This window comes from Phaseolus vulgaris, chromosome 8 (assembly GCF_000499845.2).
Source record: "Phaseolus vulgaris cultivar G19833 chromosome 8, P. vulgaris v2.0, whole genome shotgun sequence".
Classification (NCBI taxonomy): Eukaryota; Viridiplantae; Streptophyta; class Magnoliopsida; order Fabales; family Fabaceae; genus Phaseolus; species Phaseolus vulgaris.
Genome location: NC_023752.2, coordinates 27809605 through 27862640, shown reverse-complemented (window position 1 = coordinate 27862640; position 53036 = coordinate 27809605). Strand labels below are relative to the sequence as shown.

General features: G+C 40.8%; 3 protein-coding genes across 3 annotated transcripts in view; 1 reads left to right on the top strand and 2 right to left on the bottom strand.

The window, feature by feature from the left end:
- Positions 1-12197: 12197 nt before the first annotated feature.
- Positions 12198-12812, bottom strand: LOC137824873 (secreted RxLR effector protein 161-like). The gene has a single exon (XM_068630552.1). The coding sequence runs from the start codon at positions 12810-12812 to the stop codon at positions 12198-12200; it is 615 nt and encodes a 204-aa protein (XP_068486653.1).
- A 23793-nt stretch (positions 12813-36605) lies between these two features.
- On the top strand, positions 36606-37424 carry LOC137824871 (uncharacterized). The gene has a single exon (XM_068630551.1). It carries the CDS (start codon positions 36606-36608, stop codon positions 37422-37424), a length of 819 nt encoding a protein of 272 aa, XP_068486652.1.
- Positions 37425-51931: 14507 nt separating this feature from the next.
- The window catches only part of LOC137826663 (uncharacterized), a 2219-nt gene continuing 1114 nt past the window's right edge, over positions 51932-53036 (bottom strand). The window contains exons 3-4 of the mRNA XM_068632731.1: positions 52401-52568; positions 51932-52242 (exon numbers count right to left, since the gene is read on the bottom strand). Of these exons, the coding sequence (XP_068488832.1) occupies positions 52189-52242; positions 52401-52568 (222 nt within the window). The 3' untranslated portion in view covers positions 51932-52188. The remainder of the gene's footprint in view (positions 52243-52400; positions 52569-53036) is intronic.

Genomic DNA, 53036 nt, shown 5'->3' with positions numbered 1-53036 from the left:
TGACAAGAAATTAAAGTCTACTCTACACTAGAGTTTATGGCATTTGAACATGTAAAAGAACGTCTTCTTGGATCCTCTTGGCCATAACTCTATGGTTGGCCCAAATCTACCCTTTGGTGGGCTTGCATGTGGGCTTGTGCTTGGGCCTCTTCCATCAACGGATAAAGCTTCTTGTAGTCTCGTGTGGCGACGGAGGCTCCTCCGGCGACTGGTGGAGTTGCCTGAGTGGGATTAGGGTGAGAGGTTGCAGGCCTCTCAGCCTGGGAAGAAAGAGCACCAGATGCTCGTGGTAAGTTATGCGCTTGGGATGGAGGGTTTCGTGATGAAGGAGGAGGATTCGCGGTGGTTTTCGTGCGAGCCATCGCAGGAACTGCAAAGGAAAGAGGAAAAAGGATGAACAAAAGGTTACAAAGATCGACTCGATTGTGGACGAAGAATGGAGAACGAACGAACGGAGGTTCGTTGTGATGAATGTAATGGAAGACGAAGCCCTAAGTTACGAGAAGGAAGAAGAAGAGGAAACAACCCACAGCGTACGCACCAGACAGATAATGGACGATGCGAATTGGTTAAAATGCAGCAAGTATCAACAGAAGAAATAAAAGAGGTACCTTTCGATGATCAGATGAGCGTTGAAGGGAGTTGAAGATTGAGGGAGCTGAGAAGCGTTGTGGGTTTGCAGAGAAAACTCATAGCGTTTTGAGAATGCAGAGAGATAACGAAACAGTAGAAATGAAAGGGTTTAAGGGTTTTTCAAACGTTTTTGGAAGCGCAAACGACAGCAGAGGGTAACCGTTGATGAAGCCACGTGTCGAGCGATTGGAAAAGGGGGTTTGGTGGAGCGTCAGAAAAGCAGAGGGTACGAACGTTTGGAATTCCGTGCCAGCGCCACGTAGATTGGCAATGATGTGACCTCTTAGTCTTTTCGCTGGACAAGTCTTCGCTTAAGACTAGGGGGCTTGTGTACCGCCCAGGTAGTCGGAATTGATGACGTGGCCGCAAGCAATAGTATAGGCGTGTTGAACGGGGCACCTGGCTGATAGAAGGGAAGGAAGTCGGGAGCTCGTGTAGTCGCCAGACGTTAAGTTGGCGTGCTCCGATCTCTAGCATACCTAAACCGGCGGTCACCAGGTTTGTGATGTAGTCGCCGGATGCGAACCCAGACGACCAAGTGATCAGAGATCGCCGAAGGGTCAGGAAAGCTTGTTCCAGGCTTTCGAAACAGAGGATGAAGTCGTCTGCTGGTCATTCCCTAGCTAGCCAGAGGTTGAGGTCGGGGAACAACTTACCCGAGCATGCACAGTGGAGTAAGTAAAGTCGAATATAATGGCGGCCGGCGAGACCACAGGGAGGGTGTATATGAAGACACCCGTACTCGTCACACAGAAGAGATCGCGCTCCAAGGCAGCTATACACCGAGTTGCTTCCTGCATAAGTAACTTAGTCGAAAAGCCTGAAGAGTAAGAGGTGACGCTCAAGTCAAGGATGCTCTAGATGGTGACACGTGTACAGCTGGATGCGAGCCACGTGTCCAGATGTGTAACTGTCAGGAGAGAGAAAGTGCACAGGTATATAAGAGATTCTAACGAACTTCTGAGGTACGCGCGTTTTAGAATACTTCTTTTACGCTTGAGAAAACTTGAGTACGCTGAGAGAGAACATTGCACGGTTCCTGAAGTTCTTAGTTTTCCTCTTAGTATTTTGGTGGTTCAGTCGCTGACTTGAGCGTCGGAGTGCGATCGGCCGCAGCGGCGCCGTTCTGTCTTTTGCAGGTTCTTGAGGTGAATCAAGGTGAAGGACGGAAGCTAACACGGTGCAAAGCCGATCCAGAGGAAGCTACCTTTGACGAGGCAAGGCTCTTGCGTTCTGGTCAGCAGGCAGGATCAAGAAGTTTCAGAGAAAACTGTATCAGCTTCAAGCAAAGGTATGAAAGAACTATTTGTGATGACATTCCAAATTTCTCTATCTAGAGAATCAACAAAAAATTTCATTCTATTATACCACAAAATAAAGGTGGTCTATTGATAGAAGCTCCCTCCCTAAAAGGTAACCTGTCAGCCATTAAAACAAATTTGAAAAACAGAACTTGACAAAATTTCAAGAACCTAGCTCTGATACCAATTGTTAGAATTAATGACCTTAACAAGAGGGGAGCGGGGTTGAATTGTATAAAGAAGTTTTTCGCAAATACTGGCTAAGAAGGAAGATTAATGATGATTTACAGATCAAAGAAATAGGTCAACCAAGAAAACAAATTTATTAAAACTGTTATCAGAAAAAAATCGATTGAAAATACGATTTAACCGATTGTTTATGGCAGCAGAGATGAAATCACAAGTCAAACAGATTTTAAATGAGTGTGTGAGAGAGAGAGAGGATCACACAAACAATTATGCTGGTTCACTCCTTACCAGAGCTACATACAGTCCCTAGAAAACCACTGGGTATTCCACTACGTAACCAACAACAAATTACAACACACCACAACCACAAAGAGATGATCTTGACCACTCAAGAACACATACGCTCTTTGATTTCTAACACACAAAGTAAAAACAACCCTCTGACTTTATAGATACACAGATTACAAGTATTAAAGCTAAAAACAATTACAAGAGAATATGGAACAGATTACACCTGATTACAGGAAATCACAATTGCTCTTAATCCACTTTTTAACCAAAGCACAACTCAAGGCAATCTTGCTTTCTTGAATCCAAACTTTCACAAAAATGTATTCTGAATCACTTTCCTCTCTTTGAAATAGGAAGGGTAATCCCAACTTTATAGCTCATCAAACTAGCCGTTTTAATAAGTTAAACATGAGCCAAAACAGTTTGTAAATAACTGAAACCAGATATAACAGATTTATGAAAAACTGTTAAGAATTTCAAAAATCAACCGGTTGAAATATCGATTTAACCGGTTGAATTGGTTTGACAATTAAGTCAACCAAAACCAAAACAATTCAAAAACCTTTCACATAGGCTAAGGGAAAAACAATCGATTACAACGAGAAATCAACAGGTTGATTTTCACTTAGCTTTGAAAAACATTTTTCTTTTTAAAACCAGATTGATTCAATTGTGATTTTGATTAAGAGTGGATCTAGCAAATTCTAGACTACCTAGATTTAAACCCTAAACACAAAAACAAAGTCTTCAAGTTGTCTTCATGGATTTGGAGGCATCAAAGCTTCATTTTAAACATTCTCTCTCTATTTGATGAAGACTGTACCGTCCGGTCCTCGGGCGTTGACTGGCCTCGGGCGTTGACCAAAGTCAACATGGTGGGGTCCGCTGGAAAGTATAGCGAGGCAGGAAGGAGTCTCCTAGGGCTCACAGGTAAGAGAGGCCGAGGAGGGGGCGACACCAAGGCAGGGTGTGGAGTCCTCGGGCCTTGGCACCTCAACAGTTAAAGTGGATAAGGAAGGTGGTTTTCAAGCCACACCCAGTGACCAGTAGGGAGAGGCCCAACTCACGAGGGATCCGTGCATGGGGTGTAGGGACGCGGTAGTACGCACCACCGTTAAAGAGCCACTGGGACAGAGACGAATCGGAAGGGTCACGTCCTAGAGGGTGATCTGCATGCATGGAACGTGAGTAAGGCAGGGAACTCCCAGGGCGGATGACTCAGAGATTGGGTGCATGAGTTGGCATCCAAGCAGTCTCCCCGCACCAGTTGCAGTTCGACAAGGCAGTCTTACACACTAGATGACCCTAAGTCTAGGTGTTAGTGTCGCTAAGACGCGCTTAAAGAATGCCTAAGTCACGGCTAAACAGGAGGGCAATGACACTAAAGGTATATAAGGTTGACAACAGACATAACCAAGGTACGTTTTGACATTTACACAAAACACTCTACGCTTTCATTAGTGCAAGTTACGCGCATTTATGAGAGTGAACAGAGTGAGAGAGAACACACAGTGATCTAAGAGTGAGAGTTTGGTGTTCATTGACCGAGATACTGACTTGACCGTCGGAGTGCAAACGGACGCGAGGGAGCCCTTTGTTTCTTTTGTTTTCAGGTGATTCAACCGGAGGAAGGGAACGTGGGAGCGAAGGGTTCTTGGAAGCAAAGCCAACAGAAACGCACGAAGACATTAGGTCCACCGGCGAGAACAAAGACAAATCCCTAGGTTGTTTTGGGAAGTTCTGTTTAGAATTTGGCACAACCTGCAATCACAAAAAGATGCAGGTACAAGAGGTAATATATTCTAGATATATCAAGTATCACAGAACTAGTTTCCACTAGGTGATTTCCAAAGAGGAAGATCAACCAAATCACCGTGATAACTAGTTACACACACATACATGCAGTAGCAGAAAAAACAACCCATTAAAAAACAGGATTAACCGGTTAAAGTATTTAGAGTTCAACATTTTATCATCGAACTAAGCAGTTATCAAACAAAATAAGTGTAGGAATTAGATGATTACAACCCCAAAAGCCATTTCTCCCCCTATTTGTTTTCACAAATAGAGTGTAAGAAGGGATAAAAACAACATAGAATAAGGTAAAGCTTGTGAATCAATGATTCCTAACTCATTCCTTAAGGAGAAAAACTTGTCCTTGGATAGAGGTTTGGTGAAGATGTCTGCAAGCTGTCTTTCAGTGACAATGAGTTGTACCTTACAATCACCATTATTTACATGATCACTGATAAATTGATGTCGTATCTCAATGTGTTTGGTTCTGAAGTGCTGAACTTGAATTTTTATGAGGTTGATTGCACTTGTATTGTCACAGAATAATGGAACCTTGTTGACTTTTAACACAAAGTCTTCCAGTTGTTGCTTGATCCACAAAATCTGAGCACAACAGCTCCCTGCAGCTATGTACTCTGCTTCAACAGTGGAAAGGGCTACACAGGCTTCCTTCTTGCTATGCCATGATTTCAAACTTGAGCCAAGAAGATGACAGGTTCCACTACTACTCTTCTTGTCTAGCTTGCAACTTGCAAAGTCAGAATTAGAATACTTAACAAGTTGTATAGGGGAAAGAGAGGGATACCATAACCCAATAGAAGATGTTCCCTTAAAATATTCTAGAATCCTTTTGGCAGCTTTGAGATGTGATTCCTTTGGATTTGACTGGAATCCAGTGCAAAGGCACACAACAAACATTATGTTTGGCCCGCTAGTTGTAAGATAAAGCAAGGATCCTATTAACCCCCTATATTTTGTTTGATCCACAACAACTCCAACTGCATCAACATCTATATAACAATTGGTAAGCATTGGTGTTGAGGCTTCTTTGCAATTCTCCATTTCAAATCGCTTGAGTATCTCCTTGCAATACTTTGATTGATTTAAGAAGATGCCTTCTTTCGATTGCTTGACCTGTAATCCAAGAAAGAAAGAGAGTTCCCCCAACATCGACATCTCAAACTTCCCATGCATTGCTATCACAAATTCTTCACACAATCTAAAAATAATATCATCAACATATATTTGCACTAAGATAACAACATAATTTGACTTTTTAATAACAAAAGGGTTTTTTCAATCTTCCTCCTTTCATAGTTGTGAGATAAAACAAAGTTGTTTAACCTTTCATACCACTGTCTAGGTGTTTTCTTGAGACCATACGAAGCTTTTTTCAATTTGTATACATGATTGGGATATAAATGGTCTTCAAACCCGGGTGGTTGTGATACAAAGATTTCCTCATTTACAACCCCATTTAGGAAGGCACTCTTCACGTCCATTTGAAACAGCTTGAACCCACTCATGCAGGCAAGGCTAGCAATAATCTCACAACCTTTAATCTTGCTACTGGTGCGAAAGTTTCGTCATAGTCTATTCCCTCTTCTTGATTGTACCCTTTTGCAACAAGTCTTGCCTTGTTCCTTGTGATTACTCCTGTATCATCTGACTTGTTTCTGAATACCCACTTTGTTCCTATGACATTCATCTCATATGTCCTAGGAACCAGAAGCCACACACCATTCCTTACGAATTGGTTAAGTTCCTCATGCATAGCAACTATCCAATGTTCATCCTTGAGTGCTTCATTGATTGACTTGGGTTCAACTTTGGAGACAAAACCCATATGGTTGGAAAAGTTTGATATTGTCCTCCTTGTAGATACACCTTTTTTAATTTGCCCAATGATGTTTCCTACTGAGAGATCTTTGGGAATTCTCCACTCTTTAGGAAGTTCACACTGTTGCAAATTTTCAATCGGTTGTTTCGCAGAATCAACCTGTTGATTTTCTTGACAGTTTTCCAGATTCTTTAGAAAGATATTTTGTTCATCTTCTTCTGCACTAAACTTCACTGGACCTTGTTCTACATTGTTAGTTTCATAGAAAACAATATGTACAGATTCTTCTACAGTCATAAGTCACTTATTATAAACTCTATAGGCATGATTAGTTAAGGAGTAACCAAGAAAAATACCATTATCGTTTTTTTCATCAAACTTACTAAGTTTTTCTTTACCATTGTTCAAAATATAGCATTTACGCCCAAATACCTTTAGATGTCCTATGTGAGGCTTCCTTCAATTGAGCAGTTCATATGGAGTCTTTTTCAGAATGGGCCTGATAAAAACACAGTTCATTACATAGCATGTTGTACTTACTGCATCTGTCAAAAAGTACTTTGGTAAGGAGGATTCATTCAAGATTGTTCTTGCCAGCTCTTCAAGCGATTTGTTCTTCCTTTCCACCACACTATCTTGCTAAGGCGTCCTTGGTGCAAAGAAATTTTGAAAGATGCCCAACTTATCACAGAAGGTGCTGAACTTCTCAATTTGGAATTCTCCACCATGATCACTCAGAATGGCACCAATGTTACTGCGACAGGAGTTTTGTAGCCTCTTGGCTAGCTTCTTAAATGCAGAGTAGGCCTCACTTTCTGAATGCAGAAACATTGTCCATGTAAACCTGGAAAAGTCATCAACCACAATAAGAGCATAATAATTCTCGCCAAGACTTCATAGTTCTCGAAGGACCAAACAGATCCATATGTAGCAACTCAAGGTGTTTTGAAGTGGAAACAATGTTTTTCAGTTTAAAAGATCGTTTTGTTTGTTTCACCTTTTGACAAGCTTCACACACATGATCCTTCTCAAACTTCAGTTTGGGTAAGCCAATAACAAGATCATTTGAAATCAATTTGTTCAAGTGATACATATGAATGTATGCAATTCTTCTGTGCCAAAGCCATGATTCTTCATGCTTGGTTAAAAGACAACCAATAGATGTGGAATTTGAAATATCAAGTAAATAGACATTATTAATTCTTTTACCAACCAGCAACACTTCCTTTGAATTTGGTAGACGAATCTCACAGGAGTTGGTTTTGAATGTGACTTGATATCCTCTATCACAAAGCTGAATTATATTGAGAAGATTGTGCTTGAGTCCTTCCACATAGAAGACATCATGAATCATAAAACAGTTTTCATTACCAATAGTGCCTTTTCCAAGAATCTTTCCTTTTTTATTATCCCCATAGGTCACATGGCCTTCCTGCTTAAGAATGATGTTGACAAACTTTGATACATCTCCAGTCATGTGCTTGGAGCAACCACTGTCCAAGTACCATAAGTGTTGGTCTTTCATCAAGAAAATATGCAAAAATTAAAATCAGGTGGCAAGGTTGGGTCCCCTAACAAATTTGAGTCCATGGATGTTAATTTGATTGTTAGGAATCTTAGGATTCTTGGGAACCCACTTTAGGATACCTTTAGGAACAGAAAATTTGCGAATTTTGCAAAACCTTACAGAATGACCCTTTCTCATATAGTAGAAACAAGAAACAACAGGTTGTTTTGACTTTTCAATTGGTTGATTTTCTGTAAGGGTAAAGGTTTTGAAATACCACTGTTCTTGCTTTGTGGATTAAAACCCAAACCAGATTTTCCAAAAGTACAATTTTAAGATGCTAAGACATTCTCAAAGTTGGATTTTCTTTTTGAAATTCTATTCACAGTTTTCACATGATAAAAAACCTTCTTTTGAATAGATTCACAGTTTTTGCAAGAACTATATTCACACTTGCAAGAAGAATTTTGATAAATAATTTTTAAGTTTTCAAAATCAGTTTTTGAGTTGTTCAATTCTTCTTCCAAGACCTTGACTCTATTTTTCAACCAGCTGTTTTTACTTTTCAATCGATTGTTCGAAAGGGTTAATCTATGAGCTTCTTCATGAGTCTCTTTAAAAGCCTCAAGAAGTTGATAATAACTATCACATTTAGTAAAGGAGGATGTACTTACGCTGTTTGATGCAAAATCTTCTTTTACCATTAGACACATGTTTATTTTGGAAGCTGCAAAGGATGATCTAGAAAAGACCTTGTCACTGTCCAGCCAAGCATTTCTTGAATCTTTACGAATTCTTTCAAGAGTGTCCCACATATCTTTAGCTAAAACAAACTATGAAACTCTAAGAAACTCATTAGAATCAAGAGCAAATACAATGATATTTTTAGCATCACAGTCACAATGATGTTTTTCACTTTCACAGAAAGCTGTATAAGTTTCAAGCGAAGGTATGAAAGAACTGTTTGTGATGACATCCAAGATTTTTCTATCTATAGAATCAACAAAAATTTTCATTCTAATACACCACAATTGATAGCTCACACCACAGAATAAATGTGGTCTATTGATACAAGCTCCCTCCCCAAAAGGTAACTTGTCAGCCATTAAAACAAATTTGAAAAATAGAGCTTGAGAAAATTTCAAGAACCTAGCTCTAATACCAAATGTTAGAATTAATGACCTTAACAAGAGGGGGGAACACGGGGGTTGAATTGTATAAAAAAGTTTTTCACAAATACTGGCTAAGAATGAAGATTAATGATGATTTATATATCAAAGAAACAGATCAACCAAGAATTTTTTTTTTATTAAAACTGTTATCAGAAAAACAATCGGTTGAAAATACGATTTAATCGATTGTTTATGGCAGCAAAGATGAAATCACAAGTCAAACAGATTTTAAATGAGTGTGAGAGAGAGAGAAGATCACACAAACAATTATACTGGTTCACTTCTTACCAGAGCTACATCCAGTCCCCAGAAAACCACTGGGTATTCCACTACGTAACTAACAACAGATTACAACACACCACAACCACAAAGAGGTGATCTTGACCACTCAAGAACAGACACCCTCTTTGATTTCTAACACATAGTAAAAATAACCCTTTGACTTTACAGATACACAAATTACAAGTATTCAAACTGAAAAACAATTACAAGAGAATATGGAACAGATTACACCTGATTCAGGAAATCACAGTTGCTTCTAATCCATTTTTTAACCAAAACACAACTCAAGGCAATCTTGCTTTCTTGAATCCAAACTTTCACAAAAATGTATTATGAATCACTTTCCTCTCTTTGAAATAGGAAGGGTAATCCACACTTTATAGCTCATGAAACTAGTCGTTTTAATCAGTTAAACATGAGCCAAAATAGTTTGTAAATAACTGAAAACATATATAACAAATTTATGAAAAGCTGTTAAGAAATTAAAAAAATCAACTGGTTGAAATATCGATTTATCCGGTTGAATTGGTTTAACAGTTAAGCTAACCAAAACCAAAACAGTTCAAAAACTCTTCACACAGGATGAGGGAAAAATAACTGTTTAAAATGAGAAATCAACATGTTGTTTTTCACTTAGCTTTGAAAACCATTTTTCTTTTCAAAACCAAATTGATTCAATTGTGAATTTGACTAAGAGTGGATCTAACAAATACTAAACTGCCTAGAACTAAACCCTAAACACAACAACAAAGTCTTCATGATGTTTTCATGGATTTGGAGGCATCAAAGCTTCATTTTCAACACTATGGTTGCTGAGTTTTATGGAGTTATACATGTTACGGAGAAAGTTCAAAAGATTAGGCTTACTAATGTATGGCTTGAATGTGATTCTGCTTTGGTTTCTGTTGTATTTACTGCTAGGACTAATGTTCCGTGGATGCTTCGTAATCGATGGAATACTTGTCTTAATTGTTGGAATTGTAGGCCTTTAACAAGAGGGGGGGTGAATTTTTTATAGACATTTTTCATAAATATTGAAGGTAGAGTGAAGTTCAATGAAGAATCAAAGAACAAGAAACCAAATCAGCCAACAAATAAAATTGTTTTAAGTTGATTCTAGAAAATCAACTGGCTGTTTATGAGAATCAACCAGTTGTTTTTATCAGCAGTGAATAAAAAACAAGCTAAAATAGATTTAAAGGAGATAAGGGATAGAAAGATTACACAACAAATTTATATTGGTTCACTCTTAACCAAGAGCTACATCTAGTTCCCAGAAACCTCTGAGAAATCCACTAAGCAATCAAAACCTTGATTACAAACCATACACCAAAGAGGTGATCCTGAATCCTTCAAGAAAACACACCACAGATTAGAACACTTTCTAGATCTTACACACACCAGTCTTTATAGAATTGCAGAGATCAAGAGAGAAAAGGAATGATCACAGTTAATACAATCAAAAGATTGAATTCAAAGTTACAAAGCAATCATATTCCTTTCTTTAAAAGAACCCAAAGCTTGAAGCAAACTTGGACAAAACTGATTTGAAAGGTATAATCTGATTTCATAATAACTAGGAGCGTATAACAGATTATTTATACTCCAAAATGCTGTTAAAAACATTTAATGCATGAGCCAAATCAATTTTGAATCTTTTAAGACAGATTTAACAAACTTAACATAATCTGTTAAGGAATTTTAAAAATCAATCGGTTGATTTTGTTAGAATATATGGCCTTAAACGAGAAGGGGGGGGTGAATTGTTTAAGAGAGGTTTTTGAAATCTTTTCAAAGTTTAACAAAATTCTTTGTATGAATCCGAAACAAAAATCAGGTTCGCCAAGAACAAGATCAATCAAACAACAAAGCAGTAGAAAAAAAATCGGTTGTTTCTGCAAAACAATCAGTTGTTTATACCAGTAAAAGCTAAAAACAGAATGTAAATGAGTTTAAGGGTAAGAGAAAGATACATTAATAGTTTATACTGCTTCACTCTTAAACCAAGAGCTACATCCAGTCCCCAGAAAACCACTGGGTAATCCACTAAGTAATCAAACCAGATTACAACACACAATCCATCAAAGCAGTGTGACCTTGAACCCTTCAAGAAACACACTCACTTTGGCAATTCACACACCAAGAGGATGATCTTGACCACCTCAAGAGCACACATCACTCCTTGGCAATACAACACCAGAAATACAGAAGGTTGAGAAGAGATTACACTTGTTTACAGAACAATCTGAAATCAATACAAATGCAATCCTATTCCACTCTCTTAGAAAACCCAAAGCTTGATGTGAATGTTCAAATCTTGAATAAACTCTTTCACAACTGAAAAACTCAAATCTGTTTCTTCATTGTTTGAAAACATAAACAAACTATTTATATTTTCCAAAGATTGGTGAAAGCATTTCATGAAGGAGCGTATTCAGTTGGAAATCATTTAAAGCACATTCAACCACAAAAACAGAATTCTGTTAGGATTTTCAAAGAAACAATCGGTTGAAACCACAAAAAAACCGATTGTTTGGTTTGGCAGTTAAGTCAACCAAACTTAAACAATTTTCAACCTTTTCAAAAACTCCTAAGAGTAAAACAACTGGTTGATTCGACAAAACAACAGGTTGTTTTTCACTTAGTTTGAAAAACCCTTTATTTTGAAAAGGATTTAAAACACATTAGCTTTAGATTCAACAAAGGAGTGAATTACATATAAAACTACCCAGATCCCTCCCAAAACATAGCATCAACACAGCATTACATCAAGCACAAATGATTTGGATTCTTCAAAGCACTTGATCACTCTTGATCAACAATCTCCCTCTATTTGATGAAGACAAATCCCTGGTTGCTTGTGTTGGTCTTTGATTGAATCTGAAGCAGCACCTGCAAAGCAAAACTTATGCATACCAGAGCATCTTTAACAACAGGTTAAAATAGCATATTGACTAGTTTTCTGCATGAACCTTAGAACAGAAAACCATCATAAAAACAATACTATATAAGATAAACAACCGGTTGTTTCCTGGATTCAATCGGTTGTTTCTATCAGCAGAAGCAAAAATCAACCTTAAAAGCATAAATTGAAGAGATTTAACAGTTTGAAACAGATTGTAGAGCAACACACAACCAATTCTCACCCTATTTGTCCTCGCAAATAGACTTTATGCATAGAAAATAGTTTAAAAGAGATTTTGATAGTCAATAATGCTTAACTCATTTCTTAAAAAGTAAAACCTGTCTTTTGACAAAGGTTTTGTGAATATATCAGCAAGCTGTAGTTTTGTTTCAATGAACTTTATTTCACAATCTCCATTATTCACATGATCTTTTTTGAAGTGATGATGAATTTCAATGTGATTTGTTCTTGAGTGCTGAATCTGATTTTTGGTGAGATTTATAGCACTTGTGTTGTCACAAAGCAAAGGAACCTTGCTAATCTTCAATCCAAAATCTGCAAGCTGCTGTTTAAGCCAAAGAATTTGTGCACAGCAGCTCCCAGCATCTATGTATTCAGCTTCTGCAGTGGAAAGAGCTACACAAGTTTGTTTCTTACTATGCCAAGAAATGATACTTGATCCAAGAAGATGACAAGTGCCATTTGTGCTTTTTCGGTCTAGCTTACACCCTGCAAAGTCAGAATCTGAATATCCAATTAAATGTATAGGTGAGTAAGAAGGATACCATAGACCAACATTGGTAGTTTGTTTAAGATATTTGAGAATCCTTTTGGCAGCCTTGAAGTCAGATTCCTTTGGATTTGCTTGATATCTTGCACAAAGACATACGACAAACATGATATTCGGTCTACTTGTTGTGAGATAGAGTAAAGAACGAATTAAGCCTCTATATTTTTTATCCTGCCTGTTGACCGGGACGCAAGAACTTTGCCTCGTCAAATCTGGATCGACTCTGCGCCGTGTTAGCTTCGGTCCTTCGCCTTGATTCGCCTCAAGAACCTGCAAAAAGACAGAACGGTGCCGCTGCAGCCGATCACGCTCCGACGCCCAAGTCAGCGACTGAACCACCAAATACTAAGAGAAAACTCAAGAACTCTCTGGAACCGTGCAAGATTCTCTCTCAGCGTACTCTAGTTCTCGCAAGCGTAAAAGAAGTAATCTAAAACGCGCGCGTACCTCAGAAGTTCGTTAGAATCTCTTATATACCTGTGCACTTTCTCTCTCCTGACAGTTACACCTCTGGACACGTGGCTCGTATCTAGCCGTACATGTGTCACCATCTGGAGCATCCTTGACTTGGGCGCCACTTCTTTTCAGGCTTTTTGGCTAAGTTACTTACGCAAGGAACAACTCAGCGTATAACTGCCTTGGAGCGTGATCTCTTCTGCGTGGCGAGTACGGGTGCCTTCATATACACCTTCCCTGTGGTCTCGCCGGCCGCCTTCATGATCTACTTCACTTGCTTCACCGTGCGTGTTCAGGTAAGCCGTTCCCCGATCTCAACCTCTGGCTAGCTAGGAAATGACTATCTGATGCCTTCATCCTCTGCCTCGAAAGCCTGGAACAAGCTTCGCTGATCTTTCGGCGATGTCCTGCCTTCGGCGATCTCTGATCATTTGGTCGCCTAGGTTTGCATCCGGCGACTTCATCGTAAACCTAGTGACCGCCGGTTTAGGTATGCTAGAGATCGGAGCACGCCAACTTAAAGACTGGCGACTACACGAGCCCCCCGATCTCCTTCCCTTCTGCCAGCCATGAGCCCTGCTCAACACACCTACATAATAGCTCGCTGCCACGTCATCACCTCCGACTACCTGGGCGGTACAATTTTGTTTGATCTACCCCTTTTCCAGCAGCATCTGCATCCATATAACAACTTGAAGGCATAGGTGTGCTAGCTTCCTTGCAAACTCTCCATCTCAAATTTCTTGAGGATTTCTTTGCAATATTTTGATTGACATAAGAAAATTTCATCCTTTGATTGTTTAACCTACAGCCCAAGAAAGAAGGAAAGCTCTCCCATCATGGACATTTCAAACTCACCTTGCATTGCAGCAACAAACTTAATGGAAGAGGCCCAAGCTTGGGTCCTAGTTCAAGCCCAACAACTAGGTCCATGGCAAAGAGGATTCAAGAAGATTGGGACTCTGCTACTGATGGCAGAGAAATGTTTCTTTATATGTTCAAAGAGGACCACAAGAAGTAAAACCCAAGCCATGAGAGCTTCTTTCTTTATTTGTAATTTCAGTAGAATAGGGTTCCTTTAGCATAATGGGGGGGGGGGGGGGGGGGGGGGGGGGTGCTTATCATTGTAGCTTGAGTAAAGCCTTTTAGGGTAAGAAGTTAACCTAGCTTCTAGAACTTTGCTCCTAGGGTGCGACATTGACTTTAGTCAAAACCCTAGCAACCACTCTTTTGTGTATTCCCCTTCCTACCCTTGCTCCTTGTTCTCCAAGGCACTTGAACCTATATAATGGGGTGCTTAGCTCATGTTTTAATAAGATCAATTTTATGATTAAATTACTGCCAAATATTGCAAGCTTCTACTCCCTTGTCTAGTCACTCTAGGTTAGACACTTTGATCTTCACCTCCACCTTTCTCCAAGTGATATGGCCCAACCAATCATTCTCCATACCTTTCATGCACCTACAAGGAACCCATAGCTCTATATGCCCCTCCTTGATCCATACATCCATTGCTTCCGCCACCCTTTTCAAATCTCCAAGAAGAACAACCCATCTTTTGGTACCAACCCATCAAAACTCCTCACACAAACTATCCTTGGTAGCACCAAAAATTATGTCATCAACATAGATTTGGACCAAAATAATTTCAGAATTTGCTTTCTTGATGAAAAGAGTTTTGTCAATCATTCCTCTTTCATAGCCATAAGATAGAAGGAAGTTGCTAAGCCTCTCATACCACACTGCCTTGGAGCTTGCTTAAGCCCATACAAAGCCTTTTTCAACTTAAAAACATGATTGGGATGTTGATTATCCTCAAAACCCGGTGGTTGCTCAATATATACTTCTTCATTGATGAAACCATTGAGAAAAGCACTTTTCACATCCATTTGAAAGAGTTTGAATCCACTCATGCAAGCAAAGGCCAACAACAACCTCACAACTTCTACCTTGCAACAGGGGCAAAGGTTTCACCATAGTCAATTACTTCCTCTTGATTGTAGCCTTTGGCAACTAGTCTTGCATTGTTTCTAGTAATTACTCCAGCTTCATCTAGCTTGTTTCTGAATACCTATTTAGATCCAATGACATTCATCTCATCTGTCTTGGGGACAAGAAGCCACACATCATTTCTAGCAAACTGATTCAGCTTTTCATGCATTGCATCCACCCATTTTTCATCTTTAAGAGCTTCTTCAATAGACTTTGGTTCAACTTTAGAGACAAAAGCAGTGTTCCTATAGAAGTTTGAGATAGAGCTACGTGTAGAAACACCCTCCTTTACCTGCCCAATGATGTTTTCCACTGACAGATCCCTTGGTATTCTCCATTCCTTAGGCAACGAATCCTGCTGCAGAATTTCAACTGGTTGTTTCGATGAATTAATCGGTTGTTTTTATGGACAACAATCCAGTTTCTGCATAATGATGTTTTGGTCGTCCTCTTCAGTGCTGATCTGTGAGGGATTCAAGACTTTGTGATCAACTTCATCAAATACCACACGAACAAATTCTTTTACAATCATGAGCCTCTTGTTGTAGACTCTATAAGCATGAATGTTTCATGGATAACCAATGAAAATGCCTTTGTCCTCTTTTTCATCAAACTTTCCCAGATTTTCTTTCCCATTATTTAGAACAAAACAGCTACATCCAAACACTCTTAGGTGACTAATGTTTGGCTTCCTTCCATTAAAGAGTTCATAGGGTGTTTTGTTTAAGATCGATCTTATTAGCACTCTATTCATCACATAGCAAGAGGTGCTAACAGCATCAACCCAAAAGTACTTGGGTAGGGAGGACTCACTTAGCATGGTTCTTGCTAATTCCTCTAGAGATCTGTTCTTTCTTTCCACTACCCCAGCTTTCTCACAAAATTTGCTGAATTTCTCATTTTGGAATTCTCCTCCATGATCACTTCTTATTGAACCATTACTGCAGTTTCTTGTGTTTTGTAAGGCTCTTGCAAGCTTCTTGAAAGTTGAGAAAGCATCACTCTTTGATTCTAAGAGTGTCCATGTGTACCTAGAAAAATCATCCACAATAACAAGAGCATGATAGTTGCCACCAAGACTCATGTTTCTTGAAGGGCCAAATAAATCCATGTGGAGCAGCTCAAGGGGTTTTGAAGATGAAACAACATTTTTAAGTTTGAAGGAATTTTTAACTTGTTTCCCCTTTTGACATGCTTCACATATGTGGTCCTTCTCAAACTTTAGCTTGGGCAACCCAATCACAAGATCTTTTGAGATTAATTTGTTTAAGTGATTCATGTGAATGTGAGCAATTCTTCTATGCCATAACCAAGATTCATCATCCTTAGAAAGAAGACAACCAATAGAACAAGGAGAAGAAATATCAAAGAGATAGACATTGTTGATTCTCTTACCAATCAACATTACCTCTTTTGAGTTGGGAAGGCTGATTTCACAAGAGTTTGTCTTGAAGATTACTTGATAGTCTTTGTCACACAGTTGGCTAATGCTAAGCAAGTTGTGTTTTAGTCCCTCCACATACAAGACATCATGAATAAGCAAGATACTCTTGTCTCCTATAGAGCCTCTTCCAAGAATTCTTCCTTTGTTGTTGTCTCCATATGTTACATGGCCTTCTTCTTTGAAGATGATGCTCACAGACTTAGATTTATCTCCTGTCATGTGTTTTGAGCAGCCACTGTCCAGATACCACTGATGCATGCTTTCCATCAATTTTCCCTACAAAAGACAATTTCAAGTACAAAGATTTGGTCCACTTATAAATGTGGGTCCTTTTGATTCACATTCATCACTGGGAACTCCAAAATCTTTCAGAATCCATCTCATTATGCCTTTAGTAACAAAATATTTCCTAATTTTACAGAATTTGACTAAATGGCCTCTTTTCATGCAGTAAAAGCATGTAATAACCGATTGTTTCGATTTAACAGTCGGTTGTTTTTCTGGCAGTTTTGAAAATGACTTTGAAAACATATCTTGCTTGTTCTGTGGATTAAAACCTAATCCTGCTTTTCCAAAAACACAATTTTGAGATGCCACGCTTTGAAAGCTTATCCACAGTTCTTACAAGATAATGAACTTTCTTTTCAAGATTTTCACAATTTTCACAAACAAGAGAGTCACACTTGCAAGAAGAGTTTTTGTAAACAATTTCAAGATTTTCAAAATCTGTTTTTGAATTTTCCAACTCTTCTTCCAGTGATTTAACTCTGTCTTCAAGCCAATTGTTCATTCCCTTCAACCGGTTATTCAAGAGAGCCAATCAGTTAGCTCTTCATGAGTTTCTTTAAAGGCTTGAAGTAATTGACTGTAGTTTTCAGCATTTAAAGAAGCATAAGAACTTACACTACTTTCACTACTTGAATCATCCTCCTTTTTGGCCATAAAACACAGATTGAGACCTTTTTTATTTTGCCTCCTTTTTCTTCTTGCTTGACTTCTTGTCTTTGCTTTCTTTATTTCAGTGATACTCTCATCAGTTGCTTTAATGTATCCCACATCTCCTTAGCAGATTCACATTCTGAGATCCTGAAAAATTCTTTAGAATCTAAAGCAGAGGTTATAATATTTTTGGCAATGCAATCAAACTTGGCCTTTTCAATTTCTTCATTAGTCCATTGGGAACAAGGATTTTTAATAAAAGATCCACTCTTTTTAATCTTAGGAATGAAAGGGTCATTTTCAATTCCATCCCAAATTCCTTGATCAATGGATTCAACAAAAATTTTCATTCTAGCTTCCCAATACTTATAATTCAAACCACAAAACAAAGGTGGTCTGTTAATTGAGACACCATCCCCAAAAGGTAGTTTTTTAGTCATAGAATAAAGATTTTAGGATCAAACTTGAATATTTTTCAAGTACCAAGCTCTGATACCAATTGTTAGAATATATGGCCTTAAACGAGAGGAGGGTGAATTGTTTAAGAGAGGTTTTTGAAATCTTTTAAAAGTTTAACAAAATTCTTTGTATGAATCCAGAACAGAAATCAGGTTAGCCAAGAACAAGATCAATAAAATAGCAAAGCAGCAGAAAAATAATTGGTTGTTTCTGCGAAACAATTGGTTGTTTATACCAATAAAAACTAAAAACAGAATGTAAATGAGTTTAAGGGTAAGAGAAAGATACACCAACAGTTTATACTCGTTCACTCTTAAACCAAGAGCTACATCCAGTCCCCAGAAAACCATTGGGTAATCCACTAAGTAATCAAACCAGATTACAACACACAATCCACCAAAGCACTCACTTTGGCAATTCACACACCAAGAGTATTGATCTTGACTACCTCAAGAGCACACAACACCAAAAATACAGAAGGTTGAGAAGAGATTACACTTGTTTACAGAACAATCTGAAATCAATACAAATGCAATCATATTCCACTCTCTTAGAAAACCCAAAGCTTTGATGTGAATGTTCAAATCTTGAATCAACTCTTTCACAACTGACAAACTCAAATTTGTTTCTTCATTGTTTGAAAACATAAACAAACTATTTATATTTTCCAAAGATTGGTCAAAGCATTTAATGAATGAGCGTATTCAGTTGGAAATCATTTAAAGAACATTCAACCACAAAAATAGAATTATGTTAGGATTTTCAAAGAAACAATCGGTTGAAACCACAAAACAACCGATTGTTTGGTTTGGCAGTTAAGTCAACCAAACTTAAACAATTTTCAACCTTTTCAAAAACTCCTAGGAGTAAAACAACTGGTTGATTCGACAAAACAACAGGTTGTTTTTCACTTAGTTTGAAAAACACTTTATTTTAAAAAGGATTTAAAACACATTAGCTTTAGATTCTACAAAGGAGTGGATTACATATAAAACTACATAGATCCCTCCCAAAACACAGCAGCAACACAACCTTGCATCAAACACAAAGGATTTGGATTCTTCAAAGCATAAATGAATTCTTCAAAGCACTTGATCACTCTTGAACAACAGATTTCTCAAAACAACCGGTTGAATTGGTTTGACAGCAAAGTCAAACAAAGTTAAGTTTTTCAAATCCTTTTCAAAAACCACTAAGTGTAAAACAACCAATTGAAATGATAAAACAATTGGTTATTTTTTTCACTTCTTTAGAAAACACTCTTTTTTCAAAAGATCTTGATTCAGACTACCCATAACACACACACAAGTAGCACCCAGGCCTTCAAGCAATCCTCATAGATTTGGAGACATCAAAGCCTATCTTCAACAATCTCCCCCTATTTGATGAAGACAAATCTCTGGTTTGCTTGTGTTGATCTGTTTGAATTTGAATGTACCTGCAAAATAGACAAAATGCATGTCCCAGAGAGCAATCATATCCAGGTTCCTCTTGCACCAATGAACCAGTTTTCACCATATGATTTTCATAAAGAAAACCAGCAAAACCAGTGTGAAAAACCAGTGTGAATGAGGTGCACAATCAGAGTTTTCTGCAACAACATACTACACACATACAAACCACAGTCAAACCAGATAATTCTCCCCTTATTTGTCTTCACAATTAGAGTAGAAGAACAAATTATAAGCAAAATTAAGCAAGATTTTTAGAATCAAGAATACCCAATTCATTTCTTATAAAGAAAAACCTGTCCTTGGGAAGTGGCTTGGTGAATATATCTGCAAGTTTTCTTCCAGTTTTAATAAGTTGAACTTCACAATCACCATTGCTCACATGATCTCTTATAAAGTGGTAGCAAATCTCAATGTGCTTTGTCCTTGAATGCTGAATATGATTTTTGGTAAGATTTATAGCACTTGTGTTTTCACAAAGCAAAGGCACCTTGTTGATCTTCAACCCTAAGTCCTCTAATTGCTGTTTGATCCAGAGAATTTGAGCACACCAACTTTCAGCAGCTATGTATTCAGCTTCAGTAGTGGAAAGAGCCACACAAGCTTGCTTCTTCTTATGCCAAGATATGAGACTTGAACCAAGAAGATGACAAGTCCCACTTGTGCCTTTTCGATCTAGCTTACACACTGCAAAATCAAAATTAGAATAGCAAACTAAGTGTATAGGAGAGTGAGAGGGATACAATAAACCAACAGTGGTTTGTGCCCTTGAGATACTTCAGAATTCGTTTTGCAACATTGAAGTGAGATTCTTTTGGATTGGAATGAAATCTAGCACAAAGACAAATTGCAAACATGATATCTGGCTTGCTAGTAGTGAGATAAAGCAAATAACCAATCAATCCTTGGAATTTTGTTTGATCTACTGTTATTCCAACCAAGTCAGCATTCATATGACAACTTGTAGACATTGGTGTGGATGCCTCTTTGCAATTTTCCATTTCAAACTTCTTGAGAATCTCTTTACAATACTTGGTTTGGCTAAGGAAGATGACATCCTTTGATTGCTTGACCTACAACCCTAAGAAAAAGGATAACTCCCCCATCATAGACATTTCAAACTCCCCCTGCATTGCTTCCACAAATTCTTCACACAAACTATCATTAGTAGCACCAAATATAATGTCATCAACATAAATTTGAACTAAAATGATAGTAGATTTGGACATTTTAATAAAAAAGAGTCTTATCAATTTTGCCACTCTCATAGTTATGAGACAAGAGGAAATTTTTAAGTCTCTCATACCACTATCTTGGAGCTTGTTTAAGTCCATACAAAGCCTTCTTCATCTTGTAAACATGATTGGGATTTTGATGATCCTCAAAACTAGGTGGTTGTGAGACATAAACCTCCTCATTGATGAACCCATTTACAAAGGCATTCTTCACATCCATTTGGAACAAATTGAAACCACTAATGCAGGCAAAGGCAAGCAACAGTCTCACAACTTCCAATATGGCCACAGGTACAAAGGTTTTATCATAGTTTATGCCTTCCTCTTGATTGTAACCTTTGGCAACCAACCTAGCTTTGTTTCTTGTAGTCACTCAAACTTCATTTAGTTTGTTTCAAAATACCCATTTGGTTCCAATTATATTCTTGTTGTCAGCTTTAGGAACCAAAGTCCATACTTCATTTTTGATGAATTGATTCAGCTCTTCCTGCATAATAGCAATCCAACTTTCATCCTTGAGTGCTTCACCTTTACTTACTTGTTCTTGAGCCCAAGGCACTCGTAGCCAAAGGCATTGCCGGTTTTATCATCGCTTTAAGATGAAACAGGGAGTCTCATCTCCTTTCTAGCCTCGACATCGCTCAAGGGCGAGGAGGACTTATCTATTCTTTTGTGGCCTCGACATCGTTCGAGGGCGAGGAGGACTTATCTTACCTGTACTGGGTGTCTACGCTCGAGGAGAGACCTGCTCTGGGTGTCCTTAGCGTGTCTAAGCACTTGGGACAAAAGTCACGCTTTGGCGTCCACGCCCGTGGAGAGGCCTATTACAATAGCGTCGTATCGCCCACGGGGTGTCTAAACACCAGAGCAACTTAGCCCTTATCTCTTCGCGCTTGGTGCCCACGCTTGAGGAGGGCCTACTACAACAGCGCCGTATCGTCCTCAGGGTGTCTGAAAACACCAAGGCGAAGTGTTCTAAACATCAGACGTTGGGGCTAGCTGTTCCTACCTGAGGAAGGGGTGAAGGAATCCCTTAACCCCTGCTCAGGGACTAGGCACCCAAATTTTAGCCTACGTCTGATACCGGGGCTAGCTATTCATACCTGAGAAGGGGGTGTCCCGAAGGAATCCCTTATCCCCTGCTCAAGGACTAGGCACCTGGATTTTTAACTTATGTTTAACATCTGATACCGGGGCTAGCTATTCATACCTGAGGAGGGGGCGTCCCGAAGGAATCCTTTAACCCCTACTCAAGAACTAGGCATTCGGATTTTTAACTTATACTGAACATACCTGTTATCTTGCTTTGAATCTGACCTCCGCTCCTTTATCTGGCGATGCCTTATCCTGGCGGCGCCTTGTCCCGGCGACGCCTCATCTTGGTAACGCTTCCTCTTGGCGACACCTCATCTCGGCGACGCCTTATTTTGGTGACGCCTCATCTTGGCGACTCCTTGAATCTTTGTCTTTGTTTCTTTAATCTTTGATCTTACATGAGAGGGAAAAACTAAGGCAGAAATATCTTAAACTTCTCTTTTCTTTATTTGGGTGACCTCATTAAAAAACCCCGGGAGGGAAAAAGAGTGTCCCCTTTACAAAATTTCAACTAAAATAAAACTTTAAATTCGCCGCATTCCAACTACGTGGGATGGGGCCTCCTTCTAGAGTCTCTAACTTATATGAACCATTCCCTTTGGCTTTGATTACTCTGAACGGTCCAGTCCACTTGGAAGACAACTTGTTTTCCAACTCGTAAGGGTGAGCCTTCCTCATGACCAGATCACCAACCTGAAATTGTCGCAGCTTCACCTTAGAGCTGTACTGACACTCCACTCTTCTATTCACAGCCTCAGCCTTAATTCTCGCCTCTTCTCTAGCTTCGTCTATCAGATCCAAGTTCACCTTCCTTTCTTCGTTGGACTCTTCTGCCACGAAACCTAGGAAACGAGGCGAGCTCTCGTGGATCTCTACTGGGATCATGGTGTCCGACCCATACACTAGGCTGAAAGGCGTCTCCATGGTGGAAGATTGAGGCGTGGTGTGGTAAGCCCATACAATCCTTGGTACTTCTTCTGCCCACGCCCCTTTAGCCTTCTCTAATCTGCGTTTCAAACCCCTCAACAAAACTTTATTTTCTGACTCGACCTGCCCATTCGTCTGGGGGTGTTCGACTGATGCAAACACCTGCTTGATTCCTACTTTTGTACACAGCTTCCCCAACTGTTGGCTCGCAAATTGGGTGCCATTGTCTGAAATGAGACGCCTCGGCACCCCAAAACGACACACAATGTTCTTCCAAACAAAGTGTTGTACCTTGTGCGCAGTGATTTGTGCCACTGGTTCTGTCTCTATCCACTTGGTGAAGTACTCGATGACAACGATCAAGTACTTCATCTGCCTTATCGCCAGTGGGAACGGGCCTAGGATATCAATTCCCCAAGTATGGAAAGGCCATGAGCTGTATATGGACCTCAGTTCCTCTGGCGGCGCCTTGTGCCAATCAGCGTGCATCTGACATTGCTTGCAATGCTGGGCGTATCGCACGCAGTCCTATCTTACTGTTGGCCAGAAGAACCCTGCACGTATTACCTTGGATGCCAAGGATCTTCCTCCCACGTGGCTCCCACAAATACCTTCATGGAGTTCAGCCATTATCCTGGCGCACTCGTCGCCACTCACGCACGTCAAGATAGGGTGTGTAAACCCGTGTCTGAATAATATCCCATCCACTAAGGTGTACCTTGCGGCGTTCCTCTTAATCTTCTTGCCTTCTTCTGGTTCCGCTGGGAGGACTCCATCCGCTAGGTATCGCCTGTAAGGGGTCATCCATGTGTCGCCTTTCTCCAAAGCACATACTTGTACACCCTTTTCTTCTTCTGGCGAGGTCGCATAAGTACTGATGCAGGGTGCCCTCACCGTATCTTGACTCAAAGAGCGATGGTACCTTGGCTTTCCTCTTGTTGTACTAACATGAAGAACATCCACCTTGTTGTCCGCAACAAACTTTCGCGGCGTTTTGAGGGTCTCTTGGATTACAGTCCTCTGCCTTCCCCCCTTACCTGAGCTGGCCAGCTTGGCAAGCAGGTCAGCTCTGGCATTCTGCTCCCTAGGGACATGCACCAGCTCAAACGCAGCGAAGGCTCTCTTCAACAACTGGGCGTACCTCAAGTACACAGCCATCTGTGGATCCTTTGCCTGATACTCCCCTGTTACTTGTCCTGTGACCAATTGTGAGTCACTCTTTGCCAAGAGGCTCTGAGCACCCATTTCTTTAGCCAAAAGCATCCCAGCAATCAACACCTCGTAAAGGCTGCTCGATCAACACTCCATTAGGCCCCTCCAAGATTATTCCAGCGCCACTTCCCTGCTGGTTGGAGGACCCATCCACTGAGAGCATCCACTGTGACCCTAACTCCACCTCTTGAGGGTCTCCTCCTGGTGAGAGCTCTGCCACGTAGTCAGCATAGACTTGCCCTTTGATGGACCCCCTGGGTTCATACTGGATATCAAACTCCGACAGTTCTACCGCCCAACGAACCATCCTCCCTACTACATCTGGCTTTTGAAGTACTTTCTGGATTGGGAGGCTCGTCATCATCACCACTGTGAAACTGTCGAAATAGTGGCGGAGCCTTCTGGCTGAGAACACCACTGCTAACGCTGCCTTCTCCAGCGACTGGTACCTCAACTCTAGGCCTTGCAAGGCCTTGCTTATGAAATAAATGGGCTTCTACGCTTGGTCTTGCTCCTGGACCAACACAAAGCTAATGGCCCACTCTGTCACCGCAAAGTATAATCGGAGGGGGACGCCCACTTGTGGCTTGCAGAGCACAAGTGGCGTCGCCAAGTACTCCTTCAATTTGAGGAACGCTGCTTCACACTCATCTGTCCATGCAAAACAGCTATTCCTCTTGAGGCATTGGAAGTAAGGGTGGCCCTTCTCCCCTCCAGCAGACACAAACCTTGACAAAGCTGTCATCCTCCCAGTCAATTGCTGAACTTCTTTAACTGAGGTTGGGCTCCTCATGGCTATAATGGCTTCACACTTATCAGGGTCCGCCTCTATACCCCTTTCAGTGAGCATAAACCCCAAGAACTTCCCTGCTTCCACGCCAAAAACGCACTTTTCTGGGTTTAATTTGAGGCGATACTTTGATATGGTAGCAAACAGATCTTCCAGATCCGTTGTGCTGCCCTCTCTTGTGTGAAGTCACCACCATGTCATCTACGTAGGCCTGCACGTTCCTTCCCAGCATGGGTGCAAGGACCTTGTCCATCAGCCTCTGGTAGGTGGCGCCTGCGTTTTTCAACCCAAATGGTATCACCTTGTAACAGTAGCTGCTTGTCTCCGTCATGAACGCCGTTTTGCTCTCATCCCTTGGATGCATCTTGATCTGGTTGTAACCTGAGAATGCATCCTAGAAACTCAGCATTTTGCAGCCCGACGCGCAAAACTAGCGCGTCGATGTTGGGCAGTGGGTACGAATCTTTGGGGCATGCCTTGTTCAGATCTGTGAAGTCAACGCACATCCTCCATTTCTCATTCGCCTTTTTCACTAGAACTACGTTGGCCAGCCACTCAGGGTATTGTATTTCCTTGATGTGCCCAGCACTTAACAGCTTTTGCGTCTCTTCCTTCACGACGAGGCATCGTTCCTCGTTGAACTTCCTCCTTCTCTGTCGCACGGGGCGAACCTTGGCGTCCATAGTAAGATGGTGGCATAAAAAATCTGGGTCGATGCCCGGCATGTCCGCCGCAGTCCACGCGAATGCATCTAGGTGGCGCGAGATCACCGCAGCTACCTCTTCTCGTTCTTCCTGGCTCAAGAAACGTCCTAATTTGAACACCTTACCCCTTATCTGTCTTTCCACCACGTTGTCTACTGGTTGGGGTTGTTTACTCTGCTCGTTCTCTACGCGAGACTCGTTCACGGGGTCCTCTTCTATAGGCGTCGCCCTATCGGATACATCGGGCATCGCCTTCCCTGACTCTTCTTCCATGGGCGAGGCCTCTCCGTATACTTCTTCCATCGGCGAGGTGTACCGTATCTTCCATCCGTACGTGCATCTTCTATAGGCATTACCCCCGCAGGTGTGGCCTCGACAGGCGTGGACTCCGCAAGCGTCGCCTCTTCCAACGGTCCTAACTCCATTTGCGAATTTGAAACTGGTGGTCGTTCAATCACCATGACCATGCCTCTCTTCGTCTTCAGGCTATTTTCATAGCACTTACGGGCCTCTTCCTGATCTGACTTGATTACGATTACTTTGCCACTAAGATCTGGTAGCTTCATCTTCATGTGGCGTGTGGAGGACACTGCCCTTAATCTGTTCAAGGCAGGTCTGCCTAACAAGATGTTGTAGGCTGAGTTGGCGTTAACCACCAAGTACCGGATTCTCTCGGTGCGTGACGCCGCTCCATCAGTGAATGTCGTCCTCAGTTCCAGGTAACCACGTACCTCCACTGGGTTATCTGCAAACCCATACAAGCATCCAGTATAGGGTCTTAGCAGGTCGGGGGATAACTGTAGCTTGTTGAAGGTCGAACAAAACATGACGTCAGCAGAAATGCCCTGGTCGACAAGAACCCTATGTACCTTTCTTCCCGCTGTGACTATTGAAATGACCACGGGGTCATTATCGTGTGGGACGACATCCCGCAGGTCAGCCCTTGTAAAAACAAGGTCTGACTCCCACAGGTCATCCGGAAACTCCTCAGCAACTGAACTTACTGACCTCACATATTTCTTACGTTCAGAGGCAGTGGGTCCTCCTCCGGAAAAGCCGCCAGAAATGGTGTGTACTTCTCCGTGAGTCGGCATTTCGTGCGCTTGACCTTCCTCTGGTGTCACTGTGGTTGTTGTTGTAGTAGACCCAGCGAGATAATCTTTTAGGAAACCATTCTTCACAAGCTCATCCAACTGATAGCCCAACGCTAAGTAGTTGTTAATATGGTGCCCGAATGCTTCATGAAATTCGCACCATGATTCTTTGTGAGGTCCCAGCACCTTGTCAGACTTCATTGGTGGCCTCAACCTGTCGGCTATGTTGGGCACAACGATGAGGTCTTTAAGTTCCACCACAAAATTGTGCCTTAGAGGTCTATTTCCCTCTCTCCTTCCTTTTGCTCGACCCCTAGGCTGGGTCCTCCTTGCCTCGTAGGTGCGCTTCCTGTCTTGGTTCTTTCTCTCTGTGGCGGCTTCGTGGACCCTAGCGGGTTGTGTGCGCATCTGCACTCTTGGGCGTGTGGGTGCAGCAGTCGTGCATTTCTCGTATGCCTCACCCTCAGAGGCAATGTGTTTTACCGCCCGACGCCTTACTTCAGCAAAAGTCTTGGGGCGGCTGCGATTGAGTGACTTGCTGAAAGACCCAAGACACACTCCTTTCCTGAATGCGTACACGATCATGGGCTCGTCTGTGGTGCCCACCTTCACCACTTGCGCCCCGAAACGGCTTATGTACTCTTTCAAGGTCTCACCTTGATACTGCTTCACGTCAAATAGGTCGTATGAAACAGGGGGTGGGGCCCTGTTGGCTAGGTATTGCTCTTTGAACAGTCGCGAGAGTTGTGTGAAAGACGTGATGTGACCCTCTGGGAGGCTGATGAACCAATCCATGGCCATCCCAGTCAAAGTGCAAATGAAGAGCTTGCACCTTATGGCATGAGAACCGCCTACCAGCATCATCTGCGTGTGAAACGCAGTGAGGTGCGCCTCAGGGTCCTCCATCCCTGTAAAGGTTAGTTTGGGCCCCGTGAAGGTGTTGGGGATCGCTGTCTCTAGGATCGTCTGCGAGAACGGCGTAGAGAATTCTCTTGGTGGGGTGGCTGTCTCAGGCTCGTCTACGTCGCGCCATCCGCGGCGTAGTTCCTCGTTGGTGCGGTGGAGCTCATCGTTTCTCGCCTGAGATGCTGTGAGATCCGCCTGCATGCGCTCTTGCTCCGCTTTTGATGCTGCCATTGCTTCTTGCAACCCTTGCATTATGCCCATGAGTTGTTGCATGGTCATCTCTTCACTCCTAGCGCTTGCGGGTCTAATGTTCGTGGTTTCTGGAAGCCTTCTTGATTATCTGCGATTTGAGAACTGGAATTGGGTTGGAAACTGCAACTGGAACTGGAAAATGGTGTGATGGGACTGACGTTTTATATCGACCCCACGGTGGGCACCAAATGTTCCCGTCGGTTGACTAGGGTCGTCTTTATGCGTGGCTTGTCCTCACGAGCTAGGACACCTTCGTTCTGCTCCATTCGTGAGTACCTGAAAAGAAGTGAACAAAGGGGCGCCCTCGCGGCCGTTTGCACTCCGACGATCAAGTCAGCTAGCGAGAAACATCAAAGGTGACCCACCTCCGTATCGGAAAACCGTGAAAGGATGCTCTGAAGGTGGTCGAAATACTGAATAGCTAGTACTGTGTTGCCCTAATTGTCTGTGCGCATAGTGGGTGCACCGTGAAACAACTAGGGTTTTTTGTGACTCTGTGTAAACTGTGAGAATTAGGTTAAAACTTGGATCCCCTTTCAAACATCCCAAGGCCCCTTTTTATACACCTCTCGCATTTAAAATGTGTTAAAGCGCATTGAAAACGTATAAAAATATCCCTTGAAACGTTCGAATCTTAACTGAATTAACGCGTACCTTAGTGAACATTTAGGAAAGCCTTGATGTTTTCAGTGCTTATTGCCACGTGTTCTTCTGACTTGATCGTTACGCTTCGTGGAGGGCCTTACAACGTCGTAACCCAACTTAGGGGTAATTCATCGTGTAAGTCCCCCTTCTTGGAGCGCATTTGCACAAAGGGGTGATTTTCTGGGTGCCAACTCATGCGCCCCAGCCTCTAATCAGTTGCCCTGAGAGCGTATCTACCTTTCTCTCGTACCATGCACGTGGTTCTCCCCTAAGCGTGGCCCTCTCATGGGTCGTATCTGTCCCAGGGTCTCCCACCGGTGGCGTGGGTACATCGTGAGTCAGGTTACCCCCTACTAGTACTAGAACTATGGCCTTGAAGCCACCTTTCTCTTCTCTTTATTACTGTCCTGAGGTACTGAGGCCTCTCGCGGTGTCGCCCCCTCCACGATCTTTCCTACCCATGGGTATCGGGGGGCTACACCGTCGATGTCTTAACTTGGCAACGCCTTATCCTGGCGGCGCCCTAACCTGGCGACGCCTACACCTGGCGATGCCTCATCCTGGCGACGCCTACACCTAGCGATGCCTCATCCTGGCGACGCCTACACCTGGCGACGCCTACACCTTGGCGATGCCCTACCTTGGCGACGCCTCAAGCGGTCATCTGTTGACTTTCTTCCTTTGAAAGGACCCCTCCATACGTTGACTTTGACTTTGACTTGACTTTGGTCAACGCCCGGGGACGGGACGGTACAACCCCTTACAAGCATATTAAAAATAGAAAATCAAGAGAAAACCTTTGAAAAACAAAAGGCGTGGGAAAAGAGTGTTCCTTCCCACAAGGTCCTTCAACAAAAAAGAAAATTTGAAAATACCTTTGAAAACATGCTTCTTGTTGAACAACCTAGCCTTACCTTTTGTGAAGGAACACTTGCAAGCATAGTCACAAAAGAATAAACCTTAAAAGAGGCTTGCATAGATAAATATGTATTAGTTTACTTTGAATATATGAGATATCACCCACAAATGAAGGTCAAGTTATCTATAGGCAACTACCAAGACGATTTTTTATGTAAGGTAGTCCCTAAAGAAACTTGTCATATCTTATTGAGACAACCATTGCAAAATGATTCCATGATCAATGGTCGTATCAACGAGACTACCTTCACACATAAAAAAGAAACTCGTCATGAAGGAGAACTCATGGGACAAAATAGAGTTGATAAAACTCTAGAGCTTTTAAAGGGAAAACTTTTGTCACCCATGAGAAAATATGTTCAAAGACATTACCCTAGATACATTTCTTGTTTTAAAAATACACCTAAGGTGATGTCTCATGAGCTCTATACTCCTTTACCTTTTGCAAATGATCCTTGGGAAGACATAAACCTCAATTTTATCTTAGAGCTTCCTAGGACAACAAAAGGTTTTGATTCCATTTTCATGGATATGGATAAACTCTTCCTTAGAGAAGTGACAAGTCTTCATGATTTATCTTCAAACATAGTGTTGAATAGAGCTCCAAAATTTGAAAACCATCATTTGAGGATTCTCTTGGAAAAATTTGAAACTAAATTGTTCTTTTCAAAGTCTTATCATCCTCAAAAGAATAGTCAAAATAAAATTGAAAACATAGCTTTTTCTACTATACCTAGAGAAATCATGAGAGACAACCACAATTCTTGGGATGAGTATGCTTTTCCTATTGAGCATGCATACAATGGAGTAGTCCACAAGATTACTCATCTTTCTCCATTTGACGTTGTATGTGAACATAGTCCTCTTTCCCTTTTTAAGTTGTTACCACCTCCTCAAGGAATTATGCCTAAGGAAAAAGTAACTACTATTGGAGATTTTATAAAACATAAGAGGATTAGAAGACACATACAACCTTCAAAAGGGAAATATTGTGCAAAGTTTCCAAAAACAAAAGAAAAACAAAAATAGCAACTTCACACAATTAAGTTTTCTCCAATTGCTGACACTAACTCCTTTGTTTTGTTTCAAGATTCCCATAGATGGACATTTAATCCGAGAGGACTAACCTTGACGACGCAAGAGGCTGCTATTCAAGATTAAGTCTGTAGATCTGAGGATAGATCTTCTCAAGAAGGAGGAGATGATGGACAACATCCAGCCACATTCATCCCCCTAGTTGAAGAAAAAGCATTGGATTTGAGGACAAATCCTTTTCAAGAGGGAGGGGATGATGGAAGAGGCCCCAGCACCCAAAAGAGCGTCTAGGACCAACCTTGCATGAAAGGCAACCAAGAGAGCGTCTAGGACCAACCTTGCATAGAGGGCACCCACAAGAAGCGTCTAGGCCACACAAGAAGCGTCTAGGCCACACAAGGAGCATCTAAGAGAGTTGACATCCAAGAAGGGTGACATCCAAGAAGGCCCAACAAAGTGTAGCTTAGTCTTATTTGTGGTGTAAATAGCATAGCCTTATGAACCTTTGTTTAAATTCTGTAAATTAGGATTAAGGAGGAGTTAACCTAGATTAGCTACGGTTTCTAGAAGATCTCCACTAATCTAGGACGTCCATGTGCAAATTAGGAGGCCATGTGCACCCATGTGCCATGTGCTCCATGTGCCTCCATGTGCTACTCTTTTGTATTTCATTTGGCTTGCATTTGCTCATCATTTCAGGTCCTCCTTAGCCTATAAAAGGAGGAGCCAACCTCATGTATTTCAAGATTGAATAGAGTATTGTTATGCTGCCAAATTTGTGCCATACACTACTCTTTGCCTAGCATCTAGGTTTTAATCTTCACTTCATCACCTTCAAAGGGGCTGGCCGAACCTCCCCAATTCCCCACTCTCATGCACCTTCAAGGCACCCATACTTCCTAGGAAGGCCTTGCTTCATCTCCTCCACAAGCTTCTGCAAGTTCATCACCAAAACGCAAAGAAGAGCTCAAAGGAATGCCATCAGGATTTACTACCACATGTTGAATTTGCTTATAATCGTGTAGTAAATTCTATCACCTCACATTCTCCTTTTTGAGGTTGTCTATGGGTTTAATCCCTTAACACCTCTTGATCTTCTTCCTATTCCCATACTTGATGATGTCTTGTGCAAAGATGGTGATGAGAAAGCTTCTTTTATTAAAAATTTGCATAAAGACATCAAGTTGAGAATTGAGAAGAAGGTTGGCAAGTATGCTGAACTTGCCAACAAAAGGAGAAAAGCATTATTATTTGATGTAGGTGATTGGGTTTGGCTTCATTTGAGGAAAGATCGTTTTCCTACTCAAAGGAAGTCCAAATTTATGCCTCGTGGAGATGGACCTTTTCAAGTCCTAAACAGGATTAATGATAATGCTTATGAGTTAGATATGCCTGATACATTCCTTGGTAGTCATACATTTAATATCAGTGATCTAACTCCTTTTTCTGTAGGTCTCCAGAATTCGTGGTCGAATTCTCTCCAACTCGGGGAGTATGATGGAGATCAAGATCAAGAAAAGGTAGAAGTCGAAGTTGAAGTTGATCAAGAGGATATTAGCTTACCTCAAAGGATTACAAGGAGCAAATTTAAAGAATTAGGAAGTAGTGGTAAAATGTTTTCTCTTTTTGTAGTATCTTTTGTATAAAATGTAGAATGTTTAAATATATAGTTTTTAGAAAGGTGCTTAGAGGGGAACTTTCTACAAGTTGGCCCTTCATACCTCACTATAGGCGCTAGAAGTGGGTAGCATGCAAGAGACTTTTGGTTAGCTTGTTGTGTAAGCTTTGTAAACTTCATGACCGGTCCTTCTCCTATATAAGGAGGGCTTGGGTCCTTCTAAATACAGATTTGATATTGATCGTACTGAAACTCTCCCAAAATTGGTGAGCATTTGAGAGACTTGTGTCTTCTCTTACCTAGTCTTATCTTGAGAGCAATCTTGGAGCCTCAAGTGGCGGCATCTCACTCATCTTGGAGCTTTGCATCCTCCAAATGGCATGTTCCTTTCCAAGGACTCCAACCACATAAGTCTTCTTCTCTTTTCCATCTAATTCATCCATTTCCATGTCCATATAAACTCTTAAAACATGTCTTAGGTCTTTTCTTGCACTTTTATTCGGTTCTTTAGCTTTCTTTCTTATTTTGTTCGGTTCATCTTCTTCTTTACTGTTTTTAAACGGTTCATCTTCTTTCTTTCATGCTTTTGTTCGGTTCAATTCAATTGTTAGCCATTTTACTCGGTTCATTTGATTTCTTGTGCATTTTAATCGGTTCAATTGACAAGAAATGAATTTCTATATGAGTTTTGGTGTGATAGCTCAAGTTTTGGTGAGTTCTTGAATGAAAGAACATTGATCCAATTCTAGAAAAGTTCCTATTCACTTTCCAACTCAAGTTGATTCCATATAATGTCTATGAAACATCTATATCTTGCTATTGGAATCATATCACATGTTGATCACACCAGCTATGTGGAAATGTATAACTAGACTCAAGTATAATGGAGTCAAGGTTGGAAAGGGAAACACTGATGAAATCAGTAAGTTTAACAAGATGCAATTCTATTGCTCTTGTTTGAAAGATCAAGACATTCCCTTTAATCGATTTCATGTAGGACATCTCAAGTTAACAAAGTGTTTTTTGACACACATTAGGCATGGTAGTTAACACCCATGGGGAGTAACCATGCCATGTTAACAGAAAAGGCTTTAATTCTGATGTACTATCTAATGAATAAGATCAAGGTAAAAATCTATATCATAAAAGAACATATGATTAAGTTCAAACGTCTCACATATTACAAGTTTCCATATGTAATTTTAATTTCCAAATTTTTAGAGCATTTTTAACTTGATTTAAAGGATGAGCTGAGAGAAACTGTAAAATTTGGAAGTGTGCTACTCTAATGAAAATGAGTTTTCAAAAGATTAGCAATATACGGATTAGTAAAAATGGTGATGCTACTAACATTTTTGGATCAAACAATGCTGGTAAAGATGTTCAAGGAACTTATATGAATGCATTGGTAGCCTATGTACCATAAGGGGATAGAGGTGAACCATCGTCCAGATTTGAGAGGTTCATGATTCACAGGCTGGACACCATTTGTGCATAACAAAGGGAGTATTTTGAGATGGCTACATCAAAGTTTCAACATTTTGATGATTAGATTTAAGTAGTACAAGAGTAGTTGGCTAAGCTCTATCACCACTTAATCTGTTGTGTTCTATTTTTAATCAGTTTAATTTTCCTATCTGCTGAACACTTTTGTTTTCTAGTTTCTTTTAGGTTATATGGTGCTTGTTGTATGCACCTTGAACATTTTATATTTTCTTTAAGCATCACTATTATTACTTTAACTATTTTTGTATTTGTTGTTCTTTGTTGGACTGGTACATCCATTCAAATAGATCCACTATATTTTATTTTCCCATATTATGTTTGATGAATACAAAGAGGGAGAATATGTTGTTGAAGCTAAAGCTCATGTGAAAATATGCAAGTTAGAGGGAACAAACTAAAGAACTGATGATGTTATTTTTTTTTCACCACTGGTTGCTGCCTACACAAGATAAAGTTTATCAAAACTCAAGACTTGTTGTTAGACTATTTGTCTTCATCAAACTAGGGGAGATTGTTGGACATCTCAAGTATCCAACGTTTGGGTTTGATGAAGCTTTCTTGAAGATTTGCTACTGTCGCAACCAGGATCGCGACAGGCGGATGACGAACCAAAAAAAGATTGTCGTAAAAAATATTAGAGAGATGGAAGTTGCTACCAAAGTTTATATCAGAAAATTATGGAAAAACCAAAAAGATGGTCTGCGAATCAGATTCAGAGTCCGGGAGTCAGTTACACATAAGGTATTAGAACTCTTTACCACATCTGTTCGAAGACGGTACCTTTAATTTAATGTGTAAAATGAGTGTGGTTTCTCTAAATGTTTGTTTTTTTCCCAAAAATAAAAATAGAAAACATGTTTTAAAATAAGAAAAATATTTTTAAAATTTTTATAGTTGGGAGTGGGAATATCGACAAGGGGGGTCGAAAGAGCGAAAAGCCTAAAATTTGAAAGACAAACATGATTGCCCGCGCGTGGCCCCATTTCTCCTCTATCACGTAAACATCCTTCTTCCAATTGCTTGCCATTAATTCTCAACGATTTTAACTCCAATTTAAGCCAAATCAGCGGGTCCCACGTGTGATGAGCTAAGAAATAAAAATGGCTCTCTGTTTTTTTCTTTTCACGTAACAGTTCTCGGAAAAAATTGCATGCCTGTGTTTGGACCTAACTGAGCAAAAGTGCGGGCCCCATGTATTACAAACTAAGAAATTGAATGAAAGCAAACGAAAGTGCCTCTCATGGCGGGATCAAAATGTAAAAACTTCCGAAAACTCACTTTCAACCAAATCTTAAGTAAAATTAAAAATAAAAATATCTTGTACGTTCAACATCACGACAAAGAAAACATGCAGTATTGTCCAAAAACTTGACTATGAACCACCTCACCTGAAAAGCAGAACGGCAAATGGCTGCGAGAGAAAGGGAGAGAGGAAGAGAACGGTGCTGTCGGCGAGGTGCCCGTTGGCGTGTAACTCCTGAAGCGGGTGCATCTGTTTTAAACGACCAAATGTGATGAGCAGAGATGGAGGAGAAGATGTGGGAGTCTGTGGTGTTGGGCGGTAGCGTGAAGAGCAGTGGTGGTGGAGGAGCATCGGTGGCAGGTCCTCGTTGTTGAATGCGAGGAGAGAACGAGACCGTATGTGAGTGAGGCGAGGCGTTAGTAGGATTGCTGGAAATGAAGGAAAAGGGAATGAGTGGTAGGTATATGGAGTGCTATGCGTGAGTGAAGAAGAGAGGATTTGGAGGAGGTTTGTTGTGATATGTCAGAGAAAAAAAGAGAGTGGTGTGTGGAATGTGTGGAGTGTGCCGCGTGAATGAGACAAAAAGAAAAAGAGAAAGTGGTGCTGGACGTTAGTGGGTGGGACGTGCGTGAGTATCAGGTGAGAGAAAAAAAACTGAAAGTTTTGGCATGGTGAGACAAAAAGCTTAAATTGAGCGGGTGCAGAAAGAAATAGTGGGGCAGTGTAAGGTAGAAAATGAGATGGGTAGGGGTGCACGGAGATAATTAGGGGTTGTGGAACGGAAAGTGTGAGATGGACTTAGGGTGTGTGCAGAGAGTAATAAGTGGACAGCTTCTTCCTGCACCTCCATGATTTCTTCGGGCACCTCCATAAAGTTTTAAAATATCAAAATTGTCCTTCAATAGAAAGATAAAAATGAAAATGTTGTTTGTCTGCGAGTGAAAAAAAGAAGAAGTTACATTGTGTGGTGGTGGGGTGTAGTGCAGTGCCGAGTGGTGGTGGTCCTTGAAGTGGTATTGGAGGTGGTGCTTGAGAAGATGGTTGAGGTGGTGCACAATGGTAGTTGGTAGCAGCGGTGGTAGGTGGTGCTAGCATTGCCACCGTTGGTGAGCTCGTCATTCTCATTCTCTGGTAAGTTCTCATTCTCATTCTTCTGTCTTAAATAATTTGTACCGGGATGACCAACCGGTCCATGGACCCGGTCAATCCATGCGTTAAGACCATACTTTAAGGTACGAGGTCGACCACGTGTCATGCGTTGCCGACCGACACAAGGTGCTCAAGTCAAAGGTTGACCCAATTAGCAAAGGTTATCCTATGGTTAGGAAACGACCTAATCCAACCCTAATCACTAAACAACCCCCTAATCCGGCCCAACAGCAAGGGCCCATCAAGGTAATATAAATATCACGCATTCCAAGGAAGAAGGTAAGTCACTATCTACAGTATCCTAACCAGCCGAATACGATACCCCACTGACTTGAGCGTTGGAGTGCCATCTGCAGGTACCCCACCAGCCTGAGGAGCCGTTCAGCGAGGAGGACCGAAGGAGGAAGCGAGACACGACCGACCGAGCGACATCCGAAGACAATAGTTTTCCCAGTCCCCAACCTAGTTCGAGAACAATTGGTGCCCACCGTGGGGCCGAGGAGAGCCAGCAGAAGCCACAGCAGTAGATGGTATCAACCCGCAGCATGGCAAGCATGACCGAAGCAGACCAAACAGCAATGATGATGGCCCTTCAGAAGGAGCTAGCAGAGATGAGGAAGGCGCACGAGGACGCCGCTAAGAAGAACGAGGAGGAAATCAAAAGCCTCCAAGAAGAGAACAAGCGAATGAAGAAGCTGGTCGAGGGGGTGTCGTCCCTCGCCATGACCAATCAGGCCGGCAGGTCCCACGCCACCGGTGCCGGCCTCCAGGCCTTGTAGGACCAACTATCCTATATACAAAATTTTATCTAAACCCGACCTTGTAGGACGGATGATAGGGTGGTCGGTCGAGCTTTCAGAGTTCGACATCAAGTACGAACCGAGGGGTGCCATTAAATCCCAATGCTTGGCAGATTTCGCCGCCGAGCTCCCCAGAAACACAGAAACCTTGCCCAAATGGGTCCTCTACGTGGACGGCTCCTCCAACAAAACGGCTTGTGGAGCCGGGGTCGTCCTCGAGGGGCCTGGGGACTTACTGATTGAGCAAGCCCTCCAGTTCTCCTTCAAAGCAACGAACAACCAAGCAGAGTACGAGGCCATACTGGCCGGCCTCAACTTAGCAAATGACCTAGGCGCGCGGGAGGTCGCATGCAAGAGTGACTCCCAACTGGTCGTCGGTCAACTCAAAGGAGAATTCGAAGTCAAGGAGCCCCTCCTCCAACGATATTACCACACCGTCCGTAACGTCATGGCCAAATTCGACACGGTGGCGGTCCAGCACATACCACGACAGGAAAACGAGCGTGCCGATGCACTCTCACGCCTGGCATCTTCGAAAAAACAAAGCCATCACCGATCAGTCGTCCAGGTGCGACTAGCACAGCCGAATGTTGGCAACGCCGAGTGCATGACAATCACCGAGACAAACACATGGATGACCCCAATCACCCAGTACTTGGAACACGGAACATGCCAACCGGGGGAAGAGAAGAACATCAGACGGCAGTGCGCACGGTACACCATGATCGGCCAAGACCTATACCGTAGGGGGTACTCAACACCACTCCTAAAGTGCCTCACCAAGGAACAATCCCAATACGTGCTACAAGAAATCCACGAAGGGGCGTGTGGGAGCCACTCCGGAGCCTGAACGATGGCGGCCAAGATAATTCGCGCGGGGTACTACTGGCCGACCGTCCATGGAGATAGCGCTAATTACGTCAAGAAATGCCAAAAATGCCAAGAGTTTGGCCCCCTTCACCACCGAAAACCAGAAGAACTTCACAGCATGACATCACCCTGACCGTTCGCCATGTGGGGGATGGACATCATCGGCCCATTCTCACCAGGCAAAGGCCAAACGAAGCACCTGCTTGTCGCGGTAGACTACTTCACCAAATGGATAGAGGCCGAACCACTAGCCACAATCACTGCCCGAAACGTTCAAAATTTCGTGTGGAAAAACATAGTGTGCCGATTCGGCATACCACACTCGATAGTCTCTGATAACGGCCGGCAATTCATCGACCAAGGCCTCCTAACTTTCTACAACGACCTCGGCATCAAATCCCTCACAAGCTCCGTTGAGCACCCACAGACGAACGGACAAGCCGAAGCGGCCAACAAGGTTTTATTGAACGAACTAAGGAAGAGGCTCGGCACTGCCAAGGGAAGATAGATGGAGGAGCTGCCTGAGGTCTTGTGGGCATACCGCTGCACCCCGCAATCCACCACACAAGAAACCCCCTACAGCCTCACGTACGGCACCGAGGCCATGATACCGGTAGAAGTCGGGGAGCCATCCATCCGACGCCAACTCTTTGACGTATCCCTCAACAAGGAAAGTCTGGCGGTCGGCCTCGACCTCTTGAACGAGCTTCGAGAAAAAAGCAAGATACGAGAAGCGGCATGCAAGCTCCAAGCGTCCAGAAGGTACAACTCAAAGGTCCAGCCCAGAAGCTTTCAACAAGGCGACCTTGTCTGGAGAATGCACAGCAACGCTAGGAAGTCGGATGGCAAGTTCTCATCAAACTGGGAAGGACCATTCCGAATCCGAGAAGTAGGAGAAAGGGGGGCTTATCACTTGGAACACCTATCGGGAAAAATTGTACCTAGGACGTGGAATGCCACGCACCTAAAGTTTTACTTCAGCTAAGCATGAATAAAATACACACACTCTTTCCTCGCCCGACCGATCCATCGGTCGGAGAGGTTTTAACGAGGCGTTTCGAACATGGTGTATACAACGAATCACACACACAGTTCGGCCAGGATGTAGCCTTAACCGGCATACCCTCCCGTAACACACACGGTTCGGCCAGGATGTAGCCTTAACCGGCATACCCTCCCGTAACACACACGGTTCGGCCAGGATGTAGCCTTAACCGGCATACCCTCCCGTAACACACACGGTCCGGCCAGGATGTAGCCTTAACCAGCATACCCTCCCGAAACCCGTACCCATCCCAGCCAGGATGTAGCCTTAACTGGCATACCCTCCCGATGCACACACAACGTTCGGCAAGAACCCCGGTTCACCTAAACTCAATAAAATTCGTCAATCGAATTCTCTAAAGAACGACTGACTGATCGAAGTCCGTTACAACCACTTGATTGATTTTAATTATCACGAGTCACTCAGTTGATTTCATCCACCGACCGATTGCTTAGTTCTTTTTACTCAGTTAACTTTACCACGATTTAAGGTTAATTATTCCAACCCACTCGGCTCGTAAAGGCTCGTTCGTCCAGAAAATGCAGAAACAATTGAAGGAAAAAACACTTATATTAAATGAAAAGAGGTGGGGGCCACACCCCGGCCCCAGGGGTCCAAAATTAAAAGCTGACCGCCTAATCTACAATATTCAAAACCTCGTGAGAGGGATCAGCTTCAACTTCTTCACCAGGAGGGTCGGCCGTCGCAGGAACCAAACGACCATCCACAACCTCCATGTCTTGGTCAAATTGACCAGAAGGAGGTGGACCGCCGTAGAGCACCTCGGCCTGTCGGACGGCAAGGTCGAAGTTCTGACCAATAAGCACCATGGTGTCCTCCATGGTCTTCAAAACTTCAGCCTCGGCCGCCCTCTTTGCCTCACGTTCGGCCGCAGCTTCCTCCTCCATCAGGGTGGCCCGACGGTCGGCCGCCTCCAATGCCTTACGAAGGAGAATAACCTCCGTGGCTTTGTCGGCGTCGGCCTTCTCCAGCTCGGCCAACCTGTTCTGGCGCAGCTCCAGCTCGGCCGCTTGCGCACACAACTTCTTTTCATAAGTTGTGTTGGCCTCCACGGCCTGCTTCAGGTTGTGCCCGGCCTCCTGGAGATCGTGCTTGAGGCGCGATATGTCCTTGACCCGGGTCCTCCGAGCGTCGGCCCCCCAGCCGGCCAAAAATAGACCTCGGCAGATCATCTCGATGCCGCCGTCAAGAAGGTCGTCGTCGGGGACCGACCTGATCTACCCCTCGATGTTGGGGGGCAACTTGAAGCTCACGGCCTGTGAGAAGGACCGGTCGCCCCCCACCAACGCAAGCGTTGATCCGCCCGAGGAGGCCAAGGGCACCGCCACCCCCGTCGGAATAGGATGGTTGAACTCGTCGGTAGGTGGGGAAGTCGGTCTAGCTGACCGAGCTGGAGGAGGAGTGGGCATCTGTCCCACCGCCCGCACAGTACGGGCAATATTGCCGCCCTCGCGGCCACGTTTCTTTGAGGGCCCCGCCCGGGCACCCTTTTCCGCACGGGGCTTGGCACTGGTGGCCCCCTTCTTCTCGTTCAACTTGCTCTTGAACAAGTGCAACATGCCGACTGCTTGAGGTATTTCCCTCTTTGCGATTTCTGCAAGCGAAACAAGAAACGATCGGTCAGAACAAAACGCAACAAATAATGACTAAGTGCATGAAAAAAGCATACCCTCGAAAGCCTCCGCGTGATCGGTCGCATTGTACAGCGACATGAGCGGTCGGGCGGGGAGCTTCCTGGGAAGGCTATCAAACAAAGCAAAAATGAGTCGTTCATGCTCGCTCGGATATGCCGGCCTCGGCCAATCCATTATCTTCGTCGGACTCCTCGACCAAAAAAGCGGGAAACAAGACTGGCCGACCTCGTAAAAAAATTAGCGTGTCCCCGCCGGCTCCACGTACACTTTAAAGAACTTCTCTTTGAAGTTCTTGTAAGAGGCCGTGAAGGGTTTGAACAACACACTACCCACCCGGCTGACCAGCGATTGCCAACTAGCAAGCTTGGCCGGGTATGAGGAATAGAAATGGAGAAAACAAGAAGGGAGAGGACGCAACCCAAACGTCCGGCAAACGATGCGAAACGCTTGCATGGACGCCCACGAGTTGGGATGAAGCTGGGTCGGAGCCACATTCAGCTCCTTCAAGACCCCGACCGTGAAGGCGTCAAAGGGAAGGGACACATGCAGGTCCGCAAAAAGACAACTATACATAAAGAAAAAGGGGGGCTCGGTAGATGACCGCTCCCTGTACACACGGTCCCCCAAAGAACAAGGGCCAAACGCCAACAAAGATTCCTCAGTCGGAGCCTTCAAAACGGGAACCTCATCCAAAAACTTGGCAACGGAGGCATCGGTATGAAAAGAGGACGACACCTCACACACCCGGGGATCAACCCAAGCCGGCCCCACATGGGGTCACGGCCCCTCAAAAGGGGCCGAACGGTCCGACGCATTGCCAGCGTCTTCCCTTACCAACCCTGGAGAAGGGACCCTCTCCACATCCCCGACCGGGGAGGCTTGGCCGGAAGAAGAAGAAGAAGAAGAGGAAGAAGACGAAGAGGACGACGAACAAGTAGGGGGAGACTCGGAAAGAGCAGACATGACTAACCTTGAGACGAACGAGGAAAGCAACAGAGAGCGGTCGGATTGATTCGAGGTGTCGGAGCTCAAACAAAGATAACACGTGAAACACCACTATTCCCAGCCCCTATTTATAGCCCGGGAGGACCTCGGAATCCCAAACGTCGCAAGAACCTCAACCGTTGGATTCGCTTGATCCAACGGTTCGCATCACTTGGCGCCCAGAAAATCCCCTCATTAATGCGCGTCACGTCAATCGCTCAGGCGCCCCCAAACATCACTTCACCCATCATTGCACAATCCGCCCGGGGCCCATTCTTCAGACTCTTCGGTTGTACCATCTCTCGAGCCTGGGAGGCAACTGTACCGGGATGACCGACCGGTCCATGGACCCGGTCAATCCATGCGTTAAGACCCTACTTTAAGGTACGAGGTCGACCACGTGTCATGCGTTGCCGACCGACACAAGGTGCTCAAGTCAAAGGTTGACCCAATTAGCAAAGGTTAACCTATGGTTAGGAAACGACCTGATCCAACCCTAATCACTAAACAACCCCCTAATCCGGCCCAACAGCAAGGGCCCATCAAGGTAATATAAATGCAACACGCATTCCAAGGAAGAAGGTACGTCACTATCTACAGTATTCTAACCAGCCGAATACGATACCCCACTGACTTGAGCGTTGGAGTGCCATCTGCAGGTACCCCACCAGCCTGAGGAGCCGTTCAGCGAGGAGGACCGAAGGAGGAAGCGAGACACGACCGACCGAGCGACATCCGAAGACAATAGTTCTCCCAGTCCCCAACCTAGTTCGAGATAATAATTATTTATGGATTAGTTAATCTGGTGGATCAACGGATCACATAATTCGGTGCCTAAGTAAAGAGTTCTGGATCAGATAACTCCTATGCATACCGGATCCAGAACCTGCCAAAGTCATACTTCCGGATTGTGTAATCTGGTACCAAATGAACTATAGATTACGCAATCCGGAAGTGATTTTAGAACTTTCAATATGCCTTACGTATTACGTAATCCAGTACTCATTTTGCTATATGAATTTCGCTTATGCATTACGCAATTCGGAAGACATTTTGGAACATCAAACATGTCTTACGGATTACATAATCTGAAAGTCATTTTGTTGTGAAAATTTTGACTTATGGATTACACAATTCGGAAGTCACTTTAAAGTTCTAAAATGACTTACGGATTACATAATCTGAAATTCATTATGCTGTTAAAATTTGACTTACGGATTATACAATCCGTAAGTCATGTTTAAGTTGTCAATTACAAAATCCTCGAAAGTGAATGCTATTTTTGTTTTGCATACTTATGTGAATTTATGAAAATTATAATAAAATGAAAATTTATGTTTTATGAATGAAGGTGTAAGTATGGAAGAATTAATGAATTTTGTGCATCAACATAGATTGTTTAAAGGGGACTATGGTATCCATTTTACAACAGATGATGTGAATAAAATTTCATTTCATTCATGTTTATTGCATTATAATTTGAAGAAGTGATTTTGTAATATTGTTATAATAACTTTGTGTATTTGTTTCCTTCGCGAGAAGACTTACTTGAATGGGTCCATAGGGTTGGTTATGGACTTGATTTTACTATTGTCATTATTAGGTCTGACATAGCAAATGGAAAGCAAGGGAGAAAAACATATGTCTTGTTAGGCTGTGAAAGGGGGGGTAGTTACAGAAAGTACAGGATGGTTTGGAGGTTAGTGTAACTAGTACTCGAAAATGTCAATGTCCCTTTAAATTGCGAGGTAAACCTGTTGGAAAGGGTCAAGGTTGGGTACTTAAGGTAATACGTGGTACTCATAATCATGATTTGTATGATACATTAGTTGGTCATCCATATGCAGGCAAATTAAAAGCGAATGAACATTCAATGCTTGTTGATATGACTAAAAGCATGGTTAAGCCAGATAACATTCTACGTACTTTAAAGGAGAATAATGAGGATAATATGACAACAATAAAGCAAGTATACAATGCAAGATACTAGTACAAGAGATCAGTTAGAGGACCAAGAACTGAATTACAGCAGTTAATGATGTTGTTAGACCGTGACAACTATCTTCACTGGAGTATGTGTCATGAGTCTTCCAATATTGTTAGTGATATTTTTTGGACTCATCCTGATGCTGTGAAACTCTTGAATGCATTTAACATTGTATTCTTAATGAATACAACTTACAAAACAAACAAATATCGACTGCCTTTGCTTAAGATTGTTGGTGTAACTTGTACAAGTTTGTCCTTTTCTACTGGTTTTGCATTCTTATCTAGCGAGAAAGAAAAGAACTTCATATGGGCACTACAAAATTTAGAGGGTCACTTTTGACATCGCATGTGGGACCTGAAGTCATTGTTTGTGATAGAGATCTTGCTTTGATGAATGCCATCAATATTGTGTTTCCTAAAACAAGAAATCTTCTTTGTGGGTTTCACATCAGTAAGAATGTTAAAACAGAGTGTAAAATGTTGGTAGATTCTGTCGAGGCTTGGGAAGTTGTGATGGATTCATGGAAGACTATCATTGATTGTACAGAGATTGCTAAATTTGATGAGTTTGTGAAAAATTTTGAAACTATTTGTTCACCGTGGCCATTACTTTTTTAATATGTGAAGAACACTTGGATTATTCTGCACAAAGAAAAGTTTGTCAAGTGTTGGACAAATTTGTTAATGCATTTGGGAAATACAACATCAAACAGGTATATCAATGCCTTTACTTTGTTTAGAACGTGTATAACGTGTAATTTTTTTATTATGTTTTATACTTATACAGGGTTGAATCAACTCATTGGTCTTTGAAACAAATATTACAAAATAGCATAGGAGACATGTGCTCGTGTTGGGATGCTATCAAGCATGTTATTATACTTCAACATAACGAGATCAAGGCATCCTTTCAAATAAGTCTACATGTGATAGGACACACATTCAATGTGCAATTGTATAAAATGTTGGTTGGCTCTATATCTAAACATGCTTTGATTCTCATTGCTGAAGAGTTTGATCGGGTCAATGATGTGGGGTTTGATAGTGAACTATGTGGATGTGTACTTAGACAGACTCACAGATTACCATGTGCTTGTCAGTTAGCCACGTATGTTATAGATGTCATTCCACTTAATGAAGTTCATGTATGTGGACGAGACTAAGTTTTTCAGGTTTATCTGAATGTGATTCATCATCTTAGTTGTCAATTCAACAAGAATGGGATGTGATTCTATCCCGATTCGACGAGGTTGATATTTGTGGCAAAGTGACAATTAAAAACAAGTTGCGTGAAATTGCCTATCCGGACATGACAACATTATGTGCACCACTTAATGTAGTTAAGACAAAAGGATCCCAAAAGAGTCAAACAAATAAATTTCAAAGGTCTACAAAGCGCACCCCTTCATATTTTGAGCATGTAGATCACATTCATTTTGTAAATGATAGTTCATCATCTTTGGAGACTCGTAAGGGAAAGGTTAAGGTGACGACCAACACCAATGCAATTCCCATGTTTGATCAATTTCATCTGAATGTCACCCTTATATTTTGGATGTAATAGATGTTAAAGCTGATGGACATTGTGGGTTTCGTGCTATTGTCACATTGTTGAGGATGGGTGAAGAGTCATGGCCACTCATCAGAATGGATTTATTCAAAGAAATATCTCATTGACATGAAGAATATGCAACATTGTTAAGTGGTCATCAACGAGTAGAAGATATCAAGAGGTCCTTACTAGTGGATGAGTTGTCAGTGGTAAGTGCATATTCATAAGAGTCATGTGCATTGATTAATTGAACTTGTATGCAATCTAATTTCATTATTGCATTTTGCAGGCTAGTGTTGAAAAATGGATGACAATACGGATATGGAATACTTAATAGCAAACAGATACAATATTATCTTAGTTTGTTTGTCATTGAAACAAAATATTACTATTTTTCCATTGCTTACTGCACCCCCTACTGATGCTAGTCTACACCGGTTACTATGTATTGGTCATGTGTATGATTCACACTTTGTGCAGGTAAGGTTATTGCTCAACACATTATTTATATTCCTTTGTTTTCTAATTTCCATTTCGGGTGCAGGTAAAATTGCTTGATGATTGTCCCATACCTACCGCTGACATTTTATGGTGTACACATTGTTACCCAGAGGCAAGGTTATGGTCATCATATTACATTGCTCAGATGCAATCTTTTACCCAATTAATCAGTATTAGCCCGACATATGTGAACCTTGGAGACGATTGATGTAAACATAATTTATTATGTGGGTTTCTGATGCATAATTTATTACTTAAGTTCTTATTCATAATTTATTACTTCAATTCTGATTCATAATTTATTCGCATTTATGTCAGAAAAAAAATGAAATAATAAACACTATAATATAAATTAATTAAACCATATTATACACGTACAAAGTTACTATTATTAGAATCATGTAATAAAAAAAATATCAAAAACGTCCACGAACATTACGTGATCGTCTCATGTAGACTGCCCCGTCATCTGTCACGCTCCGGGCTAACTGCAGTGCTGCCTCCGTACTCTCATATGCGTCAGTGCCTTCAGTGACCTGACGACAATCTACCATGCACTGAAGGATACTGACAATGCGCCTAAATATACCCTACACCAATTTCAAAAATAAATTAAACTTGTCAAATATATTGTTTAATCACATAACAATAAAAAAAAATTACCGCCTGTGTACGCTCATCTTGAGACAAAGGACCTTCTTGCTCAACATTTGGACTACGAAGGCGACGACATGGTACAACACTGGGTCGATCTCCAAGTTCACCTTTGCGAATGTGTGGGTGTGATACCGTCCTAAACCAAGACATGTACTCAGGAACACATGCAGATTGACTAGAAGCAACTCTCAAACCTGTCAACACGTGGTGATCAAACTGCAACCACCTTTGATCAATGACATGTGCACTAGGAGCCTCAGCCGCCATCGGTGATGGTGGAATGCTCTACTCATACCCAAATTGACACAAAACACGCTCGGGCATATGTCTCTGTGATAAGCTGCCCAATCGCAAGTGACCCGAGAATAAATAAATGGTCTCAAATGGCCTGCTCAATCTATGGTCGCAAGTGACCCCATCCAATTGCACCTACACATCACCAACCGAGCAAATCTGATGGGCAACAATATACCGTGCTACCCGCGGGTGTACCTCGTCATATGAGGAATTAATATTCCTTCTTCCATGCCCGAGAAGTGCTCATAAATCCATGCCTACATAATTCAATCATATTAATTATAAAATATTTAATACAAAACATTATGGAATGTAACATGTGATTGCTAATTATTTGTATGGTTTCATACCTGAACCAGTGTCGCATAACTGGTCAATTGCTTCGTGTTAAAATAAGATGCATCCCCCAACTGCTCATATAGATATGTAAGTGTTGCTGCTCCCCATGCATATCCATGACACATATGTAGATTGCTGAATGACACATATGATACAGATACAAAGGTGGCACTTTTATCTGCAAAAATAGTGCATCCAAGCAGATGCAACAAGTAAGCCTTGGCAGCACACTCCCAAGCCTCCTGAGCGTAACATTCCTCATATATATGGAATGAAGTTTGTCTCCCGATGCCACCTTTCAACAAAGGCTGAAATCAATCCCTTGTCACCCACTTCATAACTTATATTGCACAAACCAAACAATCCAGAATTTTGTACAAGTAGCTCAATATTAGCATGAGGCATCCCAAATTTACGTAATTTTCTACCGTGGGATACCAATTTAAGTTCTCCCCGATCCTAATATAAAATTTGTATATATTAAATATAATTAAATAATTTAATTAACAAAAAAAATTTAATTAAAGGTTTTTTCGTTCTTACCTCACCCTCCCAAAGCTTAACAGCAACATGGTCAGCAAAATTTACCAGTAAAGACATATCAGAAGGTCCTCCAGGAAACCCTTCTCCCTGGTCTACTTGGTCATCATTCTGTAATTCAAGTTCATTGTCATTATCAATATGAAATCATCACCAATCCTTTCCTCGACACCACCTCGGTCTCTTCTACGGACGGATGTCGTCGGTCTTTTGCGATCATGATCCTGAGATCCACCACCTCTAGTTTTAGCCATATCTATCCACAATACAATTTGAATTTCAATTATTTACAAATAATAAATAATATAATCATGATTTTGTGTACATAATATAATTTTTTTTTTTACCCAAGTGGGTTGGAAACTCAATGCATAACAAAAACACAAAAATTGCAACTTTGTAAGAACACTACCGGATTACATAATCCGAAACACTAAGTAGACAATGTACATACCGAAGTATGTAATTCAGAACATGTTGTAAACCTAAATCGGATTACGTAATCCAGAATTACTTAAATACCTAAATCGGATTACGTAATCCAGAATTACTTAAATATCTAAACTGGATTACGTAATCCGGTATTACTTTACATTTTCAATTGTACTGGATTACATAATATGGTGCCCATTACGAAAAAACAGCATAATTACAAAGCAACGGATTACATAAGACAAGTGAGTACTGGATTACACAGTAGCACAAACGCAGGTTTCAAAAGTAATGCAAAATCAGTAAAATTAAACTTACTAACCTGTGAAGAGGGCACTTATGGATGTGTGAGTGATAGAGAATGTGGGGTTTATAAAGGATGAGAAATTTAAGAGATGAAGAGAAAGAAAAACCTTGGAAGTGGAAGGGGGTGGTGCGGCGCCGCTGGAAGGGAAAGAGAAGAAGAGGCACGGTGAAGGTGAAATTGAAGTTAGGTTAAATGTTAAAAGTAGATTAAAATATTATTTTTATTTTTTAATATTTTTACTGAAAGGTATATTAAATGTGCTTTTAGTATGGGGTTGGGAGAAGAAGTCATAGAGGTGCAGGAAGAAGATGTCTAATGAATTGTTTTCAAATACGATCATTCCACGATGGAAAATATTACAAAGAAGAAATGAATCCAATTCAAAGAGATCCTCTGATTCCAATTAAGAATTCGTTAGGTCCTTTAGGAATAGCCCTTCAAGTTGCCAATTTGGATTTTTACCTTTTAATTACTCATAATCAGATCTCGATAAATAAAAATGGGCAACTTGACAAATTAAAAGAAACTTTTCAAGTATTCAAATTGTGATATGCGCTGGTATGTGTGCTAAGTGAAACAGGGGTTTGAGCAGGAAAAAAACAGTGAAGATGGGTTGAGGGGAAAAAATCAGAAATGAAAAGAGAAAGGAATCTGGGTGCAAAAAGCAAAAGTAAGGATTTTTTTTCATTTTTTTCTTTTGCTTTTGTAAATTTTGTTTAGTACAAACTTTATTTACCTAGATGAAATCCAGTGTTGACAACTCTCATATGTGTCTAGGGAGTTTGGTCTTTTAGTCTTATGTCTTCAATTTATCTTTTTGCTTTAAGAGATGATGATGAATCCGAGTACAAAGGTTTTAACTTGTTAAATAAAATATTTCAACTAATTTTTAATTTGTTTTTGGAAAGTTATAGTTTTTCAATCTGTTATTTGTTAAATCAATTGATTGAAAATACTTAAAAATATTAGCATTTTCTAAAATATGTTTTATATTTTGAAAACCATGTTTTAATGTTACATATAAAATGCACCCTTTTAATAAATCCATTTTTGTTAAAATTCTATAAAAAGGGTTTGCATTGTATCAGACAAAAGTAACTCATACACTTGCAACTTTTACATCTGAGAAAGAGCTTTTTTGCGAATCAAGATTTTGTGAGAAATTGTTTTTTGAAAGATCTTTGAAGTTTCTTGTAGAAAATTTCCATCATCTTGTTGAAGCCAGAGATATTTCACTGTTGTTGTGAAATTAAGGAATCCAATTGTTTATTGTTTCACAATTCAGGTTAATTCCTTTCATTCTTTACTGTGTTGAATTTTTGTATTGAGTTGTTATCCAAGATAAGGTTTCTTGGTGAATAGTTATGCTGTAACAGGGTGTTGCAGTGTGTGTTTTGGTTTTTGTAGTGTTCAAAAACAGTTTGATGTATTTTATTATAAAGAATTTCGCTTTTAGTGAAAACCATCTTGGTGTGAAGTGAGACTAGATGTAGCTTTGTATATGAGTGAACGAGTATAAAATTCTTCATGTTTTTCTGTGTTCTTTATTTTGCTTTATGAATTGTCTGCTATATAATCTATTTTGATATAATCAATCTATTGTTTTAAAAAAAATATTATGTTGTTTTAATTTGTGCACACTTGTATTTGTTTTTTGTAATAACTAAGTTACTGAGGTAAATTGATATTGATTGTTACATCGAATCTTGATATATTTTGTTGTAATTTGTATCAGTTATTGATTAACAAAATTGTTTGAAACATAAACAGGTTAATGAAATTGCATTGATCTTAATACAATCAATTGTTTTATATTAAAGCATTCATTGTTTTTCTTAAATTTGTATCTGTCATATTAACCGTAAAATTCTTTTTCTTTGTATTGATTTATGATTGATGATTGTGCTTGTTTGTTTTGTATGTTGGAAGAAGTTTTAAAATTTCAATTAGTTGTTTCTAGGTAATTAATATTTCTTGATTACAAAATTAATTTGTTAATCTACAAAACAATCTATTGAAATTAATTTTGATAAATTGATTTTTTGAATAAACGATTTAAAATTTTTAATTGTGAATCTTGCTTAAAATTTAATTTAGTGTTTCCCAAGACACTAAATTTGAATTAAACAAATTGTTGTAAAAATTTGTGTTGTCATGATGTTGTTGTTTATCTTTGGGGTGTTGTGTTGCTTCCAATACATTGAAGTTGACTTCATCATCTTTTACTCTAATCTTCAACTTGCCTTCATCTACATCAATAATTATCTTAGTTGTCTTCATGAAAGGCCTTCCTAAGATAAAAAGAACTTCAATATCCTTTACGACAAAGTTTACTGGGAATACAAACTTGACAATTCTAACCAGAACATCTTCAACTGCACCATATGGATACTCCATTTACATATAAGGTAATTGTAAAGTCATCTATGTTGATCTAACTTCCAAATCTTTTATTCTTTTCAACATGGACAAAGAAATCAAATTGATGCAAACTCCAAAATAAAGTAAAGCTTTTCCCACAGGAAGAGTCCCAATAGTGACTAGAATATTGAAGGTATCAAGATCTTTGAGTTTGTCATGTTGTTGTTGTTTATCTTTGGGATGTTGTGTTGCTTCAAATACATTGAAGTTGACTTCATCATCTTTTACTCTAACCTTCAACTTGCCTTCATCTACATCAATAATTATCTTTGTTGTCTTCCTGAAAGGCCTTCCTAGGATAAAAGGAACTTCAATATCCTTTACAACAAAGTTTACTGGGAATACAAACTTGGCAATTCTAACCAGAACATCTTCAACTACACCATATGGATACTCCATTGATCTATTAGCTAATTGTAAAGTCATCTATGTTGATTTGACTTCCAAATCTCTTATTATTTTCAACATGGACAAAGAAATCAAATTGATGCAAGCTCCGAAATAAAGTAAAGCTTTCCCCACAGAAAGAGTCCCAATAATGACTACAATATTGAAAGTATCAAGATCTTTGAATTTTTAAGACAATGATTTCTGAATTATTGCATTTCACCCTACCTCTAACTCCACGACCTCTTTGTAAATCTCAGTTTCTTTGTAAGGAGCTCTTTCATAAACTTTGCATAAGTTGGCATTTGATTCCCTAACATTTTGACGAGGAAATGTGTGTTGCAGTTTGCTTGGTTCTCCACTCTTACATTATAGGATTTTGTCATGTGTTTTGTTGTCTTTTTTTACTTATCTGCTCTCTTTTTTTTTTTCTCTTTGTATTTTGTGACCTAACGAATGATTTTGGAGAAAAGAGAAAAAAAAATATATTTAAAAAATATATAAATAATGCATACAAAATTCACTTAATTAATTAAATTAAAATTAATCCATTCATTTGTAACGTTTAAACAATTATATTTTTTAATTTTAACATTTCTTAAATAGGAATTTTATTTATAAGGAAACACCTACTCATTATAATTTTACATTAAAAAAACCTACATAATTACTTCTAAATATATTGAAATTTCTTAATAATAAAATTCTTCTACTTTTAAATTCTTCCAATTAATTACTTCTTAAATCAATTACTTAAAAAAATTATTATTTTGTACCTTATTTCTAAATTAATGTTTCTTACTAAATCTACTTCTATGAATTTTTACTCCTTACTTTTTTTCTTATAATATTATTACTAAATATATTTGCCTTTCTCAATTTTTTTTAAAAAAATAACCAGCATATTTATATACTTTTATTCAAAAGAAATATTAAATTCATTAATACCATTAATATCTTCTTTTTTTCATAATTTTTCATCCCTCTATTATTTTTAGAAAGAAAAAAAAAGCAAAATACAAAGAACTATGTTGAAATTCGGTTTTCAGGAAGTTGAATTTCAACTGGTTTTTTTGGTCAAAATGTAACCTTCGACTCACTGAAAACTGAATTCTGACTTAAAAAAACGTGTCATCCCGTATAAATAATTGGCATAATATGCTAGTGGGAATTTTTGTTGTCATGTCTGCTATTTGGGTTAAAATTTCTCAACTAAACACATGAACAGTGTAAAACAGGAGCTGAAAAACTTTCACACCTTAGTTATATATCAAAATATGCTGTTATGTGAAGATAAAGGGTATATATATGCATAAGAATTAGCTGATATGGACAGATGAAGTTTTTTTAAGAGCTTCTTTTCTTCTCATTCTTTACACAGTTTTGAAATCCAGTTTCTAGACATAACAAGAACTCAACCATATTACATGAAAGACTAAAAGCAAAAGCAAAAGCAAAAGCAAAAGTGAAACCAAAAACCACCCTCTAAATTGGCAACAAGATCATCCCATGTCATGACTATAAAAATAGTCTTCCTGGGCTCAAAATATATGCTGCTTTCACAGAGCATCATTCAATCGAAGTATCTATTCCTCTATTTCACGTATATGTACATTGGCATGGACCCTTCTCTCTGCTTCAAGCAATGCAAGTTGGCAACAAGCAACTAGAAAAGAAACACAGCCCTCTCTTCTGCAACCAATGAAATGAGAAAGAAACACACTTAGCAAGTGCTCAAAACTTTATCAAAAGATGCAAAGAGTTGAAAACTTGGAAAATGAAAGTAGGCAAAAATTAGACCAAGAAAAAATCCCAGTTAGAAAAAAGTAAAAGGTGTGTTGGGTTTGGACCTTTTTAGCTTTGGCATAAAGAAGCCCTGGTGAGATCTTGTACAAGTCCTCATCAACAGGCTTTGAAGTTGGCCTTGCCAATGGTGGTGAGCTGGGTGGTTCACTATCCACATCACTGATCCAATTCTTCAATTTTGTTTCTTTTTCATGTTGGTCTAACACCTTTGTCTGAAATGTCAAAAAAACAAACAATGCAAATGCTTTACATAAAGTCATCTTTCAGCCTACGTGTCTCTCTACCCATGAACTCTTATCTACCAAAGTTATCTACTTTAATCAAAATTTCAACTTTATGAGTCTATTGTTGCATTAATCTTTAGTTCACACCAGAAAAAAACTACTTGTTAGCAGTGATGGTGTGAACAATTCTTCACGCTCTGCCACGCGTGGGTCATGGAATCATTCAATATTTCGAAATCAGAGATAAAGGCAAAATTGCTTTCAAACACTCATGTCTAACCCCAAAGGTATGATTGTGATGTACATGTTATTTCGTTTTCGTGACCACGTACTTTGATAATTTCACGTTCTTTTCAGCCACTGCACTTCTTTTAAAAATGAGATTGTGCTTATGCATCCTTAAATAGAATGGACACCAGTAAAAAGAGAAAACGGGTTGGAAGAAAACAGAGTTAA

Bases quoted from the DNA above. Each gene is read 5' to 3' on its own strand.
- LOC137824873 (XM_068630552.1), bottom strand. From the start codon at position 12,812: ATGTTTGTCGTATGTCTTTGTGCAAGATATCAAGCAAATCCAAAGGAA.
- LOC137824871 (XM_068630551.1), top strand. From the start codon at position 36,606: ATGATAGGGTGGTCGGTCGAGCTTTCAGAGTTCGACATCAAGTACGAA.